Source organism: Perca flavescens, chromosome 15 (assembly GCF_004354835.1).
Source record: "Perca flavescens isolate YP-PL-M2 chromosome 15, PFLA_1.0, whole genome shotgun sequence".
NCBI classification, from domain to species: domain Eukaryota; kingdom Metazoa; phylum Chordata; class Actinopteri; order Perciformes; family Percidae; genus Perca; species Perca flavescens.
The window spans coordinates 26,198,840-26,261,543 of NC_041345.1; the positions used below are offsets into that span (position 1 = coordinate 26,198,840).

Here is a 62,704-nt window from a genome sequence, read left to right on the forward strand (position 1 = left end):
TAAACGACAGGGGAATGGTGACATCACAGCGTCTCCATTAAAGGAGCCGAGACAGTCCCAACGGGCATGTGGGACATGGTCGCCCACCCATCTGCTCACGCTGCTGTGTGACAGGGTGCTGTCTGTGTGACAGGGTGCCGTCTGTGTGACAGCGTGCCGTCTGTGTGACAGGGTGCTGTCTGTGTGACAGGGTGCTGTCTGTGTGACAGGGTGCTGTCTGTGTGACAGGGTGCTGTCTGTGCTCTAACAATCCAAACCATGTTTGTTCGGTTTACAAAAGGCCACGTCAGGGTCCGGCGCGCGTGTTGTTTGTGGAACAACAGGCTTTTCTTCGTACTGTGAAGTCATTACATGACACAAGGGTCTGGAAGAGGCCGGGACACACACACACACACACACACACACATACATACACACACACAGTGAGGAAATCACCGCGCTTTTTACAGCGTCGTCGGTCAACTTCCTCTTTGAGAGTTGGGAACATGGATGAAAAGTTCTATTTGTATAATTTATTCATATTTTCCTTTGCCAACGTTAGATATTTACACAGCTAAAAGACATATTTAGCATCGCGGAGATTGGTTTTGTTAGGGCGTTCACGGACGTTAGCTGTCGTTAGCTTCTCTGCGTTGCCAGGTCTGGCGAGAGTTTGGTCCTGAGACAGAAACCGGTCTCAAACAAAGTGCCACGTTAGTGTCAGAATGTTCTGGAGATATGTGGCTTGTGAAAAATGGCTCCAATATGTACTTGGGTGACTACGGGGCGAAAGAATCGCTCATGAGCTGTGTTCACGTTGGAATCAACCTGCCGCTAGTCTCCTAAAGAGGCGCGGCCGTGGCGGAGCCCACGTGACACGGAGACAGGAAACTACTCTGAGTAGGGGTGTCTCAGGTCTCTGATTGGCTACTCGTGAGCCTGGGGTACAGGAAGGACTACACCGACGCAGCTCGGGGGGGACACAGACGCTCCCATTTGTCTCTCCAAAAGTATGACCATGTTCCTTGATGCCGACGTGAAGCGCTGTAGAGAAATGATCTCACCATCCGTGGGTTTTAGAAATACGCATGCTTTTTTGTCCTTCCATTGGCTTCCATTCAATTTCCCAGAATATGAAAATGCATTAACAGACATTTGAAAAATCCTTAAATTGTGTAATCCATTACACAACCATGGCATCTGCACTTTTTTTTTTTTTTTTTTTTTGTCAAAGTCACACTTTTGTTATGAGGCCATGCAATGCAGACTTTTCAAAATGGCACGTAATGTTAACAATGACTATAAATAACTGCTGAATTACACAACTCAAGCAAGTTTTAAAGAGTCCACACCAAATCATTATTCATGTACAGAAACTGATGGAAACCAATGGACATCTGAAACGTGGCCATCCAGAACTTATAGAACCATAGTTACATTTTTAAAAAAGGTGCCGACGCACTTGAGAGACGGACGGCCGTCGGTTAAAGTTGGGCCAACGATGAGCGTTGAGTCGCTAGGGTCGGCGTCGTTTGGATGTGAACTATTCTGATCCCAATTCGGATTCTTGCTTTTCGATTCCGGTTCTTTTTCGATTCTCTATTTCGTTAAGGGGTGGAGTCGAAACGGGTCACATGCTTATAAGAGGAATAACAGATAAGAGGAACATTTTTAAATCAATTGTGATTTACAGTTTTTACCGCTTTTTACGACGTAAAATAAAGCCCGACTTCAGAGCGCCGCTTGCTGTGCTCCATGGCTGCAAACACAACAAGCACCTGGAAGTGCGGTGGTCGCTATGGAAACCAAAACTTAGCTGCGTTAAATGAGCGTCTGTGCCAGCCGAACACCCTCAGCTTCCCCCAGCCGTCTGCCTGGCGTGTCGGCACCTTAGCTCTCGTTGAGTCATTTGAAAAGGGACCGAGACACACGGGACGGACAGTAGTCGGGGTCATTACGGAGATCTTAAGACGACGTAACAAAAACCTCCCTTCCCCCGGTTTCTGATGGTCACCAGATAGCTCCTAGTTTTCACCTGGGTTTCCTTAGAGGCTACGTGGGAGTTAAACTCGAGCTGTTGCGGGACAGAGGCTTAAAAACGCATCCAGTGTGGACAACGGGGTAAGACAGAGGGACACCAGCGGGCACGTTCTGGCTAAAGCACGGTGTTAATTCAGTCTTTTGAAGTAATGAGCTGCCATTAGCAATTACAACACAACTGTAAAAGACACAGGTAAAAATGGAAGGTAACATATCTATGCTGATGTATTTTCGAATGCGTTTTCCCCCCCCCCCACAAAAAAAAAGACTCGGCCCTTTTTTGTTAACACTGAAAACAATAAAAAAAAAAAAAAAAAAAAAAAAAAAGTTTCTGTGAATCTGGTTTAGGGAACCAGCGGAGCCAGTTATGTGCTGGAGGCGCGTGGAGGACTTCGGCGTTCACCGTCTCGACGCATCTGGAGGAAGCTGCGCCGATGGGACGCCCGCTTCCATTTAAAAAAAATAAATAAATTGACAAATTGAACACTCGTGGGTCAATGTCGTACATACAAACAAATGTGTGTGGGAGGTTACATCAGCGGTTAGAAATGAGAGTGCGCTTGGTGTGAGCGTTACATACTGACACGTTAGACATGAGGAAGAGGAGGAGGAGTTAAAAAAGAGGACCACTGAGTTCCTCAGTGACCCACAGGCTGGCTATATCCCTTTTTGTTTGTATTTTTAAACTAAAATGCATGGAAAGGGAGAGACAGACAGAAAGCAGTAACAGGTACCTTTTAGAAAATAAAAAAATATGCCACAAAAGGAAAGACTGAGCTGCCTCACCATTTGTAGCATAATACACATAACACTACTGGGAGGAAGAAGAAAAAAAAAAAAAAAAAACTCAAGTTTTCCTTCTTCCTCATCTGTGATGAGGTGAAGAAACCGTCAGACCGGGATGTGAAAGTTCCATGGGGGAGGGGGCTTCAGTAGAAATGGGTCCATTTTCAACCAGGACCACAACGTCCAGCATTGTTTTTCCCCAAAAGTCTTTTACAAAAAAAAAAGGCTCTACTTGACCTTTGTTCCTCAAAAGAAGATTTCAAATGGAGATCCGGTTTCACTGTGTACACGCGTCACAGTTCCAACATTAAAGCCACGTAATGGTTGAACTGACGACTTCTAAAACCGTGTTTGTTTGCACACGTTACCTGAAAATTCAGCCTGGCACGCCCGATAGCCTGGGGCAGAATGTACACTCACCTAAAGGATTATTAGGAACACCATACTAATGCCGTGTTTGACCCTATCCTCTCAATACGGGCCGACATTTCTGAAGAATGCTTCCAGCACCTTGCTGAATCAATGACCCAAAGAATTAAAGGCAGTTCTGAAGGCGAAAGGGATCCCCCCCCCCACACCATTACACCACCAGCCTGCCCAGTGGTAACAAGGCCTGACCGATCCATGTTCTCATTCGGTTTACGCCAAATTCTTACTCTACCATCTGAATGTCTCAACAGAAATCGAGACTCATCTACGGCTGTCCTCGACTAAAGAAATTCTTAGTCGACTAACACTTACAGGATTTTGTCGACTAATCGATTAGTTGATTTAATTGACAGAGCTGTGCGCTTTGAGAGGTGGTTAAGACTAGAAAAGCACAATATAAATGTAGTTAATTAACCTTCTGTAAAACTGAGTTTCTCCACAACTAATCCTGCAAAAGCACCACTTTAAATCTTGTGTTTACCATAAATGTGCTCATGAGTTTCTTGGATATGAGTAATTAAGCATGAATAAGCATAAAAAAAACTAAGACCAAAACGACCGATTAGTCGACTAATCGACTAAGAGGTGGCAGCCCTAGACTCATCAGACCAGGCAACATTTTTCCAGTGTTCAACTGTCCAATTTTGGTGAGCTCGTGCAAATTGAAGCCTCATTTATCTATTTTTAGTGGAGATGAGTGGTACCCGGTGGGGCCCTCTGCTGGTGTAGCCCATCCGCCTCAAGGTTGTGCGTTTCAAGATTGTCGAGACCTGGACCACACCCCTAAATGCATTGAATGCATTGCCATGCGATTGGTTGATTAGATCATTTCATTTACGTGAAATTGAACAGGTGTTCCTAATAATCCTTACAGCATATCATGGACCCAATATACCCTTTGGTATCTAGATTATTTTATTTAGATAGGGACAAATTAATTCTGTGTCCCGAGGAGGTGGGACTACATCGAGCGTCTAACCGGCTGCTAGAGGCTTTTTTTTTCCTTTTTTTTCAGTGCGTATTTGGAACAAGGCTCATGTATAATTTCAAATGCAGATGTAGCTATCCAGACAACGCACGAAGATACAGATCATATGTTTATACCAGGTGGGAAACTAGGGGGGGGGTCATAATTTTGTTTGCTTTGTTGGCCCTGGTTGAAGATGGGTCGCAGGTCTGCTTTTTTCGAAGTTTTTCGGGGAGTCAGACATAGAAAAGACATGGTGAAATCTTAATTTGATCAAATCGTGGAAGGGGAGCGGGGAGACAGAGGCATGAGAGTTCTGGTTAGCTTCAGATCACAGAGGAGTGGGGTTCACAGTGTGCCCTGAGAAACGGCTAAATACAACGTGTCACTAGATTAACCCGGCAGTAGCTACGCTTGCAGCGCGGCGTTCCATTTTACAAGTGGTCACGTATCCAGTTAAGTGTAACAGAGGCCATCGGCAAATCAACAAAGTGTAGAATATAAGTTAAAGAAAAATGCATAGGTACATACAGTATGTTCATATATTAGAAAAAGAAACAAAATTATTAGAAAACTAGAATCAGGCGGACTTTGGAACAGGAGATATATATATATATATATATATATATATATATATATATATGTGTGTTCAAGCCAAAACACACCGCCGCTCAACGCCACACATCAAAGCAGCCGCCCCCGTTATTTTCTATGTACAACCCCCCCCTGCGTCAGAACTCGTGGGCGCCCCGCAACACTTCACACCACTGTCCTACGTCCAGCCTCGCCGCCCCGAATATAAAATTAAAACATATTTCTTGCCCACTCTCTCCCTGCTTGTACATCCTGGCTCCCGTGGAAAGCTCTTCTTCTCTGCTCCCCGCGGCAGCTGGACTTCCTCTCCTCACCTCTTGCTCCTGCCGGCAAAAAACGGACGAGGAGAGCTGGCTGTTGAGGTGGAGGCATATCCTGAGCCTCACATCCCGTCATTACGGAGACAACAGCAAAAATAAAAGACATATGTGTGGCAGGACCCAAGTTTAGGTTATGGGTTCAGGCTTTATGATTTTCAGCTTAAGGCGGAGGTGGGAGAAATGGTCAAAGTAGTAATAAAAAGTGTTGCCACGGCGGCGTGTTTTTAAAGCTTTGGTTCCGCTGCCCGCAAGAGGAAATACCCACAGTGATGTCATTACCACGCGCCAGTGGAGAGCCGATGGGAAGACAGAGACAAAACAAAAGAAGTTCGGGAGAGGAAGGCAACAGTTGCTGGGGACAGTTACTCCGTAAGACACCAGTTTAAAAACAAGCCCCTCCCCCTCTCCTTCACCAGCAACAGTGGTCAGAGCAGCATAGAAAGAAAAAAAGAAAATAATAAGGTGTGTCGATGTGAATTAGAGCAACACAGTGAGGAAATAAGGGCAATATGGGTCATTTACAGTGGTTTACAGTGGTTGGAAGGGTCAGAGGGGTGGTTGGGGCTCTTACCCAACAGGGGCTTTCATTAGTCATAGTGAACACGCTCAGTAAGGCGAGGGGGGAGATGGCGGTAGTAGTGGTGGCTTTAACACACAGTCCAAGCTCAAAAGTGAGGAGTCAGTCAAAGTCAAGGAGGGAGGCTGAATGGTTAGAGGGACTCCGCCCGCTCCACCCTTACGGGGGGAGGAGAAAAAGGGCTTTCTGCCCGCCTCGGCCCATCCCACCTCCGTCTCCCCCCGGCAGTCCTCTCACTGCAGCATCAGCTGCTTGAGGTTGTCGTGCAGGATGGTGTCCTTGACGTCGCGGAACACCAGCCGGATGTTCTCCGTGTTGATGGCCGTGGTGAAGTGGTGGTACAGCGGCTTCTGCTGCTGCTCGCGGCGCTTTTTGCGAAAGCACTCCACCAGGAAGCGCTGGACGTCGGCCAGGCTGGCGGGCTCGCCCGAAAACTCGGGGAAGTAGTCTCTGATGGACACCTGCTTCACCTTGTCCTCCAGCAGGTCCGTCTTGTTCAGGAACAGGATGATGGAGACGTTGCTGAACACGCGGTTGTTGACGATGGTCTCGAAGATGTTGAGCGACTCGCTCAGCCGGTTGGTCTGCCGGTCCTCCATCAGCACCTGGGAGGGGGGGGGGGTGGGGGGTGGGGGGGGTGGGGGGGGGGGGGGGGGGAGTTGAGAATGAGATTTGTGCGCTGAGGTTAAAGGTGACCGTGACGGTGTGTGTCTGGTTATGAGCAGCAGGTTTATTTAATGGGAACCTGGCTACTGTTTAAAGACCACTTTGGAACATTTTTGAACCAATCAGGTGATAACCTCGGTGACACTCACTGTCTGCCAGAAAAATAATGTAAGTGTGATATTTTAAAAAAGGTCCCATGTAATGAAAATTTCACTTTATGAGGTTTTTAAAAAAAATTAATATGTGTTCCTCCAGCCTGCCTATGGTCCCCCAGTGGCTAGAAATGGTGATAGGTGTAAACCGAGCCCTGGGTATCCTGCTCTGCCTTTGAGAAAATGAAAGCTCAGATGGGCCGATCCGGAATCTTCTCCTGATGAGGTCATAAGGAGCAGGGTTACCTCCCCTTTCTCTGCTTTGCCCGCCCAGAGAATTTGGCCCACCCATGAGAGAGATACATCATGGCTTTCAAACGAGCAAACTGGCAGTTGGTCAAGGACACACCCCCACCCTCCGCTCCTCAATAGCTACAGACACAGAAATGGTACATACTAAGGAAAGCTCATTGTGGGACTGGCTCTAGTGGCTGTAATTCTGCACCAAGGCTGAATTACGGGAGACTTCAGATACAGTATTAGGGGACCACTAAGGTCTATATAAAAGAGACTTCAGATACAGTATTAGGGGACCACTAAGGTCTATATAAAAGAGACTTCAGATACAGTATTAGAGGACCACTAAGGTCTATATAAAAGAGACTTCAGATACAGTATTAGGGGACCACTAAGGTCTATATAAAAGAGACTTCAGATACAGTATTAGGGGACCACTAAGGTCTATATAAAAGAGACTTCAGATACAGTATTAGAGGACCACTAAGGTCTATATAAAAGCATCCAAAGAGCACCATGTCATGGGACCTTTAACCCATAACATGGTACATAATAATGTCTAACTCGTCTGCACGGCGTCCGGCAGTCACGGAGATGCGTGGGAAGGAGAAGGAGCGAGGGCCCATCCATCGCTAGGGTTGGGTACCAAAACCTGGTTCCACTATGGAACCGGCTCCTACACAACCGGTAGGAATCGGACAGGATTAGAACGCAAATTCCGGTTCCTCCACTTAATGTGTCGACTGAAATATTTTCCCCTCCAAAAACGGACGTAGAAATATCACACTTTTTCTGTAGTCCACCGTTAGCTAGCTACCGTAAATGTAGGCCACTTTTAAAATGCCACGTTTTCCCTCTGGGCTCACCAAAACGGACGTAAAAGCATATCAACCATTCACCGCACGTGATCGCTAGTAAACATATTACTTCTCTGAGGTAATTTTTCAAGAATCGGTTTAGGAATCGGAACAGTTTTAAAAGTACCGGTTCGGCATCGGAATCGTACAAATCCAAACTATAACCAACCCTATCCATCGCAGGTATGTTGAGGAACACGGAGGTCGTTATTAGGAAAAAAACGTTCAAATTTATAGCAGATTTTCATCCACAAGAGTTATAATCATTTTAGCCTTATAATGATGTGGATCTTTTTTTGTTCTGCCCTTGAATCATCTATTTGAGTGGAATGCATGGCTACGTAAATGTAAATGGACTGTTCTTATATAGCGCTTTTCTAGTCTCAACGACTACTCAGAGCGCTTTAACATTGTACAGAAACCATTCACCATTCACCATTCACACACTGTGACCGAGGCTCGCGTACAAGGTGCCACCTGCTCATCAGATAATCATTCACACACATTTTCACCTGGGAGGAGGCCTCGGGGAAGACCCAGGACTAGGTGGAGGGATTATATCTCCACCCTGGCCTGGGAACGCCTCGGGATCCCCCAGTCGGAGGTGGTTAATGTTGCTCGGGAAAGGAAAGTTTGGGGTCCCCTGCTGGAGCTGCTCCCCCCGCGACCCGACACCGGATAAGCGGACGAAGATGGATGGATGGATGGAGACATTTTCACTCCGATGCGCAGCATCGGGGGCAACTCGGGGTTCAGTGTCTTGCCCAAGACACAGATCGAACCACCAACCTTCCGATTGGCAGGCAACCGCTCTACCACTGAGCCATAGCCGCCCCTACGTCAATTCTTTAACATTCAGGAGTTGTGCGCCCAGGGTTTGTGTGGCTACCAAGCGGACTCACCTGGTCGTATTCAGAGGACGAGACGAGAAAGAGGATGGAAGTGACCGAGTCAAAGCATTCGAACCAGCGCCGCCTTTCCGAGCGCTGGCCGCCCACGTCCACCATCTTGAAGGGCACGTTCCTGATCTCAAAGTTGTACTCGTGGATGCCCTTAGTTGGCTTTCTGGCCAGGAGGATGTCCTGTTGGCTTGGGAGGTAGTCCTGCAAGCACATTATCAGATTCAATATTAGTTTGACAGATATTGGAGGAAAACTGCAAGAAATGTTTAAATCTATCTAAAAACTTGCAAATTCAGTTAACAGTGGTTTTGTGATCTTTGTGTTCCAGATTAAAAAAAAAAAAAAAAAAAAACACACATTCTCATGCTGCTGCTTTGGGGACATCCCTATTGAACACCGCATTCCTGAAATACCAGAGCGCATAAACACATGTGGGGCTTCAACGAGAGAGTCTGTGTTTGTGCAAATATGATGTAACATTATGAAAGAAAATCACGTTGTGTGTGCGTGTGATTAGGCTCTGGATTTACATTTGAGTTTAGCATGAGGATATAGGGGGGAAAAAAACCATAGACTCATCAAAAAATGAAGCTGAAAATGGGCGGACCAAACGCAGCAGAGTTTGTTTGAACTGCACCACACAGGTTAGGTGTGATCAGGGGAACCCATGGCCACCAGACTGGAGCCGGTTGCCGCTCACACTCCTGCTGCAGGGAGATAAAACCAACACCAGGGTTGCTGCAGGTTTCACTAAGTCAAATTTAAGACTTTTTTTAAGAGCATTAGGAGTTCAATTTAAGACATTTTAAGACCTCAACTATCGCTAAACTTGCACTTCCCCATAGCTGAACAATAAAATCCGTTTCACGTCTGTGGTACAATCCGGAAGAGACTCGCGCCAAAAACACGAATGCTGATTGGCTGCAAAATAAGTAGCATGTTGGTCTCATTTGCAGTCGTAATACAGCGAAATTACATTTGGACTAGCGAAGGAAAGAACTACAGAATTTAAAAAAAATTAGATAGCGTTGCATGGACGTAGAAAAATTAAGACCTGTTAAAAATGTTTTTAAAAAAAAATGTAAGACCTAGAAGACAATTTTAGACATTTTAAGGCCCAACATTTTGAAATTTTAGCCTTATTAAGACATTTTAAGACCCCGCGGAAACCCTGCAACAAGGATACTTGTTACTTTACATTCTCTGGTGTCAGAAATGAATTAAGTTCCGATGTCACATAAAGAAATCAGCCCCACCACAATTTCAAAAGAAGGTACAATTGTTTCCTAGACATACTTATACAGTTTTCATAATTGAATATAAAGTCATTCATACACCGTATTTATGAATAATAACATCTGTATAGAGGAAGATATATTTTAGTGGTTTGTTGGTAGCATGGTCACCTGGACTCATTTTTAGTAGCTGTGAGTGATTTAATGTCCTCCCTATAATGCCAAACTAACTTTTAGTGTTTGCCAATTTTCAGGCCCAGCCTACCCAAGTCATTAAAGACTGTGCCAGAAAGCACTGAATATTCCCCAACAGATGAATAGTGTTATAGGCATTGACTTTGAGTCATTTGTAATGGGCTAAATGGATGGGTGAAACTATTAGCCGTTTGGTTATGTATCATTTCCTGTCCCTTATTCTGTTGGCTGATTTCAGCAGGCTTTTGAATTCATTGTTTTATGCATCCTGGACTGGCAAAAACCAATGCCCAAATTGTTGTTTTACTGAGAAATGTTGCCACAGTGTGTGTCTTTGGTCGCAGTACCTACAGTGGTGACCTCAGAGTGTCGGTGTGCGGTGTCAGTGAGCTGTGCTAGCAGGTGGCTACGTGGAGGAACAGCCCCGTGTGGAGACATGACCGAGGACAGGAAGACAGCGCTTTCGCTTCTCTTTACAACAAACTAGCCACCAATCTGCTGCATCAGCCGCCCTGCCTGCTGGGGATCTGTGATCAGTGGAGCCTCTGAAGAATGGGTGGGACTTACCGTCTGTCCGAGCTTCTCCAAATTGTCCAGGAAATACTTGACTGACTCACCCTGAATGGAAGAGAGAGAGAAAGACTTTTTAGTGGCTTTTTTCCTCAAGATTCTGACTTGTCATGTCCAAAATCTCATACTCTGCCCTACGTACTCAATACGTATTACTATCGTTCAACATACTTTTGTGTAAATAAACAGTAGTGTGCATCTTTTCGGACGCACTGAGCTGTAACTTTTAACGTCACTTGCTGAGAGCCTCCTTGCCGTTGAAGACGTGTAACCGTGGTAACCCCTGCCGACCTCCGCTCTAGCGGCATCGCCAGCTAACGCTTAAATTACTGAAAGAAGTGAATAACTAGACTAACAGTGGTTTAAATATGTAGATATGTAAATCAGTGCGGTATTGACGTTGCAGAGCGCCTTGGTTTCCGTCTTGTTTGACTGTTATGAACATCGTCGTTCCCACCGCGTTGCATTGTGGGATATGTATGCCGGTGTAGTGTCCAGTATTGCATACTGTAGTATTTTACCAGAAATGGTATGCAATTCACTTACTATTGGTTTCATACTAAAGGTTTTGGACACACCAGAAATCTCACATCCTGTTTTAGCTACTAAAGAGCATATTAGTATGGAATATTGGACGTACTGTAGCCCACGTCATATTTCACATAAGGTTAGGTATTGTTTGGATTTTAACGATTGCGATTCTGCTCGATTCCGTTTAGCCATTTTTAATTCAGATTCGTTGAGGGGTGAAAACAGATGACATGCTTATTTCACAGAAAACATAAAAAATAAAAACAAACTCACATGCATTCATTTTCATATTCTCTTCATACAATTTATGAAACCCATAAATTGATTTCATACAGCTGAATTTGGTTGCTGTTATTAAACAAAGATTACATTTTTTTTTCCTTCACTGTACGGTTACTGTACCCCACTGAAATGACACAGGGTCCAACATACGTCAGGCCATATCCAATCGGCCAGTTGCCCGATCGGTAGGGGTGGGCATCGTTTGGATATTTACGATTCCAATTGCGATTCCGGTTCTTATAGATTCTCGATTCTTTGAGGGGTGGAGTTGAAACTGGTCACGTGCTTATTGCAGAAACAAGAGGAAGGTTTTATTGTGATTCAATGGTGGGTTTCAACCTAAAATAAAGCCACACTAGAGTGCCGCTCACTGTGCTCCAAGGCTGCAACACAACAAGCGCCTGGCCGCTTCAGAAACCAAAAAACTTGCGCATGTTAAATTTGGAACCCATGATAAAGATTTGAAACCAAATCCTCCAAACGATTCCAATAAATAAACGATTCCACTGGAATCGTAATTTCTGAAACAATTCCAAGTAGGAAATCGGTTCGCGGTGCCCAACCCTACCGATCGGGCCAGTGCTCTTTTCTCCGAGACTTCTCTCCACTCTGCCAGTGTCTCTCAGCACGCTGCACAGAGCCTGACACAGGCAGGATGTAGAGCCATCCATCCATCCATCTTCGTCCGCTTATCCGGTGTCGGGTCGCGGGGGGAGCAGCTCCAGCAGGGGACCCCAAACTTCCCTTTCCCGAGCAACATTAACCAGCTCCGACTGGGGGATCCCGAGGCGTTCCCAGGCCAGGTTGGAGATATAATCCCTCCACCTAGTCCTGGGTCTTCCCCGAGGCCTCCTCCCAGCTGGACGTGCCTGGAACACCTCCCTAGGGAGGCGCCCAGGGGGCATCCTTACCAGATGCCCGAACCACCTCAACTGGCTCCTTTCGACGCAAAGGAGCAGCGGCTCTACTCCGAGCTCCTCACGGATGACTGAGCTTCTCACCCTATCTCTAAGGGAGACGCCAGCCACCCTCCTGAGGAAACCCATTTTGGCCGCTTGTGTAGAGCTGTAACAATTAATTGCAATTAATGAGGAAAATATCGAAATGCGATTATTTTTGACTGAAATAGCTTTATGATACACGATATTGTAGGGAATTTTTTTTTTCCATTCAAAAATATTAAAATTAAAAAAAATGTAAATGATTATAGTTTGATTTCCTCGAGGATCGGTACCAAACAAAGATGTTTTCTTTCGTCTGTAGGATAGGATCTGTAGGCCGGGACGTCTCTGCAGCGCCACAATAGTTCATTCAGAATGGTTTGACACATACTGGTTCTTTAACAAATATTGCACCCCCCTGCGATTTGGATATTGCACTAGTCCATATTGCGATTTGGATTAAATTGCGATTAATTGTGCAGCCCTAATTGTCCCTTTCAGTCAAATTTCAAAATATTTATTTATTTCTTTATAAACAAATTACATTTTTAAATGAATTCCAGGGGACCTCTTTTGCTTATATATCCCTGCCATGTGAGCCAGATAATGTATTAACACAAATACGAGCAGAACCAAAATGCATTTTGTTTGACGGATACCTGGTTCTTGGCATTTTGGATTCCGTTCTAATTTTTAACCGGATTACAGTTCCCAACCCTAATGACACATAGCGCTCTCTTCCATATTGATATTAGGCATGGGCCGGTTTCCGGTTTCAAGGTATACCACTAAATTTTTTGGTCATACCGTTCCTAAGGTAGGAGTGTTTTTCAGGGCTCGACATTAAGGCTTGTCCGTTTGTCCGGGACAAGTGGATTTTTTGTAGGGCAAGTGGAAGAGAAACGTTAGGTGCCGCTCATTACGTCTATGTCACCGATTTGAAACGATACATTTTTTTTCCCCACAATCCCGGGCAGCGGACAGCCGGTCAGCGGGCCGCTAACGTTAGACCCCGCCCGCTGTTCAGCTCGTTCTCTGTAAGCAATGCAGCATGAAAGCACGGCGAACCTGCCGGTGTTCGTTAGCTAACGTTAGCTTGCTAACTCCGCCTTAACGTTACCTCCTCGCCACATCGTTGACAGAAAACGAGAGACCCGGTGCTAATACGGCACCGGTGCCTTAACGACCGTTATCTACCGGACCGAATTGCAACGCAGATTTCGGTGCCACTGAAATGCCTGCGCTTCTCTCTGATGCTCCGAAAACGGACGAGGGAACCTAAACATCGCCGCATGTCACGCTAGTAAACACTACACTTGGCAGAAGGTAATGTCAACCTACGGTTAACTAGCAGCTAGAGTAAACACGGTTAAAATGCTGACAGCTAAACGGTGTAAAAGTGTGTCTGTCTGTATTTCACTGGAGAGGGACGTATGACGTTGTAGCTGCTGTTGTCGGAAAAACACAGATGTTGCGTTCACTTGAAATTGGCCTCGCCATACTCGTGCTGCATTCAAAGTTGTTGTAAAATACCCTTTTCCCATCCAGTGGTCGATTTTGCCGTTCTATAATGTCGTTTTTTTTGTGCTCCTTTTTGAAACAAATAAATAACATGCGGATTAAATATCAGGTTAATAATCAACTGTAAAGTAGCTACAGCTTTTAAAGGATCTCTAAATCAGCCTCTGCTGGGTAGAAATTAGTGAAATTGTATTTAAAAAAAAAAAAATAGTTAACACCAACATTTAGTGGCAAAATCCATTGTTATGTCTAAAAAATTATTTTAGATATAGTATAAGTTTAAGTCACCACTACGTCTGGTCAAAATATTGACTTAGTATCTTAGAATATAAACTAAGAATCTGAAAGTAATGAGAAAATATAAAATATGGCTTTAGAATCTCAATATATTGACTTAGTATCTCAATATATTGACTTATCCCAAAATATTGACTTAGTATCTCAATATACTGACTTAGTAACTCAGAAGATTGACTAAGAATCTCAAACCAATGAGAACATTTAAAATATTGACTTACAATCTCAATAAATTGACTCAACATCTCAAAGTATCAACTTAGTATCTCAATATATTGACTTAGTAACTTAGAATATTGACTAGGAATCTGAAAGTAATAACAAACCTTTAAAATACCTTTAAAAAGTTAATGTCAAGCCCTGGTTTTTTTTTAATGAGTCTTCAAGGACAGACAGTGCAGTTTAGAAACCCCTCTCCCTACCAGTGTGTTTAAAATAAAATACATTGTGTTCAAAGGAACACAGACATTTAAAAAAAAAAAAAATACATTTTAAAGCTGTAATTGCAAAACCGTGATATTTTTCCTGAAGGTTATCATACCGTCAGAATCTCTCACCGGCCCATGCCTAACTGATATTGATTAGTGAACAGCTCTTTTAAATATCCAGTGTAAAGAGCCAGAGGCATGAAAGGGGCGAAAAGGATAGACTTAATTAGTAGGGGTGAGAAGAAAAAAAAAAAAAAATCGATTCATGTATGTATCATTTTTTGCCTAAGAATGCACCTAAATATTTTCTGTTTCTACGGTACTGCGACTACATCATATCTGTTTCCAGCAAAACAGAGCAAAACAGAGCAAAAGCAGAAAAATCTGAAAATCCATGTTATGTTCTTCTTTACAAAGTAAATAAATGTCAGACTGACTGACATGTGATGTGCATTCTTCTTAGAAAACAGTTTTTAGAAATGTCTCATGATATATTGTCTATAGAAGTGTATTATTCAACTTTTATTTTTGTTAAGGAAGGAAAAGATGCTGCATGCTAACATTACCTGAAAGCTAAGTTAGGCTGTGTGTTTAGCTGCATGCTAACATTACCGGTAAGCTAAGTTAGGCTGTGTCTTTAGTTGCATGCTAATATTACCAGTAAGCTAAGTTATGCTGTGTTTTTAGCTGCATGCTAACATTACCGGTAAGCTAAGTTAGGCTGTGTCTTTAGCTGCATGCTAACATTACCAGTAAGCTAAGTTAAGCTGTGTCTTTAGTTGCATGCTAACATTACCAGTAAGCTAAGTTAGGCTGTGTCTTTTGCTGCATGCTAACCTTACAACATAAGCAAAGTTAGGCTGTGTCTTTAGTTGCATGCTAACATTACTAGCAGGCTAAGTTAGATTGTGTCTATAGTTGCATGCTAACATTACCAGTAAGCTAAGTTAGGCTGTGTCTTTAGTTGCATGCTAACACGACACTTTATGTCTATGATGTGTTTTGTTTTTCGGACGCGTACATTGGCAGAGGTGGACAAACTAAATCCTGCTGGCAGATGCTGACAATGTGTTTGCTTGTTGGGGAAGAAAGCATAGTGACTGTGGTGACATCAAATGCATTCCTTCTACAGACCATAACACAACTTGTTTTGAAGGATAAGTTGTTGTAGGAAACAGGAAGTTGAAGCATGTAGAGGCGTAACAGAATGATAATACGTGTACTAACAGGGTAACATTAGAAACGCCAGGGCACAGTGAGCTAACTGCTCTTTAAATCGCCGCTGCTCCAAACAGATGCTTGGCTAGCTAGACTCTCTGCAGGACAGTTAAAGATCATTATCCTGTGAGCCCACAATGTAAACTTGTGGAGAGCAGTGAGGGAGAGATGGAGGAAGGAAGGGCGTAGGGAGGCGGAGGGACAGAGAGAAGAGAGAGAAGCAACCCTTCATTAGCTTGTCTGTGTCCGTCTGTGTGCGCTCAGCAGCTGCAGGCATGCTCCATCCCGTGAGGACGAGCCTTTATTCTGTTGCTGTCAATGCTCGTCTGTACACTCAAAGTCCCCTCAAGCTACTCACAACTTGTCACAAGTAATCATGGGACACAGACATGCAAATAGAGGTAAAAGAAAGCATTATGATGTCAAATTATGCAGCACAGTTGAAGCAGGGGTTGAAGGGCAACTTTATACATGAGTCAGCAGGGTTCAATGATAAAGGTCCCTTACAGACTCATTTCCAGGTTCATACTTGTATTTTGTGCTTTTGCTAGTATATTTTTACATGCTTTAATGAAAACATAATTTTTTTTTCCCCCCCTCATACTGTCTGTCTGAATATACCTGTATTCACCTTTTGTCTGAAAATGCTCCGTTTTAGAGCCTGTCTCTTTAAGCCTCCCTCCTGAAACTGCCCAGTCTGCTCCGATTGGTCAGCGTTTCCCGGTCTTTTGCATTTGTGCTCTCGGAGTCTCTGCGCCGTTATTGCAGCCGGGAAATAACTGTAACGTCACTGTAGCGGCACTTTCTACCAAAAGATCATATAGTTGCTGTGACATTAAAACTGTACAGGAAGTCCTGACGGCTCGTTTAAAGGCACAGTTTCTGTGCATTTTTCTGTAGCTTGAGCGCTTTGATATTTTCACAGTATTTATATAGCACCTCGACCAGCTTTATTATAAAAGACATGAAAATCAAAATGTTTACAAAATTGGACCTTTATGGGAAGTTGTTTTTTTTTAACCTTAACTTTAAATTCTACTTGCCCAAAGTACATTTTTACTGGTGCCTATACAACTTTTTTCAGGATAAAAATATGAAGATATGGCTAAATCAATACACCAAAGCCAAATTCTATGTGACCCACCTCTGCCCTTAACCCTTAAGACACACGTCTAGATATATAGCATCAATGCACTGCACCAGAAATGCAATAAGGACATTCGGTTCTGGACTGATACATCAACACCTCGCAATGTTGGCGCTGGTCAACGCGCTTACTCACCAGCTGGAACTCTCTGCGGCGGTCGTAGGCGTTCTGGATGCCCTGGTCGGCCCACAGGGCCCGGATGGAGGGCAGGTAGTGCTGGAAAACTTTGTGCTCCACCATGCCGTGACCGTTGGCCATTACCGACCGGGTGTCAAACGCCATCATGGTGTCTCCGTGCCGCTGGTTGGACAGGTTGCCCCACGGGATGTGTAGCTTCTCTCGAGCATCCACCAACACTCGAATACCTGAAGCCGGAGGTAAACATGTCGGAAATGTATTGCTGTTTAGAGGTGGGGGGGGGGAAGAAATCCTGCAACGTGGTGACACAGCGTTGTGTAGTGGACACATCACGACCACCGATATCAGGCAGCAACAGGTCCCATTCCTGACAACAAAGGCATTCTTCCTCTTTGGGCACAGCATCATGCACAGCACCCACAGGATCACCAGCAAACTCCCAAGCAGCAGCTGCTTCACCCTTCTCCGCCTGTTGCCGCTCTCCATCTCTCTCTTCCCATCCCCTCTTTCTATCTGTGGTATTGATTACAGTTTGTGTTGAATTCAGCGCGGTTCACAGGAGGTGTGAAAATAAACTGTACAAAAAACACGAGAAGTGGACTACTATTTTACACAACTATGAGGAGTTTTTAAACCGGTAATGAAACGGTCTGATGCCACTATATAAAGACAGCAAGCACAGCCCCAACACGGACGGACGGACCCAGACGCGGCTCCACTGCCGCGTTCGTCCTGCGGTCGGCACTCCGACGGGAGGCCCGAGAGCGCCGCGCCCCCGACAGCCTCAACAGACAGATTGGAATTTGGATACAATCCAGAGATACATTTTGACTCTATGTCCAGAAGAATACATAAAGTTTTTTGTATTTTTTTTATTATCTTAACATTGGCAGGGCATCAGATATTTGTGATTATCTCTTATCGTTATTGTCAACTGGCACACTTTTACAAAATAACTACAAGACTACACAATTACTGATTTGACCCAATGTTGAGATACAAGCCAGAAGAGGTAATAATCCAAGCAAGCTAAATCATTACAATAATGATTAATAAAAAAAAAAAAAAAAAAAAAAAAAAGGTCAAAGAGAGACTCTACTGTGCTGTAAACAAAACTCCCCCGAGCCCTGACTGATTTAACTTTCATTCTGAAATGAAACAGACACTAACGGTTTCCTTTTCAGTTCAACCACGTCAAGAGCCAGTCACTTCCCCCTGACTGAAGCTGAGCGAGCCTTTCCCACTTCCCTGTTTGCGCTAATTCAAAAAGGGAGTTAACATTTAACTGCCCCCTAAAACCCCTGTGACATCATGGAAGCCAATCACATTTGGCTGTATTCGGAACCGCAGACTACATACAGGGCTTCCCCCAGTGTAATGCAAGCCTGGTGGCCCACCAGGCCTAAGTTGTACATGTTAAATGTTGTACATTTTAAAGTTTGACACATCAATCTGGTGCACTTGAAATGAAGGCTAGATCTATGTGGAATCTATGCTCTTGTAAACAATGTTGCGTTCTTGGAAGAGATTTAACCCTAAACACATATTTGTATAGCAGACGTTTGAGTCCTCAAAAGGACAAGCTTTGCACGCTAAATTTGGGCATTTAATTCTATAAATACTTATTACATATAGAGCATCCAATCCTTAAGCACTCATTCTTTGAAAAGTACACAACAGGTTTCAAAAGGATGAAATTCTCTTTCTAAAGGAGAGCATTTCATTCTCACGTTATTAGACCGTTCTGTGAGACAGCAAAGGCCAGATGATCTGCAGCTTAAGTCAAAAGCATCACTTAAACCTGACAAACATCCATTAGACATCATTTTTAATCACACCAGAGCACGTTTTACTCCCACCCCGGAATGCTGTGTGGACTAGCCGGACCTTCCTCCGCCGCGGTGTGGAGGGACGGTCTGGCAAAGCGAGACTATGACCTGCCTGGCTGGACACGTTCGCTCGCGAAAGAAATAGAGGAGACGCCGAACATAAACTGTGAGAATTCAGATTTTAACACGTGGCCCTAGTCCTCTTCCGTAACAAACCATGTGCTCCAAATTCAGCCTTTATTTTCATTCATTTAGCCAACTGTATTTACCTTCATTTTCAGGTCAAGTCAGACCTTTGTAACAGGCTGCCTGGAGCGCAGCTGGCTGCCTGAGGGTCTCCATCACTGGGTCATCAGAACTGTTCTTTGAGCCCAGGGACACTGACTGTCCAAATTCAGGGTGCAAAGTTTCTCAATAGGAATGTGGCGAGAGTGAGAATAGAATACATCGTTATTGTACACCAAGGTGGAAATGTGTCAAGTTACTCAATATCCTGTCCTCTACCTCCACCTTGCCTCCCCCCCCTCTCTCCTCCTCAATAGCTACAGACACAGAAATGGCACATCCTAAAGATAGCTCATTGTGGGACTGGCTCTAGTGGCTGTAATTCTGCACCAAAGCTGAATTTTGGGAAAGAGACTTCAGATACAGTATTAGGGGACCACTGAGGTCTATATAAAAGAGACTTCAGATACAGTATTAGGGGACCACTGAGGTCTATATAAAAGAGACTTCAGATACAGTATTAGGGGACCACTAAGGTCTATATAAAAGAGACTTCAGATACAGTATTAGGGGACCACTGAGGTCTATATAAAAGAGACTTCAGATACAGTATTAGGGGACCACTAAGGTCTATATAAAAGAGACTTCAGATACAGTATTAGGGGACCACTAAGGTCTATATAAAAGAGACTTCAGATACAGTATTAGGGGACCACTGAGGTCTATATAAAAGAGACTTCAGATACAGTATTAGGGGACCACTAAGGTCTATATAAAAGAGACTTCAGATACAGTATTAGGGGACCACTAAGGTCTATATAAAAGAGACTTCAGATACAGTATTAGGGGACCACTAAGGCCTATATAAAAGAGACTTCAGATACAATATTAGGGGACCACTAAGGTCTATATAAAAGAGACTTCAGATACAGTATTAGGGGACCACTAAGGCCTATATAAAAGAGACTTCAGATACAGTATTAGGGGGACCACTAAGGCCTATATAAAAGAGACTTCAGATACAGTATTAGGGGACCACTAAGGTCTATATAAAAGAGACTTCAGATACAGTATTAGGGGACCACTAAGGCCTATATAAAAGAGACTTCAGATACAGTATTAGGGGACCACTAAGGCCTATATAAAAGAGACTTCAGATACAGTATTAGGGGACCACTCAGGCCTATATAAAAGAGACTTCAGATACAGTATTACAGGGACCACTAAGGTTTATATAAAAGCATCCAAAGAGCACCATGTCATGGGACCTTTAACGTTCTCTCCATGCCCGTGCCCATAAACAGTAACGTTATTTATGCACTCAAGCCCGAATAAAACAACTCAAAAGTTGTTTGAATGACAGAAATCTGTCTAGATGAGATCTTAACGACTTCAACACGGACATGTATGGTACAAAACAGCATGTTTAAAGTTATTAGCATTCCCAAAACACGGATTAAAACAACCAAAATGAGCATGAGTTTACTTTGGATAGCCTAAAGCCCCAGAGACACGGCGCCGATTATCGGCCGTCTGGCGAGGTCAGTGACTCGAGTCTGGTCGGTGTGTCCCGTGCAGTCGTCAGTCTGGGGGGCCGTTGGAGTTCATTTTGGCCGACCTGACATGTTTAGTCGGCGGCAGGGCAGTCAGGACTCACCCGGAAATGGGGAGCGGAATGAGGTGACTACAGTCTCTCAAAATCTGACGAAAATCTTTTAAACTGACCTTTGTTGATCTTAAAATGTTCCAGAAACATGTTTCAGTGAACTATTTTAGTACAATATGAGATTGTATTCTGAACGGCCGCCATGACAGTCTGGCTTTAAATTTCCGGAGAAAACAAACCAATGTGACGCGTTTGTCCAATCAGCTGCTGGTTTTCATTTCTTGGGCAACAATACAGAGTAGCGCCGCCTGCTGCTATGGAGACGTATTACGTTTCTCAAGTCGGTGTCGCCTCAGTGTGTCCCGAGGCAGTTTTTTGGACCTCGGGGACGCGACTAATCATCTCGACTGGCTTTTTTGCCGAGGGTCGGCCGTCTGGTTGGTGTGTAACCACTTTTAGTGTAATATGATTTAACAGGAGTTAGGAGGTGCACACAGGGCTGAGATTTTATAATAACAGGTAACTTTCTGTATGGATCATAGTATGGGATTAAGGTTAAACTGTTAATACAACATTTCAACTCTGGGTTATGTTAATCAGGGTTTTTTTTTCTGCTGACCCATACATTTTATTTGACAAACCAACCAGATTTAGTTTACAAAGCACAGCTACACATCTGTACCATCTTCTAGTCTGCTCTGATTGGTTGCAGGTCTATCCAATAGAAGTGCAGAGGCATTTTCTTTCCTGGTTCGGTTGAAACATGCCCCATAATCACAGCCCAATGGAGCAGGATCAGACTCCTATTCTGACTAGAATCGGAGTATGACCACGTCAGGCTAATGTAAATAGTTAGGCCTATTTCTTTCTAAATTATCTAGTTATGTAGTCATTTCTTTTCCAATACAGAATTCGTAAACCTTTGTTTGACTAGTTTATTACGGAACCCAGCCATCAGATGCCGCTCCCTTACATCCTGCACTGCCCACCACCACAAGTAAATTCTCAACCCGCGGGAATCACTGTAATGGCAGCTTACCATTTATGCCAAGTAGCCACTGGACGCTGTGCCTAATGGGGCTTTTTCTGCTGGCCCTTTTGGCCAAGCCGAGCCAGACCATGCCGTGCTCATTTGCATTTCAATCATTACTAGTTTCAGCGCACTGAGCCCACCCGTGATGGACCTTTTCCGAGTGGGTCCAAAACTTGGCGGACCCGCCTCCAAATGGGCTGCGGTGACATCTCGTCGACCTCGGGCCAACCCTTGACGATCCTCTCTCTCTCGCTCTCTCTCTCTCTCTCTCTGACAACAGAGCCGTCTGTGAACAGTATGTCTGGGTACCGAATTCAATACTTTTTTTGTACCGAACCGAATTGCCTCCTTTGTATCGGATATCCAAAAAATGCCTCGTCATTCAATACCCAATTTCAAATACCCAAGGAGTGAATCTCATCAGCGGCAGTGAACCTGATTCTACCAAGATATAATGATGTCTGTGATTGACTGTTACACAGAGACGGCTCACGTAGCAGGAGCTGGGAAATAATTACAAAGATTTGTGACGTAATGTTCAGTAATTGTTCAGGAAGTGGTATCAAAGTCACGGTATTGGTATCGAAATGTTTTGAATGACACCCAATTCATAAAATTACCAGAGTAGTGGTGTGATTCACCAAGTAGGTTTGCTACTTGGGTTACTCTGACTCACCTTAAGGCAGCAGCATGTCAGTGTGGGATTTCCCTCCACGATGACCCTGGTTAATACCAAAAGTCAACTGAAACACAACCTGGACATTGTTGTGGCTACAAACTCAAAGCTGTGCGCAACATTATCGGCTCATTAATGAAGTCAGTTAGCAGACAACACAGCAGACTGCTAAGTATTACTGTAGACTAGAAAGTTGGAGCAAGGCTACAAGTTCAGTGAAGGGATTCTGTAACTTTTAAAAGGGCAGCTGAAACTACGGACCAACCTGTCCACCTGTACTGTAACACAACAGTCACAAAATGTCCCACTTTTCATTAACTTAGCACAAATAGGTGGATTTAAACCGTTTGGAGAAACCAGACATCATTTAAAAAAAATTATAATAATATTTAACATTGCAGCTCTGTAACGTTACAGCCAACAACCTGCAAACAGTGTCATATCTTAATGTAAGATGACTTGTAAGATGAAGCATGGCTCTTAACTGTGAATTACAAAACAGAAAAGGTCCAGTGTTTCAGCCAACAGTTCAGTTAGACAGATAGGGCTTCCCATGGTCTTAAATGATAGGCACGTTTACAGTAAACAGGGACATTTTTCCAAATGATTCCAGTGTCATGTTCTCTCCATACACCACAGCGATATGTCTCGGTGATAACAGCAGCCATTTGGGGGCAAACACTTGGATGTCAAACCATTGTGTACGTTGCGTGTGACTGAACATTACAAAAAATATATATCTGGGAAGCTCTGAATAAACACAAACAGTGACCCCCCCACTGCACGCGCCACCGTCCCCTTCAGTCCCACCATGTAGACCAACACAAATAACATGGGCGTTTCTTGGTCGCTAACCAGCTAACCACACTAGCTTTGTCGAACACAGAAAAAGTGCCTCACCGATCGGTTCAGCTGCAGCTAGCATGGCCACCAACTTCCCACTCTTTACTCCCTACACCCAAAAGTAAACGGCCAATACGGAGGTCAAAACCAGCCCGTTTCAACATATTAAACACAACGGGTGCTCAGTGTAGCCTTACCTTTTATAACATTACTAAAAATCGTGGCTCTGAATTCTTCTTTGGCCTTCTGATCGAAGTCCTGCCCATGGATAATGCGCATCTGCTTGAGGAAAGTGGACTTGCCGCTCTCGCCTGCCCCAAGCAATAGGATCTTAACTAACCTTTTGACATACGTCTTATCTCGATTAATACACTTATCTATCTCTTTAGATTTCCGCAACTGTTCTACCTCGCCGCTAGTGAGGAGACAGTTAGGGAAACATACAGATAAAACGGAGCGGGACGGCAGGAAATCCGCCATCTTTGAAACAACTTCATCGATACAGACAGCAGCGAGGAGGGCTGAGCTCACCCCAGTCCGCTGCCGCGTTCACGTGTCGTAGGAATCCACTTTAATATAACTTTCACCATTGTGGTTTAACCATCGAAATCAAAAGTGTAAATACTGAACTGAAGCTAATCTAAATGTAATTGTAAAATAATAATAACAATGTTAATCTCACGGAAAATGTTGCGTGAGAACAGGGCAATGTTTTTAAACAAACTAGGCCTACTTTGATTTCTCCAAAAAATTTAATTCTGGTTGCACTCATACACAAATAACGTGTAAAATAGCAATGTGTCTTAAAGCCACATATAACCAAAAGGAATTAACAAAAATACAGATTTACCCCTTCTTGAAATTTTTATATGTGGTTTATGCATAAAACGTGTGTTTTGCATATCAAGTTTAAAAAGAAAAAAAAAGTTTAGTCGAACGAGGTTCAAATTAGCCTATTTTTATCTGTCACATGCATAGACTGTATGCAAGTCTATGGTCACATGCGTGGTTACAAGGCGTTGCTAATGTGCGTCAAAATATTTTTTTTTTCAAATATACATGAACGCAGCAAAAAAGTACAGTGGTGGGCGAGACACGCTCACGATAAAGTACGTGAGCGCGCCCATGCTTCAATGTTTGGGCGGGTCGCACAGATTGCTGTAGCAACATCTTGTTCTTAGCATTTTTTTCTGACTCAGTTCAACAGATATTTCAAAACACCTTTCTGCACTCGACTTTACTGTGTGGAGGCAAATAAATACATGTATGACAATGTATGAAACATTTTTATTTTATAATTCTAATTTATGACTTTCATGACATAAGCTGCTATCTGGCCCCAGGTTTACTTGGTGGTTTTGGTATTGGCAGAGATGGACACAAATACATAAAAAGGTAGCATGTTACACAAATACTGGTATGAGAAAATGTATTTATTAAAAATACAAATCAATCAATTTTTCATTCAATATTTTTTTTTTTGTACCAGGTATAATTCCAGGGAAATATAATCCCATCAACTCCTTCAATTTGTGCTTGATTCGTCATAAAGCAGAATGTGGCCATCAGATTGGCACACAGAGAAAGAGTCACCCGGTTGAATGGCACCGGAACTCTTTCCGTTAAATTTTCGGACTTTTCTGTTAATCGGAAAATTCTGTAGATTTACAGTACAGGTATATCCTCTTTACCTTTAACGGACATTTCTGTTATTCCAAAAAATCAAACGACAGAAAAACAATTCCTTCATATTATCACAGTATATTAGCCCATATTTCTGCAGACTTTTCTAACAGTGTACAGCCAGTGTAGATGCTACAGCCATCCAGCCTGTGCAGCCATCATCACTTGGACTTCAACAGCAGTCAGCAGACATTACTGCAGACAGTGTTTATGTTTTATGATGCTAAAGGTGCAGTAGGTAAGACTTACTACTAACTTTCTGTCATATCTGCTGAAACTGAACCTATGTTCCAGTAGAACTACATAAAGCAGGTCATTAAAAAGAAAATCCAGCTCCTCTGGCACCACCTACAGCCTGAAGTGCGATTTGCAAAAATCCACAGCTCCCTGTTCAGATGCACCAATCAGGGCCATGAGGGGTGTCTAACTGCGTGTCAATCACTGCTCATGCACACGCATTCATTCTCCCTTGTGGGGGGAGGGACTTAGGAGATGGTTTTGGGCTTTAGCAGAAAGGGGGGAGGGACTGAGAAGTTGTCGATGTTCAAATTTTTTGGCTAAGACCTTGATCTTCGCAATCCTACCTACAGCATCTTTAATTTCACACCAATTTGGGATCACATTCCTGTTGGAACACGTCGGGTTGAGTAGTTTTTGGTTTAGAAGCCTTTATTGGTGATTTTTCACGGTAGAAAGTGCCGCTTTACTCCGTTACAGTCAGGGGCATCGCACCCGTGGGGGATGTGGGTGTTTTAACACCCACACTTTTCCCGGTGAGAGGGTTCAACACCCACACTTTTTCTGCAGTTTTTCCGCATGTTTGCACAAACGCCTCGCGTCGAACTGCCGCCGTAGCTACGTCGTAGGCTGTGTGTAGCGATAGCAACGCTCTGTTTTTCATGGCAACGGTGTGTACTTCGCAGCGGTCTTAATCATCCCGCTGCTCCGCGATCGCTGTCTGCACCCTGTCATCTCATATACTCAATGCATATACCGTTGGAAAGCTCTCTCCTCTACAATGCTGTCGGATCCAAATATGGCAATTTCCTTTTCATCAGCAACCAATCGTGAAAGCAAAATGGGGATTTGATTCGAAAAGCGCAATCTCATTGGCTGATGCCAATTTCTGACAACGTGATTCGCTTAGAATGGTCACATGCTCTGACATTTCTGCGGTAGTTTCAGAATGTCAAAAGAAGTGCGTCGAAAATGGTCGAAAATCACCTCAAAGAAGACGAAAACAGTTGTTATTAGTAAGAAGAGCCAGGGGATTACACACTGAGACAGAGTTTTCAGACAGCGGAAGTAATCAGACTCTCTCTCTCTCTCTTTCTTTTTCTCTCTCTCTCTCTCTTTCAGCAGTTTACAGAAATCCATAGCCTACAATACATGTCATATATTAAATATGTAGGTGTCACATATATACTATTCTAATATAATTACTATACAATACTAAACAAATCTGTAATTTTGGGATCCTAAGTGGTTGTGAGTCCCCCAGGCTGTGGCAGGCAGATCCATGTTTAGCTGTCAGTAGAGCTGCTGTCCCCTCTCCTAGGAGAACTACCAGCTTCTCTTCTGTTGTTAACTTTGGGAAGTTTTATTTTTTGGGCTATTTTTCCAAGGTGTAAATCTCTTACAGAAGATAGTTTTTCCCAGTGGAGGAGGAAGTGCATCTCTGTCTGACCCAGTTGGTGGTCACTGAGCCTGTATTTAGTATGGATGGTACTGCACCTTTTTAACTTCACTAGCAACGTTAAATGAAAGTTAATATGTACGAGTAGTTTCCCATGTAAGAAGTATAACGTTCTGTAACATTAGCTACATTATAGCATTCATAATAAACGGATCATAATATATATAATTACGTATGTGGTCATTTGCATAAATAGCACAACAGATCTAAACATTGGGTATAGCCAGGTGAAAATGTCTTGTTGACATATAACAGTAAAAGACTTAATGTAAAGGACTGAATGGAACCCATTTAGGCTACCCATGAGCATTAATACATAGAGGCAGGAAGAAGTGCTTTAAACCAGTATTGATTATTGAGTGTATTAAACAAGTATTATTATTGCAGAGATGGGGATTGGGGCCGAGTCAGTGGGACTGTTTCTGGGGGATGAGTCTGAGGGAAGAACAAGGGTAAGGAGAATGCAGAAGACAAAAGGTAGGTAAAATAAAAAAGTGAACCCCCAGAAACAGTCCCACGGACCCAGCCCCAAACCCCATCTCTGCAATAATAGGCTAATTAATAAATGCTGGTTTAAAGCACTTCTTCCTGCCTCTATGTATTAATGCCCATGGGTAGCCTATGGGTTCCATTCAGACCTTTACATTAAAGGTACAATATGTAACATTTCTGCTTTAAAATGTCTAAAAATGACCATACCTATGAGTTGTGTTCTTACACTATCCCAAATGTTTCCACCAAATGTCAAACCCAGAGAAATTGGTTATTTTATTTTCAGACACGGCACGTTTCCTTTAGTCGCCCGTCAGTGGCGTCATATAACCTTTCACCCTCCAGTTACTCTAACTTCCGTCAGAACACTGGCACCAAGATGATACGTTCAGGAGTAATTGTAAATCATACAATGTCGCAGAAAAAAATGCTTGTAACCGTAATACTGCTTTTTTTGCCATTCAGGATCATTTTGTGATTAATTACATCCCACTTTTTATCACAGTAATACAACAGAGATCTTATCTATTTTGAAAGTTCAATATCGATACTAGCTTGACGTTACTACAATGTGCTAATGTTGATGCTAAAGCTTTGTGGGTAACATTATGAGGTTACAACATCGTTCAACACACATACATATACAGTTATTTTTAGTATGACTGTTTCGACCACAGCTAACAGGACTAAGTTAACCCACGAATAACTTCACTAGTAATGTTAACGTTAGCTGTAAATAGACGATTAATCTAATGCTAATTTAGCCAAAGTAGCACACCCCGGTCTGTCTGCCTCACTCCCCCGGCGCAGAGAGACTCAGTCGGGATGACAGCTGACAACAGCCCCGGGACATATAGCTAGCTAGTTACGGTTAGCCACCAGTCAGCTATCAGCCAACTACTTTCATTACAGCAACCCCGGCCAGAACTTATCTCCAGTGCATGGTGCTTACGACGCTAACGCCAATTTAATTAAACGTCGGGAAACAGACCATATCAGACCCAGCACCGAGTCACAACAGTGGCCATCCATAGCGGTAGCTACATCTCTGTAGCGCTACCGGTGTATGTGCCGAAAATCTCCTCCCTGACGAATTTCGCCCCCCTTCGCGTTTAGCTGTCTTTACGGTTAGCTAAATTAACCCGACAAAAGGTGGGTTAAGCACCAAAACGAAAAGTTAAGATTACTGAAAAGTGAAGAGGAGATAATTCCGGGCAGCTGGGAGATGTTCTGCTGCTGCACAACAGGCATCGAACGTCCTGGCTCGCTGTCGCAGAGATTCCCCCGAAAATCCCCACCCACACCCGTCTCTCAGCCTCGTTTAGTAGCTAGCTTGCTAGCGTTACAACAAATCCCGTCCGCCCCAGTGTTGAAACCATCCAAAAGGTGGCATTGATATGTGAAATATTTTGTGTTTTAGCTGCTGGCTACTGTTAGCTTGCTGGCTCACTAGCTAACTGGTCAGCTACAAATAAAAATCTAATCAAGAAAAACGTAATTATGTTGGGGAAACTGCAACTATTTTATTACAATAACATGAATAAACGTTACTAAACGTAACGTGAATAAACTTGAACGGGTAAACTCATCCGTGAACTGAAGCATTCTAACCATTGACATATATAAAAGATTCTAACCGGCAGCGAAGGTGTTTAACACTAAAAACTCCCATAATGGATACCGTTGTAGCAGGGTTCAAATAACCATCAGCTGACTTGTGTTGAAGCCCTAGTGTTAAATCCTGTGCAGTATGCGTGTGTTGATGTCGAAACATGTATCAGGTGCAATCTAGCATCTGCCTTGGCCCGCCTTCCTGAAAAGCCCAGTCTGCTCTGATCGGTCAGCTGGCCCACTCTGTTGTGATTGGTCAACCAAATTAAAACAAGCCACTGGGCGGGCTGCGCTTGCTCAAGCAGTACCAATGGGCAGCGCATATGAAAAACTGGGCTGGCTTTCTCACTCAGTGACTGATCACTAATTTCAAACAGGAATGTGGGCGAACCGTTTTAACGCAGTTGAGAAAAAGTGCTGTCTGTGAATGAGAAATCTCCATTGTATGTTTTTTAGTGTTTTTTTTGTACTTTATACATCTGTTACATACACCAAAAACTATATAACTCACTAAAAGACGAGAAAAATCCCAAAAAGCATAATAGGGGCACTTTAAAGATCCAAACCACCCGAGCAACAGAGGTCACAAAGAAGGTACCGGATACATCAGGCCGGAGTTCCCTCGTCCGCCAAGTCTGAAAGAAACCAGGGGACCCCCGCCGGACTTGGTGGACGAGCTCTCATCTTAACTAGAAAGTCATATTGATTTTTACTTAAATGATAACGTTAACATAATCAAATTACTTGAGGAAGCGTTTGAGCCCTACCTTTTACCCAATTCTGTTTTTTACAATACATTGCATACTTAAAATGCAAAAAATAAATAATTGATTCCTTGTATTTTAATATCTTCAATAATTAAACAACCAATATAGTGTTTGGTAATTGTAACTAGGGCTGGCCAACATATCGATGATATATCCACATCGATATATGAGGCTAGATATCGTCTTAAATGTTGGCTATCGTGATATGTCACAAGTGTTGTCTTTTCCTGGTTTTAAAGGCTGCATTACAGTAAATTGATGTCATTTTCTGATCTTACCAGACTTACAAGCTGTTACCCACTTAGTCATTAGGCAAGGCAAGACAGCTTTATTTTTATAGCACATTTCAGCAACAGGGCAATTCAAAGTGCTTTACATAAAAACGATAAAAAAATTAAAAACAGATAAAATACGAGAATAAAAGAAATTAAACATTAAAGTGCAGTTAAAAATATAAAAGCAGATAAAATACGAGATTTTAGGCTGCTAGTATGGGATAATGAATGAATAAGCCATTGCTCTATACACGTAATCCACCCGCAATCCTTGCCATTCCCAGAACAGGCCGGTCCCACCACTCTTACTTTTTAATTCTCTTTATATGCTTATATAGATTGTCATACAGTTTCAACAATGCAACTTCAGTATAAGAAATTAACAATTATTTAAAGAAAAGCAACATCAAAAAGAAAGGTCTGTGTTAGCTGTGTTTGAAACTGTTCTCTATCACGGAAATAGTGCACTGTTTAGTGTTCCAATTCTCTGCGGTTAATTTCATTCACTATATAATCCACTATTAAATACCCACAATGCACAGCTAATTTGAGTGTATAGACGATATACCCTACATTTTACTCCCGCATAACACAATGTAACGTGGCCGCGTTTTCCCGGCAGAGAAGAAGAAGCAGAATGGAAAAGGAACTGAAAAGGAACTGAAAAGGAAAAATGGAGCGGGCTTTAGTTTCTAAACAATGGAAATGTAACACGCAACATACTAAAATACACAACCTTCTACTTTCCTCCTGGGTGATCGTTTTGTTTCAGGGAAGTATTAGAAGTATTTTTGTATCGGTGTGTTTACATGATGCTGGGCCTCCATCACAGAAATAACCGGCGCATCTACTGACGCTACGATGTTTTCAGTGATAGTGTCTGAAATTTGGTTCGGTTGTTCCCTGTATAGTTCACTATTTAATAAACACTATATATAGGGAATAGTGAGGGAGGGAATGAGGGAACGGTTTCCAACACAGCTATTGCATCCACATCATTGGTGATTATTTATCAAAACTCTCATTGTGTTAATATTTTGTGAAAGCACCAACCTACAATATACAATACAATATCGACAGTGATGTATTTGGTCAAAAATATTGTGATATTTGATTTTCTCCGTATCGGCCAGCTCTGATTGTGACACACTTTAGCTTCCATACACAGGCAGCTACACCAAAGGATCCAGCTCTGACACGGGGTCTATAATGCCTCTCTTTTGACAGTAGTTAATTTAAGATCCAGCCAGACAGGCTTTTCTCTGTGACTGCTGGTGGCAGAGGCTCCCTACAGCTGATTGGTGGCTAAATCTTGACTTCCCATCCTGTCTTACAATCCCCACACAGGGGGGAGTGTGTTCAAGTCCACTACATGCACACACTTCTCTGTCAGGAACTATAGATATTATAACACATTTCACACCAGGATTTTAACTTTCACATTTGATTTGGCCTTCATCCGTCTGCAGATATGACAATTAGAACAGCCCGTCCCGACCGGGGACAACATTTCCAGCCACGCATACACTGCTTGAAAAAGGTGGGTGGATATTATCATCATCATTATTGGTTTTTATTTAGTGCTTGGTGTTTCTTTTTTATCCATAATAGTTTATCCTGAATTTAATCAGAAATGTGGACATGTTTAAAAGATTACAGATATTTGAATTGGTAAAGTTATTCTGAAGTTAAGTTAGACTTCCCATTTCTAGATTACACTGACATTTGCTTCTATTGCATTCAAAACATATAAAGCACATACTCTGTGAAAACAGCAACAAGAAAAACAAAAATGTATTTCTCACAGTAACTTTTCCCTGACTCAATATGTCAGAAATAAAAAATTGTTTTCCCTTTTCCAGTTACATGAGAGATCTCATTAGGTAAATTCTTATTTCAGCGAGATGTAGACATGATTTGTTTGCCACCAGAAGAGCAGGAGCTTGTTAAAGATCATCTCTAATTCTACTTGAAAGCCAATTAGCTTTGCTGCTTTGCTGCCAGCTGTCACTGTAATGGAAATATAGCGCACGGTTTAGCAGTATAACATGACCTCACCTGATAGGCTCCTCAATATCACTAACTAACACGTCGAGTCAAAGAACAGGACAAAAGGACCGGACCAACACTTTAACAGAAAAAACGCTGTGTTTGTCTTTGGGAAAGGGGGAAGACTATGGCGTCAGGTTAATGTAAAAAACATGCTCACGAGCAAATTATATAATTTCACACGCGCAGGTATTACATGTCCTTTTTTCTTTGTTAAATCTGCCCATGTTGTTTCGTGGGATCCCAACCAATGTTGATTATGCAAGTGAAAAATGATACCCTGTTCTTCCTTGGCCAATGCTAGGCCTTTCCCTCCCAAGTTAAAACATTGGGCCAGTAGTTTTAGTTGTAGATATTAATCTTCGAGCACCAATTCAACAATGGAGAGTTGTACAGGCAACTGCGAGCGTGAAACAAAACATAGGGAGAGGCAAAGAATGGCACCTGCGCTATAAAACTAATGGTACGTGTCCATATACGCGTTGTTTTGGCGGATGGGATCGCTCCGCTTCCACAGCACTGCACACCATAGTGGGCTCGCCACCATGTTTCTCTGCACTGACCAATGACAAGCAAAGAAAACATTCTCCACCCTTTTACAACCACGATGGCTGCAGCCGATTGGACGAACGCGTCACGTGGGGTCTGGCTGCTCCCGGATTTCAAAACAGACCAACATGGCGGCTCGTTCGGAATACGATTTACTTTACGAAAATAGTTCACGAAACGTGTTTCTGAAAACATTTAAACAGTTTAAAAGATTTTCGTCCGTTTTTGAGAGGCGACTCGACGCCCGGTTTCTCCAAAGTCTCCGCAACGCTACCTGAATGCATTGCACGGCTGATTCCATAGAAATGAATTGGAAGTGTTCTAATCAAGTGTACGACCAATGTTAATTATGCAAGTGAAAAATAATTTCCACACTTAACTTCCGTGGCCAATGCTAGACCTTTCCACCAAGTTTATTGAAAATCAGGCCAGTAGTTTTTCCGTAATCCCACTGACAGAAAACCATCAAACAAACAAACAAAAACATACCCTCCTTGGTGGAGGTAAAGATATATTTCAAACCCAAACCCCAACCCTCGTGGCGTCCATTCCGGACCCCACGTTTTATCCCAAACCTAACCCAAGATAACAGAACACCGGCTGTTCCATCTGATTGGCTACAGATAAATGACCTATATATATATTTATATATAAGTATATATACTATTGATGTACGATATGAGGACAATATGCACTATGCGGTAATGTTATGGAATATCATGATAACAATATTGCTTGCGATAAACAGATATTAAAGTGTTCTCAGTTCTGCTGCTTTCAGTATTCTGTTAAAATACAACAAAATTCTTGTAGAATTTAAAACAAATGAAAGGAAATCATTTCCATCATTCTTTTATTGAACATTAAATTGAATATAAAAGGCAGCACTAAAAAAAGAATGACAGTTACATTTAAAAGTGCAGTTTTCTGCTGATATTTTCTTTCAACTAACACAAAGTGTCTTTACAATGTGTTTATGGTGCCAGTTAATATCATGATGACGATCGAAAAAAATAAATAAATAAATAAATAAATAAATATATATATATATATATATATATATATATATATATATATATATATATATATATATATATATACAGTACAGGCCAAAAGTTTGGACACACCTTCTCATTCAATGTGTTTCTTTATTTTCATGACTATTTACATTGTAGATTCTCACTGAAGGCATCAAAACTATGAATGAACACATATGGAATTATGTACTTAACAAAAAAGTGTGAAATAACTGAAAACAGTTCTTATATTTTAGATTCCTCAAAGTAGCCACCCTTTGCTTTTTTTGATAACTCTGCAAACCCTTGGTGTTCTCTCAATGAGCTTCATGAGGTAGTCACCTGAAATGGTTTTCACTTCACAGGTGTGCTTTGTCAGGGTTAATTAGTGGAATTGTTTTCCTTATTAATAAAAAAGCAAAGGGAGGCTACTTTAAAGAATCAAAAATATAAGACATGTTTTCAGTTATTTCACACTTTTTTGTTAAGTACATAATTCCATATGTGTTCATTCATAGTTTTGATGCCTTCAGTGAGAATCTACAAAGTAAATAGTCATGAAAATAAAAGGAAATGCATTTGAATGAGAAGGTGTGTCCAAACTTTTGGCCTGTACTGTATATAGTACAACTATGTAAAATATACATATTAATGGATTTCTATTACATAGCATATGTAAAAAAATGTGTGTTCATCAGAAACAGATTTTTTTACGTGGATATCTTTACATTCATGTATCAACAATACTTGTTTCTTCGTGCATTTTACCAGTGTTTACCTACGTAGTGGCTGATGCCTCTCTTTTCCTGAATGCTACATGGACATTTGCTGTCCTGTTTTCAGCTGGAAGCCATAGTGGTGGAGATGCAGGACCAAAAAAGTGGCGTCAAGGGCTCAGACCAGAAACTCAACGTCACTACCATCCCACATGTCATCACTGGTGAGACTGAGACACACAAACACACACATTCACAAAGCCTGAGAAAGTTCCTGGACTCTAAAAGTATTCAGTTGTTTGAAGTTAATCTAGTACATATTTGTCCCAAGGAATGACAGAATATTATAGTTTTTTTTACGATATGCGTGCTATCAGCTTAGGGTGCTATAGCAAAATCAGGGTGTCATTCCATAATTTCAAGCACAGACTGCGTGAAGACACTAACAGTTTGCCCTGCTGTCTAAGCTGTCAACACGGGCTAAATAAGGCAGCCCACAATTGGATGAGATGTGGACAGTGATTCAGGAGCCAAAGTGGCTTTTTAATCCAATCCAAGAGCAGTGAGGGAAAGGTCAGCATGAATATATTGGCTCCTGTTCTATGTTAAAGCGCGTTGAGTAGTTGTTAGTAGACTAAAATTGAACTGGGAATGTCATGATGGTCACTTTGCTTGTAAATGGAAGTTGGTAGAACTACCACCACCACAACTCTTGCAAAAAATATATATATTCAAACTTGATATTTTTCAAGATTGCCAAACACAGTTATTCAGCACATTAATCACCAATGGCTATCACCATCTTGTAGTTAATGTGACATAGCTGTGTGCAACCATCTGCTCTTTTGACCTCGAGCTTGTGTCTTCTGAATTAGCTTTGTCATTCTCATGCTCAAATTATGCTTCTGCATTATTTAAAGGTGCTAATACATGCTGCTTTTTGGATGCTTGTATAGAGACCTTATTGGTCCCCTAATACTGCATCTGAAGTCTCTTTTATATAGGCCTTAGTGGTCCCCTAATACTGTATCTGAAGTCTCTTTTATATAGACCTTAGTGGTCCCCTAATAATGTATCTGAAGTCTCTTTTATATAGACCTTAGTGGTCCCCTAATAATGTATCTGAAGTCTCTTTTATATAGGCCTTAGTGGTCCCCTAATACTGTATCTGAAGTCTCTTTTATATAGACCTTAGTGGTCCCCTAATACTGTATCTGAAGTCTCTTTTATATAGACCTTAGTGGTCCCCTAATAATGTATCTGAAGTCTCTTTTATATAGACCTTAGTGGTCCCCTAATACTGTATCTGAAGTCTCTTTTATATAGACCTTAGTGGTCCCCTAATACTGTATCTGAAGTCTCTTTTATATAGGCCTTAGTGGTCCCCTAATACTGTATCTTAAGTCTCTTTCCCGAAATTCCACCTTGGTGCAGAATTACAGCCACTAGAGCCAGTCCCACAATGAGCTTTCCTTAGGACGGGCCATTTATGTGTCTGTAGCTTTAAATGCTATTGAGGAGGAGGAGGGGGGGGGGGGGGGGGGGGGGGGCAAGGGGGGGGGGGGGGGGTGTGGCCTTGACCAACTGCCACTTCACTCCATTGCAAGCCATGATGTCTCTCTCTTTCTCATGGGCGGGCAAAGCAAAGAAAGGGGAGGTAACCTTTCCCCTTATGACCTCATAAGGAGAAGATTCCAGATCGGCCCATCTGAGCTTTCATTTTCTCAAAGGCAGAGCAGGATACCCAGGGCTCGGTTTACACCTATCACCATTTCTAGCCACTGGGGGACCAAAGGCAGGCTGGGGGAACGTATATTAATGTTAAAAAACCTCATAAAATGACATTTTCATGCCATGGGACCTTTTAAGAATTACATTGCTCAAAGTTATAATTATTCATTTTAAGTTAATTCAAGCACATCTTAAGTTTTAGAGAGTTTCATAGTGTTTTGGCATGGCTGGCCGAGTAGAACTATATCAATCAAAAGGGGATTTAATGCTTGCATGGTTTGTTTTTTTGTGCATGAGCAAAAAACATCCCCCTCTGCTTTTTTCAAAAATCGCACCCTGCTTTTAACAATGCACCTGCAGGTTAGAGGGAATATGTACAATTGTAGAATCTCTTTCATATCCAAGCTAAATAGGTTTTGCAACTGAAATATCCCCATCAATGTTGAATCGGACATAGAATTGGGACCTTGTGAATGAGAACCAAATCGAATTGGGAAATCTGTGGCGATACCCAGCCCTAGTGCATGTGGGTGGGCCGATTTAGCATTTCATGCCTTATTACTGTATGCATTTTTTCAAGTTGCTGTGGGCTGGAACAAGCAATAGACATCATAATTGTCACCATAACTGATCATAATTCTGTACTTTTACTTCAGTAACACTTTGAATGCAGGACTTTTAAAATGAAGTATTTCTACAGCGATGTATGCCACACTTGTGTGTGTGTGTGTGTGTGTGTATATACCTGTTTTACTATATTTGTGGGGTCCAAAAACCGGGGACTACAGTATCCTTGTGGGGTCTGCACAGCCTCGTGGGGGCCGTGTGTGTGTGTGTGTGTGTGTGTGTGTGTGTTGTTTGTAGGTGTGTGTGTGTGTGTGTGTGTGTGTGTGTGTTTGTAGGTGTGTGTGTGTGTGTGTGTGTGCGTTTCTCTGTGTTTCTGTGCAGTGTTTCAGCTTGTATCTGTTTCCACGCAGGCAAGGACATCATTACATGGATTACCAACAAGATGAAGACCACTACAGAAGGTACATCACTATAAAACAGGGTTACTACTTGACATTACTCCGCACATTTCCATCATTTTAAAAAGAAAACACATCCACGCGTTATTTACGGCCTCATCCATTCATTTCCTCACCCGGTGTGTTCCAGAGGCTGAGGTCTTTGGCACCATGTTAGTGGCCTACGGCTACATCTACCCCCTGCAGAATCACAAGAAGCTGGTGATGTGCAACGACACCAGCCTCTACCGCTTCCAGGTAAAGCTAAATCTTCAACACATCCTCACTGCCAGCGCCTCAAAAAGCGACGCTTGGTCAGGTGCCTTTGGCGCTTGTCATCGACGAAGAAAGTCTCCTTTAGCGTCATATTTAGACGCACTGTGGGTCAGGACTCTTGGGGTCACTTTTTGACGCTCTCGGGCAGGGCCTGAAATTAAAACCCAACCACCAGCCAAATGCGGGTGAATTTTGCAATTGGCGGGTAACACTGTCAATCTACACATATTGGCAGGTAGCCAATCAGGGGTCCGCATCACTGGAAGACATTGATTGACACCCGGGGCCCCCTATTGCATTTTCATTACTCGCGACAATCCCAGCAGTCCCACATGCAACTTTCACTGTCTATGTGTATTCCCTATGCAGGATTATCAGTAGTAGGCTACCATGAGTAGGACAGGATAGGATCATAGAGACACAGCAAGTCCTGTTTTTCACCTTTATGAGGCGAAACAAAACTGGCTGGTAAAAATTCACTGTGACAGGTGGATTTAAAAACCCACCTGCCACAGTGGCTGGAGTCAAAAAAGTTAACTTCAGGCCCTGCTCTCGGGACTCGCGTCTAGCCCTTTGGAGTCATTTGGGGTGTTTTATTTTTTTTTTTCTGGGAACTGCAGAATTTCAAATATGAATACAACTGCTCAAATATCAAGATTAGCGGATGATTCTATATTGTTTTTGTTAAATTCTCATTTTTATTTTTTAAAATAACGGTGTTTATCAAACAATGAACAATCATCATGTTGCTCACCACAGCCACACGTATTGTTTTAAGAATATTAATGACGTCTATACTAAGATCTCTGTTGCCAGTTGTAATCTCCTGTATTCGCCTATTAGATCTAATTGCTATTGCTACTGGGTTCAATAGCTAGTGTGAACTGAAGTGGTGGTAGAGGTGACCATTGGGGGCAACCTCTTGCAATATTGAAGGGCTCAGACACCACTTCATTTGTCAGAACCACAGCTGTAGGGTTGAGATGTAATACTTTGATCCAGTTAAGGAAAGTATTTCCAAAACCAAATTAAGCTATCACTCCAAAGATGTGGAGTTCTGTTAGGGTGGGTTTTGGGGGCAGCCAATAATCTGTGTGTATATGAACATTGTATTCAGGTGTTACTGTGATACTGCCACTGTCATAGATCTGTGAGAACTAATACACTAACACTGTCTGTCCAATGTAAACCTTTTCCAGACCCCATACTTCTGGCCTACACAGAAATGGGTTGCGGAGGACTCTGATTATGGTGGGTACAGCATGTGTCACATGGGGTGGGGGTAGGGCTGAATTTCAAATCGAAATCCCAATTTGAAAGAATGCGATTAGCCAATCACGAAGACGGCGATTTATCAGATGTGAACATTTTGTTATGTTTGGTGTAACATTTGGTGTAACATTTCTACTCCTCTTTTTATTATTATATTTACAGAAATGTCCTATTTTCAATTGCTTTTACATTTATTTTGTATCACTTTATTTAACATGATGGTAGAAGGTGTAATATGTAGATGCTGCTGTTGAACTGAGGCAGATCAGACATTTCAGTTTACAGGAAAGTACTGATGTTCTTTTTTTATTGGAATGGTTTTTTTATGATTTAAACTTGCTAGCTAATGTGATACATGTTCTGTGTTTGAATGTTTAATGTTCGACGCGGGGGTGGGGGGTTGATTAGAACAGGAAAATCAGTTCAGCTTCAGCAATTTAAATAAAGATAAAAATCTGATGACTGTTGAGTCACCAGGCCCACGGGGAAGAACTACTTGCATTGTTTTAGAAGAAGGGACGAGTTGGGGAGCATGACAAAGATGAGATAAAGCTAAACTAAAATATACTAACTAACTAAAATGTAAATCAGACAGCTGTGGAGTCGTAAGAAAGATATATTCTTTTTCAATTTTAAATGATCCTACATCTCCATAGCGTTTACTCTATGGAACTGTTTAATTTTAATGAATTCATTTTAATGAATACATTTATGTGTGATGGCTCATGAGTTCTGATTTAGTTTCCTTCTGACTTTAGCCATTTACCTGGCAAAGAGGAACATACGCAAGAAAGGCATGCTGGAACCCTACGAACAGGTCTGTGCACACGTATAAAAATCTGTGTGTGTGTGTGTGTGTGTGTGTGTGTGTGTGTAGGTGTATTGCTGGGTATCCAATGAAAGTGGTGTCTCAAACATTTTCAGGACTTTAAGTAAAAAAAATCTGTTCCAAAGTATCACAGGCTTTAATCCAGGGGTGTCAAATTCATTTTAGGTCATGGGCCACATCCCCCCTAATTTGATTACAAGTGGGCCAGTCCGGTAAACCAATCCAGAAAGATCAGAAACTTTATCTGCCATAGAGTTTCTTGTCAGCTTGATGTTGGCAAACGCAAGTTGCTTCTGCTCCGACAGCGCTCTAAGGCCCAATGTAGGAAAAATAATAACGGTACCGACACGGGAGAGAGAGGGGTAATATTCAGAGAAAAAGACTGAAGTATGAAAGAACTTGGGTATTCTCTGAGATTAAAGTGGTAAATTTGGAATTGTACTATTACTGCCCTGCTATTTTAACACTTTGGAAAGTCATCCAGTGGGCCTGATTGGACCCCTTTGGCGATCTTAGAAAAGAATGAAGCTATCCTGTAGCGTCAGAGACTTATAGTCAAGTATATCTCAGACTAAGCGAGTATGATTATGAATATGTCTCCCAGATTCATCTATTATCTTTCCCAGTCCTTCCTTCAGTCTATTTGCATAAACTTGAGCTAGAAGCTTGTAGTCTCCACAAAGACTACTAGGCCTCCACCTGTCTAACAGTAGTCTGTCTTTGTTTGGTTTGTACCTTGTTCCACAATATTTCATGTCGACTTTGAACCGAGGTTCATTGTTTCTACTGGAATCTAGTCTCTAGCTATGTTTCCATCGACTGGTCAATTTAATTATTTGAAGTTCTCTAAAAACATTCATGGGAATAAAGCCAGTGAAAGTGTGTTTCCATCCAACGGCTTTAAAGCGAACCTGTGCGTAATGACGTCACCTGCTGGTATATCGAATAGATACATACCAGTACAAGCCAAAAGTTTGGACACACCTTCTCATTCAATGTGTTTCGATTTTATTTTCATGACTATTTACATTGTAGATTCTCACTGAAGGCATCAAAACTATGAATGAACACATATGGAATTATGTACTTAACAAAAAAGTGTGAAATAACTGAAAACATGTCTTATATTTTAGATTCTTCAAAGTAGCCACCCTTTGCTTTTTTATTAATAAGGGAACAAATTCCACTAATTAACCCTGACAAATCACACCTGTGAAGTGAAAACCATTTCAGGTGACTACCTCATGAAGCTCATTGAGAGAACACCAAGGGTTTGCAGAGTTATCAAAAAAACAAAGGGTGGCTACTTTGAGGGATCTAAAATATAAGACATGTTTTCAGTTATTTCACACATTTTTGTTAAGTACATAATTCCATGTGTTCATTCATAGTTTTGATGCCTTCAGTGAGAATCTACAATGTAAATAGTCATGAAAATAAAGAAAACTCATTGAATGAGAAGTTGTGTCCAAACTTTTGGCCTGTACTGTATAGACACAGATACATTTTATGAGGTTTCCATTTATTTTCCCACTGAATCGCACAACATTCAAGCAAACATTTGGGAACAAAGTTTGCTAGCCAAAATGGATCGTGCTGTCTACCTACAAATGAGTAATGTTGCACAAGTTGTAATAGTGCTTATGTGCCAGCTGATAGAGATATATCAAGCTATAATATGACAACGACGCTATCAAAACATCGCTATGATGATGCAGCTGCACGGTGCTATCAAAACTAGCCGTCTTATTTCTCTGGTAAATGAAATTGAATTGGTTGGTCCACTTCTATCTGTCTTTGTTGAAACCGTCTGCAAAGAAAGAGGAAATTAGTTCATGAAATTCAATTAAATTTGACTGTTTCCATAAGGCATTTTTAATTTGATTTTACTTAATTTGCATAAAAACATGTGGCTGGAAACATGGTTTCTCCCGTCTCTTTTTAATTATCTTGAGTCTTTCTTCTTACTGTAGCATCGCTTTGGTTCTCCATAAAGAGATGAGGAGTGAGTTTACATCTTGTTGCTCCGTGTCGTCTCTGTTTCTGTGTTTTAAAGGCACATTACAACCACCTCCATGAATGGCTCAACCACAAGTGGGACTTCATCGTGATGCAGTCCACTGAGCAGTACAAGTAGGTGAAACCATTACACTCAGTACCTCAGAAGGAAGAGATTTTATTTCAAGGATGCATGTGTTACAAGGTAACTTTTTTGTCTTAAAACATGTCTGGAGGGAATCTTTAAGTTGACATTTTTTACCAAATAATGGAATCCACCAATAGATATCTACAGGTTTTGAGTTATTGTTCAAACTCGGGACTTGATCCGTTACAAACAGCACCACAACACCAGACAGATATATCATAAAATACGTGATCAAGCCGTAACGTGGGTTCGTCCAATCAGCTGCCGGTTTTCATTTTTTCGGCAACAATACAGATTAGCGCCGCCTGCTGTTATGGAGACGTATTACGTGTCGTCTCTTCGGTGTGTAACCGGCTTTACATGTGTGTTACTGGGGCTTTCTTCAGCTTGTGTTGTGATGTCTTGACTCCCAACATCCCCACCAGCATCCATGCTGACCAGTCACAGTTCTTGTGCTCTCCACATTCGGGTCCATGTGATATCATATGAAAATGTATGCACACCAAAACGTGTGATATCCGACAAAATTAGGAGACCGCTGGCTGGTCACATGACACCAGCTGGCTATGAGCTCCATGATGCCGAGCAGTAGCTGCTAGTTGTTTAAGCCGCTACAGAGCTTCGTGACGCCAGCTACAGACCACCGTTGTATCAGCTGTAGTTGGTGGTTCAGTTACCCGAAAATAGGTGACTTTGAGCCGGGTACACAGCACCACAAGCTACCGGTCATTTTTGGCGGAGATTACAGTTAAATTTAGTCCACAAAATATGAACGTTTTGCCGCGACGAAAGTTAAGATTAGGCACCAAAACGACTAGCTAGTTAAGTTTAGGAAAAAGATTGTGGTTTGAAAGAGGAACACGCATTTGCTGGGTGAAAGACTTCAGTTTTCCCCAGGAAGCGAACTCTGCTCTCTGGCTTGAAAGTCCTGTATGTTACAGTAACGCCCACCTATCCACCTCCCTCCGCGGCCTGCCGCATTATTATACAGCAGCCGTCAATGTAGTGAATACAGCCATCGGAGCCGTAGGGTAGTTTAATTTTTTTTGTACCTATAGTGTAGCCACCGTGTGTAGTTCATTAATATTTTCCAAGCACATAACTTTAGACCTAGTAACATCAGTGTAGGGCTAGATCTTTACAATTTTCAATACAAGTGCCAATGCGATCGGTACCAATACCAAAAGTTGAGATTTTCTATACTCTGTGCTGTGGACACATTTTGGTTAGTTCCAAAAAAGAGTCTTGTGTATATATTTTCCTACATACATATGTGACAATATACGTATATGTATCTATTAATGTATAATATATTAGAGAGGTTAACCCACCCCTGCTTGCAGACCAGTATAACCAGTTCAATCAAGTAATCTGTGAACCCAATGAGCACTTTCATAAGTTAGGTTTTAGATCTCAGATATCAGTTCCTCTTGATACGCTTTACATTCTTTGTGTGTGTGTGTGTGTGTGTGTGTGTGTGTGTGTGTGTGTGTGTGTGTGTGTGTGTGTGTGTCAGGGCTGGTAAGGAGAGGAAGAAGCCGGATCGTGTGGTGTTTGACTGCCAGGAGAGGGCTTACTGGATTGTGAACAGACCACCGGTCAGTATGTGTGACTCTGTGTGTGTGTGATATATACAGTATATATGTGTGTGTGTGTGTGTGTGTGTGTGTGTGTGTGTGTGTGTGTGTGTGTGTGTGTGTGAAGTTTGAATATATGGAATGAAAGTCTGAGTATATTGAATTAAACTTAAATATATACTGTAGAATGAAACTTGAATTTGAATGAAAGTCGGAATATATTGAATCCATATCTGTATATATTGAATTTGCTTTTGAATATAATGAAACTATATATATTAAATATATATATATATATATTTATATATCCAGTTTTTTGTATTAAATGAAATCTGACATTATATATATATATATATATATATATATATATATATATACATATACAGTACAGGCCAAAAGTTTGGACACATCTTCTCATTCAATGCGTTTCCTTTTTATTTTCATGACTATTTACATTGTAGATTCTCACTGAAGGCATCAAAACTATGAATGAACACATATGGAATTATGTACTTAACAAAAAAGTGTGAAATAACTGAAAACATGTCTTATATTTTAGATTCTTCAAAGTAGCCACCCTTTGCTTGTGAAAACCATTTCAGGTGACTACCTCATGAAGCTCATATATTTATATATATATATATATATATATATATATATATATATATATATATATATATAGATAATGTCAGATTTAATTTAATAAGTTTCATTCCATATGTTCAAACTCGTATTCCATATATCCTAACTTTCATTCCATATAGTCAAGTTTCATTCCATATATTCAGAACTGTATGCATGTACATATAAACTTAATGCATATTAACTATATGTAAAGTAGCAGCAGAAAGATGTAATTATTATACTTGTACTGCTTTACATTTATTATATTTATTATATATTAATCTGTCCTGTGCATGTCCAGCGTCGTACTCACAGTGCTATGGACTTCGGTCCAGAGCGTCTTATTGATCCCAACGCAGATGAGGTAACAGGTCAGTACACACACACACACACACACACACACACACACACACACACACACACACACACACACACACACACACACACACACACACACACACACACACACACACACACACACACACACACACACACACACACACACACACAGGAGAGATTGAGGTCAGATGGTCTTACAGAAGCTTAACATGGAGAGTAATACTGCTGATATCCACTTAGAGAGAGAAACCTCCCTGACCCTCTCTGATGCTATGACTCCTCTTCAGTGCTCTTTCCTTTTCTTTCCTTTCCTTTCCTTTTACTTTTTACCACATCCAAAACAAGTAACAATTAGCGTCAGTGCTGTGCAATTAACTGAAAAACATTTTTAAAAAATTGAATTTGATCACAAAAAAAATTATTCGAAAAACAATTATTTTGCACATTACATTTTGTAAAGTGAACTCTTATTTTGTCTTGTGCTCTGAATTCAAAAAAGTTCAACAGGAAAAGTATTAAGTAAAGGGACATTTCACAGTTCAAGGTGTTTTCACTGTTGATTTTTTTAATTGTTACATTGTTTTTTAACTTCAATAAATGCAACATCTTTCCAAACGTCAATGAGTAATTGACCAAAATCAGTCTGATTACGATTTTATTTCCATAATACAGCAGCCCCAGTTAGAGGCTGAGCTTTGTACACATTCCCATTTACAGTTTTGTTTTATTGCTAAACGACAGTGGGCACAACTGGAGACACAAGTGCAAAACTCCAACTACAGTCTGCACAGCAGCAGTTAATGTGAACCAAACTCTAGTTCCTTTTTCATTGCTTGAAAACAGTTTCAAAACTCTACACACTTATCCCATGGCTTTAACCACAACCTGCACAATAGTTTGGATTCACAGCACTTTGTTCAAATGCTAACACACCGCTGTCAAAACTGTTAACCACACATTCAGAACAGAATGGATTTCAGCCTGGTGCATTTTAAACACTGCTGATTGCAATTTCAACTGAAAGACTTGTTAGTGAACACATACACAAGGTATATATATATATATATATATATATATATATATATATATATATATATAGATGCGCCTGGTGGAAATTGCCGGTTAGTCTATATCCACTGACGTTCCACTTCCGGGATTGCCCCGTTGTCGCCGGAAATTCCGCCGGATGTCCCTATTTTCAGCCGGATGTCCGTCCCCTTCCTCTTCCTTTGTGTTGGCGTTCTAAACTCCGGTGTATTTCTGAGGACATGAGGTAAATCCAGACAGCTAGCTAGACTATCTGTCCAATCGGAGTTTTCTGTTGCACGACTAAAACTACTTTTGAACGTACACATGTTCCACCAAAACAAGTTCCTTCCTGAGGCTATTTTGCAGCGGCACCGCAGTTCCACCCGGCGCTTAGCACCGCCGATTGTGATTGGTTTTAAAGAAATGCCAATAAACCAGAGCAAGTTTTTTTTCCCATCCCAGAATGCTGTGTGGACTAGCCAGACCTTCCACGCAGCGCTGTGGAGGAAGGTCTGGCAAAGCGAGACTAAGGATTGCTGGAATTAATTGCTTAATTATTTGCTAATTAGTGACAGGGTTTACCCCAGAAAAGCCCGGTGGCGAGTATCTTTTTTTCGAGGAGGGTCACAGACTCGCCCCATTACCAACATTAAGTCATTGCTAAAAGCTAACTGGAGATTTGAAAATATGATTACGTCTAAGTTTCCAACCAAGCCGCCCCACTGTAGGCTAACTGTAGTTTAAAAAACATCTTAAAAATAGATTTAAAAACTAATTCCCAGTGGCTTAGACCTGGTGGGGGGCAATGTAGGGCCACCAGCTTGCAATACACTGGGGGAAGCCTCAAGAACCGGGAGTTCTCAAACTTTGAAAATGCTGTGATTACACTGCTCTCGTTAACATCTGCTCCAGAACAAAAGCTCATTGGTCATGCTGTATTTGTGCAAAACTGATGGAAAAATGTAAATCAAAGCCAAAACATTTTTCTGCAATAGCCAAAACTCTGTAATATTGTAAAATTGTTGAGGACTGTGCTGCTGTTTCAGGGAACACTGATGTTATTTTTCATAGTAAAATAAAAATAAGAAATACTCTATTCCAAGTTTGGGCAGATTTTGCTGTGACAACTTTCCTTGGATTAGGTTTGGCAAACTGCTCTGCTGCCTGCTCCTTCCAAGTAGCACTTAAAGTTGGAGTCAGCGATTCGGGAGGAAGATTGTTGACATTTGAACTCAACACTCAAACAGGCATACGTCAGTGCTCCTGTTTTTACTGTCCCTCATTCCCACTTCATTTCTGTTTACTGTATACATCCATGGCCTTTCCCCTGTCCTGTGCACGAGCACAGGGCATCGTGTTAGGTGGCTCGGACTGAGCCACTTGGTTTATTTCCCATTTAGATTTACAGAGCCAGGGCCAGATTTCCTAGATTTTCTTTCAGCGCACAGACAGTGAGGCTACATTTACATTGCTATGTTTTGGTTTAAAAACTCATATCTTCTGCTATGTTTCCCCCTCTCATTTGCCCTGATCTGGCGTTTCCCCCTCTCATTCCCCCTGCTCTGGTGTTTCCCCCTCTCATTCCCCCTGCTCTGGCGTTTCCCCCTCTCATTCCCCCTGCTCTGGTGTTTCCGAGAATTAGGCTAAAACTGTACTTTGAGAGCACTGGTGGGGATCTGACACAATCATTGTGTCTTGAATTGTATAAGAAATGGCTTATCCAACCCTTCTATATGTACTTCTTCTGTAAAGAGAGCCTATTTCATTCATTGCATTTTTCCTTGTCCTGTCTTTTTCTTTTTCACAGACATCCTTACAATGATGAAAATAAGACAGTAAAGTGTAAAAACAGTAGTACACAGTGTTTTACCCAGATTTTCAGTCTTGTGTACACTCCCAAACTTTCCATGTATTCTTTATTCAGTCTCTTCAGGAAATAGTGATGTTGCGATTGTAATAATTATTGTAAAATCAACCAGACACTGCATTTCTTTTAACGGCTTGTCATTATAAATTGGTCATATGCTTAACATGCATGCACTTTTTTTTTCAGCATAAAATAGGCCTATACGAAGCCAGGTCAATTCAAATGACCCCTGAATTTCATCAAGTCAAGTTTAGACAATTTTTACTCTTATTTGATTTTTTTTTTATTACACAGGACCATAGATGGTTCCTACAAATACTGAGTTAATGTGTCTTAAAAACTGCTGCAAATGTTTTGACAAAAAAACAACTCTGCAAGCTATAGTATTTGTTTTTAATCTTGTTTTACTCTGTAGCACTTTGGGATGGCTTTTAAACAATGAAAAATGATCCACAAAAATAAAAGTATTATTATTTATTTTTACAATAAAATGTATTATTACTATTATTATAAGTAGTATCCTTTAGCCTGGAGGGACTGTTTTTTGTTATTTTCCACCTATGTGTTTGTGCTTCAACAGTAGTAGCTTTCTTTAGGTGTAACACCATGGTTAGCATCAAATGTTCCTCTGTGATCCATCCTCTATTATATCTACCTATACACTTTGTGCTTTTCACAACAATATGAGCCTAACAAACTGTACCCATGAAAACATTTTTTGTTTCTTGTCTCTCAGAAAATCACCATTGACATGTACAGACGCATGGTAAGTTACAGTATTTAATAAATAATGATAAAAAATACACATGCTGGTATTCAGTCCGATTTTATTATAGCACCCCGGAGGGCTGAACTGGGGTAAAAAAAATCAGCCCTGGACTTTTGAGAACTAGACCAGCCCACCACAATCGGCCGGACACCACCCGTCCTTGCACTTCCCTTCAACACATGTACATACCAGCAGGGTTCAAAATTTGAAGCATCTACCAGCCAAATGCTGATAAAATATGTAAGTGGCTGGTAGATTTGCTTGACTTACCAGCCAAAAATAGTAAAATTTTAACAGTCACTAGCCATTTGGCTGGTGGACAAAACATTAAGTTTGAACCCTGCATTTCCAGCCCCTAATACTCTCTTTTAGCTGAGTGGCGAGTAAGAGAGTATGATAATGTACTCACTGAGTCAAACAGGCTGCCTGGCTCCTGATGGCAAGGTTGAGGGTAGAGCATGGTTGTCATCAAGATGTCTTGTATAGTTAACAAGTGCTAAGTCTGTAAGTTGAGCTAAAGCTGCATTTTGTACACAGTATGCAACTTGTGTTATTGTGGAATGGGGATAAATCAGAAAGCTATAGTATTATGTTTGCAAGTGTATGAGCTTGCTAATACACAACTAACATTAGCTTACTAACAGCTAACAAATCCTCTCTGGTAGACAAGGGTGCTAAATTCATCGTCTGACATGCTTAAATCTCGTGTTCTTAGCTAGCTACCGGCACCTTGTGGAGTTTGCCGCCTTATGCGCTCTCTCTCTCTACGATAGGATGGAAGTGGGCCATAGAAGAATGGGATTGGCCAGTGTTCAGATGAGCGACAAACCAGTGGGCCAATCATGTGATCTCTCTTCTCTCTATGATCCGATAAAACAATAAAAATAAAGTTTTTCGACCGGAGTGCAGCCAATTCAGCCCAAACAAATGATGGCCAATCCATGCCTGGCCCCCTGTATCTAATGGTTGCTAATGGTTGATGGTTTGAAGCTGTAAAGTGAGTTGAGATTTAAAACAGTGAGCAGGACATTTTCTCAGCTGGGTGTCTGTCTACAGATTTCAAAGTACACAGATGATATCCTTTGGTTTATAAAACTTTCACAAAATTACAATTTAAATGAAATAAAACAATTTTGTCTGTTCCTCTTTCATTCTAGAACGTGTTCTATCAACAAGCTATCATGAGGTCAAAGGTCAAATCTAGCGTGTCCCTTGGAGCGTAAGTTCCTCTGGTTTCTTATCTATGTGGGAACCTTTCTATGGGTTACAATTCATTTAAAGGTGTTCTTGAATTAAGATTTCTCTTGTAATTACATGCAAACTTTCTTAACTAACATAACTATGCTATCTGTATCTCCTCATTATATGATAATAATATATAATAAAATATCTTTAGATTATCAGTATTTAGTGATCTGTTAAAGAGCCCCTCATTCACTCACTCACTATTCCCTATATAGTGTTTATTAAATAATAAACTATATAGGGAATGACCGAACCAGATTTCGGACACTGACTGAAAACATCGTCGCGTCAATAGATGCACCGGTTATTTGTGTGACGGAGGCCTCATGTAAAAAAACTGACCATCGTATGTACACTCAATTCGAACACCACTACAAAATGATGAACACACTATAAAGTGCACTATTTTCGTGATAGGGAACGGTTTCCAACTATCTGCCCTCCTGAAAAGCCCAGTCTGATTTGATTGGTCAGCTGGCCCACTCTGCTGTGATTGGTCAACCAAAGTCAAACAAGCCACTGGGCGTGCTTGCTCAGGCAGCATCTATGGGTAGCACAGATGAAAAACTGGGCTGGCTTTCTCATACAGTGACATCACTAATGGATGAATTTAAAACAGGAATGTGGGCAAGGCGTTTTCAGACAGTTGAGAAAAAGTGCGTCTGTGGGAGAGAAAGCTCCATTTGGAGTGAAATGTGTTTTTTGTACGTTATACATCATTACATACATAAATAAACTATATAACACACTAAAGGACAGAAAAAAATCATAATAGGGGCTCTTTAAAACATTGCTGGAGGCTCTGTGCATCTGATTGGTCTCATGATAGTTCTGTTTCTGCAGACTGGCCAAGTATGTCACGACCTACAAGAACCATGACCCGTTCCTGGCTCCCTGTCTACCCAGCAACCCCTGGCAAACAGACAATGACACATACTGGACTCTCAACATGAGACTGTGAGAGCTGCTTCCTTTTCTGTCTTGCTTCTTTAGATAATAAGCTTTGTAGGTGTTTGGGGCCAAGTAGAATAACTTCTTTTGTCTGAGTTTAACAACAGGAAATTGAAAGTCCTCCAGGTTCTTGTGTCCTTAATGCATGCTTGAAGTTTAACTTATTGACTGGTTTCATCTGGCTTGATCAATAGATATAATTGGGTATCATCTGCATAACTAGTAACATAACATAGTTTGTGGAGTGTTTCGTAATAATACTGCCTGGACTAGAATACCTTCTCAATGGTCTAACTGGCAATTTCCACCGGTTGCGGAAGGGCTCTGGAACAGCAGCGGAGTCAATTGGTTTCCATTAAAGTCAATGTGTGTATTTCCACTGATTGCGGAAGGGCTGCGTTCCGACTGCGTCCCAGCCCCGGCGGCCCGCAGCCCTCCTTAGCAGATACGCAGAGTTTTTATTTTTGCTAGATTTTCCGCAGCAATTCAGTACAATTCAGATTGTGCGGGACAGGAAGTCAAGCACAGAAGCCAAATAAAACATCCGGTTAATTAAAAAGAAAAAAAAAAATACCCCGTACTCACGGCAGATCATATTTCCCTTGAAAACGCAGCACAGAGCTGTTTCCCCTCTACTCCTCTGGATGGGAAAAAAAACTGTTGTTAGTTTTGTGGTTCTATTCTACCTGAATTCGCGAGATCTCGTGGGTCCTTGTGACTTCAGCTGTCAGTCATGGCCACAGCCGTTCCGCAACAAATCCGGACCCGGTGGTTTTTTGACGGACGGCGGAGCACGGAGACATTCCACAGCGGAGCCGTTCCGCAGCTGTTCCACAACTAGTGGAAATGAGCAGTAAGAGAGAAAGGGCAGATTAGATATAGTTCTATAGTCAGCCAAGAGAGCCGGTTTCTTAGGTTGCTTTTTTACCCCATTATGTCCGTTTAAAAACTAACCCTGGTCGTATAGTCCGGTTCGTTCGGGCGGGTGTGAAAGCACATACGAACTCTGTTGCGGTTAAAACAAACAATCTCTGGTCCGCTTGGATACAGGTTTCTTGGTTCGCTGCCAAGTGAACTAGAGTTCTGTTCAGTTCAGGTGAGAACGCGATTCGACCCAGAATACAGGAAGTGAACCAAAAAGAGTGCATTTACTAGCCTGCAATTTCAACATTGCACACAAGTTATGGACTTTTATATAATTTAATGGATGATGACTTTCAGATCCATAAGCTGCTCTGAACACACATTGCTGGTGGTCTGGGTGACGTGAGAACACATCATCTCGCTCTCTGTCAGATGCTTATTGTTCGCCTTCTTCTAAAATATTAGAAACACTAAAGCAGAACAAGAAAACCCAAGACGTAATAAATTTGAGCCCAAAATAATAATAATAAAATAAACACGTGAGGTGTTTACAGTGTTTGACAAAGTGCAGGTTGAAAGCTAACCGAAACAAATGAAAAATGCAACAAAGGCACCTAAATCATGGTTGCAGCTGCCACCGTGGTCCTGCTAGGCGCCCTGCTGTGCTGCGCCCTACTACGCCCTGCATCGCCCCTCTACGCCCTGAACTGCTACAACTTTTATTTTGTAGTCATAGTTCCACTATTTTTATTGCTACAACATTCCAACTGCTATAATTATGAATCATTTTCCAATATCTCAGAATATCTATATCAGAGTCTGTGTCCTGAAGAAGGGGTTTTATCACAGCTACTTTAAATGACTGTGGTACATAACCTGTTAATAAAGACATATTGATCATATCTAGTAAAGAAGTGTTCAACCAAGAGTAAAGCTTCTTTAAGTAGCCTAGTTGGTATGGGGTCTAAGAGACAGGTAGATGGCTTGGATTACAGTAAGAAAACATTACCGTTAATTGGTTAAGGTTGAGAAGTCTGTTTCTAGGGTTCCTGCGTTTGGAGATAGATAGGTACAGATTGAGGGCGGGAGGTGGTGAATTTGATCTCTAATAGTTATAATTGTATGATTAAAAAAGCTCTTTAAGTCGTCACTACTCAGAGCTATAATATACGGCTCAGTAGAGCTGTGAGTCTCTGTCAGCCTGGCTAAAGTGCTGAAAGAAACCTGGGGTTGTTCTTATTTTCTTCTATTAGTGATGAGTAATAGGCTGCTCTGGTATTTCTGAGGGCATTCCTATATGTCTTCAGACTGTCTTGCCGGTCTCATGGTCTCTTGCGGAGATTCATCCAGATTGGTGTAACGCCATTTACTTTCAAGTTTCCACGAGGTTAGTTTGAACCCTCTAAGGTCAATGGGCATTTTTACATATGGTCTTGAATTCTCCTTTTAAGGGTATTTGTGTATAACCTGATCCCCATGTGTTTCATATCAAAATGTTCAGAACAAACTCAGCTTTCTGGATAGTGACGCCTAAAATTGTTCCAGAGCAATGCGTAAAGAGATTAATTGGTCCTAAAGCGGAAATATTTCTCAAATCTCTTTCTAAAAAAAACAAAACATACCTACACTCAATTGTTTTGTTTCTTGAAATGAGTTCACAAACGTCTTGGGTTCACAAAAGTAGCGTAATATTCATATGAATAAAAAAAAAAATTGAATATCGCTTTTTGAGTAGGACTGTTGTCAAACATCGCTTGGACTCGCCGGTGTGTCTTTTGTCCTCAGAGGATTAATTTGCAGGTTTAGGAGTTAAACCATGGAGCTAACTTCCTTTGTTTCATCATCTTCTTTATTAGGGCAGCAACAGAGTTGAGTGTTGTTCTCAGTGAGTCTGCAGCACTGTTTACCAGAGATCAGTTTGATCATTTAACAAAAGACTCCTCCGTTATATTGAGGCATGGCATTGAATTATATGCCGCTGGAATCACTTCCTTTAATTTCGCTACAGTACTATCAGATAGAAATAGTGTAGAACTTTCACCAAGTGGCATATCATATGATGATAAAGCGGAGATTTTCAACAGGGGGCCCTCAGAGTCACTGCAGGGGGGGCTTCAAATTATTTATTTTTTTCAAAAATGTAAATGTCTTAACATGAATCCAACATATTATTAGCAAATATAAATCCCCACTGATGATAGGCTGACTGGCCTATAGGTAAGGTAGTCACTAATGTAGCCATCAACAGATACAGTTCATCCTGAGGATTCACTGGATGCCACAAGCATGTTTAACAATAAAAGATGATTTATAAAATCATGCCAACAATTATTATTTTAATAGCTTAGTATTCTATGCAAAAAAGGTAATTTATAAAGGCTTTAGGCCGTCCTACATGTAATTGTAGGCCCAGATTAATATGCTACTTCATTTTCTAGAATATATAGTGGGGGGGCTGCTGTGTCTCTCTTTCAGTTAAGGGGTCCTGGGTTAAAAAAAGCCTTGAAGACCCCTGTGATAAAGGATTCTGTGGAAATACTATGCAGTCTTTAATTTCGATGCTATATGCCAGAACAGGGTCGAGGGTGTGGTTAAAACTGAAACCAATTAAATCAATTAGTTAGATACAGTAAACACCAGAAAATTGCACCCTGGTAATGTGGATACTTTCCCCAGTCATGTTTGAGCACTGAGTGACTGAGCCTGTGTTTGTGTCCAGGGTTGAAGTTCCCACTAAGATGCGAGTAGAGCGCTGGTCCTTCAGCTTGTTCGAGCTGCTGAGCGACCTGCGAGGCCGAGACGACTTCAAGGTCTTCCTCAAGAAGGAGTTCAGCGGTATGTCGCCACATGTCATTAAACACCTTTCAGTTCGGACTGGGAAGATCTTGTGCTGAACCCGACTGAGCATTCCTGACGTGGTTGAGGGATGGCTCGTGTTTACAGCTCTCAACACAAGCATTCCCATCCCTGTCTCAGGAACCTTCCCGCCTGTTAATGGAACTTGGGTATTTGTACAAGTCTTCATTTTATTTATCCTTCCTCGCAGTAGGCCTGAGGCAATGCAGAGTCTAAATTGTGATATTTCTGTTCTTCCCATGTCAGAAAGGTGATATTTAGTTCCTATATGCAGAATACATGAATATGAGGTACAAAAAGAAGTTCTCCAGACATGCAGCCAGTGGTGGAATGCTAAGTACATTTACTCAAGTACTGTGTGTGTGTGTGTGTGTGTGTGTCCCAGGGGAGAACTTGGCTTTTTGGGAGGCAGCTGAAGAACTGAAGTGGGGCACTGCATCGTCCATGACATCAAAAGCTGAGACAATTTTCAAGTAAGTCAATGCCTATGTGTGTGCGTGCGTACAACAATTACAAGAAGCAATTGAAATCTTGGATCTTCGGCTTAAATATGCATGAAAAATGAAAATCACACAAGTAAAAGGGAAAAATCTAAGACATAATAGTACAGTTAAATTATAGGGCTAACCTATAAGCACTCTTGAAGTATTATTTATTAAAGTGCTCATATTATGCTTATTTTCAGGTTCATAATTGTATATAGAGGTTGTACCAGAATAGGTTTGCATGGTTTCATTTTCCAAAAACACCATATTTTTGTTGTACTGCACATTGCTGCAGCTCCTCTTTTCACCCTGTGTGTTGAGCTCTCTGTTTTAGCTACAGAGTGAGACATCTCACTTCTGTTCCATCTTTGTTGGGAGTCAGACATGCACAGTAGCTAGGTAAGGAGTATGAGGGCGTGCCACGCTAGCAGCTAGGCGAGCATTATAACGTGTGTTACAAAGCAATGCACGTTAGTCTCTGAAGTAAAGGCTGGACTACAATAGAGCTGTTTGGAGCAGTTTGTGAACAGTGTTTTCTGTTGGAGATGGTAAGTCCCTCTGGGGTGGACTTGGGCTTTTTCACTTTGTAATTCAATTCAATTCAATTCAATTTTATTTATAGTATCAAATCATAACAGAGTTATCTCAAGACACTTTACAGATAGAGTGGGTCTAGACCACACTATAATTTACTAAGCCCCAACAATTACAGTAATTCCCTCAAGAGCAAGCATTATCAGTAGCTATTGCGACAGTGGCGATGAAAAACTCCCTTTAGGAAGAAACCTCGGCAGACCCAGACTCTTGTTAGGTGGTGTCTGACGGGGCCGGTTGGGGGTGTGATGAACAGTGGCGATAATAATCACATTAAAGATAATGGAACAGTGACTTTGAAGGTAGTCGTTGTAGTTCATGATCTGCAGGGCACATCGTTTCATACTGAGTAGTGCAGTCTCCAATACCGGATCCTGACTACTCTGTGCGTATGAACATCACAGTTCTAAGTTATAAGCCTATAACATGCACACTAAAAGATATATAACAATGGGGAAAAGCCCAAAAGCATAATATGAGCACTTTAAGACTTTCCCACTGCTTCACCAGGACTGTGTCGGTGTGGTTTGATCAAATTTGGTTCGCAGTCCTGCCAACACCAGAATCAGACTCAGCCAAGTCAGTGTGAACACATAACAGGGAATTTGACTCCGGCCTTTTGTTGCTCTCAAAGTTCATACACAGAAATAGAAATACGGCTCAAAACAAGGACAAGAACGCCGCACAAGGTAAACATCAACATTTCACTACTATGTACGGATGATCGTAGTGACGGCCTGAGGGAACAAACTGGTCCCGTGTCTGCTTGTTTTCATCAGAGAACAAACCCACCAACTGTCATCGCCTTTTTACAATAGAGCCACACCCAAATGAATCCAGTGAGGAGAACAGAGACAAAACACAAATACAGGACTCTGTCATGTGAAATAAATTAACTTGAGCAGTAAATAGTGTGATCAAATGGGACCATAGCCCCCATAGTGAGAAGTTAATTGAGAAAACAGGGTTTAAGGGCCTTGTCACTACCCGATGTGAGTCGAGTGCAGTTGTGAGTCGCGCATGCTCAGATTTACGGCATAACGTGTCATACTGAAATTTGTGAAATCCATAAAATAATAAACTTTTCTCATTACAAATAATAACAGAAGATGGAAATTATTTCAAAAAAGTTTTAGCTATGCTTGTTTGATTGCTAACATTAGCCCAAAACGCCATTCAAGTGACAGCCTGAACCTGATTGTTAACTTGTAGCCAGCAGTCATTTCAAAAACTTTTTAGCTATCTATGATTGTTTGATTGCTAACGTTAGCTCAAAATGCCGTTAGCATCTAGTAGGCTACTTGATTGCTAACGTTAGCTCAAAACGGCGTTAGCATCTTAGCTAGCAGTCATTTCAAAAGAGTTTTAGCTATCTATGATTGTTTGATTGCTAACGTTAGCTCAAAACCATAGACAGTCTATTGTAGGCTACTTGTCGCAAAGTGACGCATGCGCAACTCACATCTGCACTCGACTCACATTGGGTAGTGACAGCCTTTCATACGCAAACTAGTCAAGTCAACTTCATTGTCAATTCTGCAATATGTGCCAGACATACAGAGCAATTTAAAATGTGTTTCTCTCCGACCCATGGTGCAAAGGACACACACAAGTATAATATAAAAGATATGTAAGGGCTGGGTGTTGAGCTTCCTGACAGTCTGGTGGAACAGGCCTGGAGGCTCCGGTTCCTTCTCCCAGACGGCTGTGTAAGGGGTGGCTGGCGTCACCCACAATGCTGGTTGCTTTGTGTTAGAAGTATTATATTTCCAAACCGGGACTACACCCAAACCCCAATGTCAGCCAAGATATTGATTTGGAGTGTGTGTGTTTTCAGGACCTTCCTGGCCCCCGGTGCCCCCCGCTGGATCAACATTGATGGCAGGACAATGGGTCTGACAGTGAAAGGCCTGGACCATCCTCACCGCTATGTGCTGGAAGCAGCTCAGACACACGTTTTCCTACTCATGAAAAAGGTGCGTCTGTGTACCGATGAGGAGGCCAAAAAAGGCCCTTTTTTCTTACTCTGTAGCTAATAATTCAGTTTTTGCCAAATTGCTCACACACTTGTTGTTGGAATGTGGCTCAATGTGTCAAAACTCTTCACACAATCTAAATAAGACAACACTTAAAGATAAATATCTCACGTCAATGTCAAGATGAAACTCTGCAACCAAAACGTAAGGCTTCTGTGAAAAATTGTTCCAGTACAGAACATCTTACATTTCAATAAACGCAAAAAGAAGAGGCATGCGGCCATGTGGTTGGCGGTCATACACTTTCCAATGCCAAGTCGAAAATAATTCCTCAATCAGATTGAGGAATGGGGAGTTAAGGGGGTCAAGTAGGGACCTAGAGTGGCATGGTGATGTCCTACAGACTAATGGCAGCACACAGTGATATTTCCCCAATTTCAGATAGTTTTGCATTTTGAAGAAAAGTGTTTGTACTTTTGGTGCCTTTGTTTAAGGCTTGGTTACAAAAGTTAAGGTGTTAATGCTTTTGTCTAAGCATTCACTTTCAGTGTGTAAGCAATCGGCAAAAACTTTAATAATAATAATAATGCCTTTACTTAATCTTTAACAATAAGTGTTTCGTGATTAATGTGAGGATCAACTGAGATCACTGGAACTGTTTAGATTGTAATTAAGTCACTGCCAAAGTTTATGTACCCTTCCAGAACAGAGTAGTTGACTTAGACAAAAGCATTAAAACCTTTTGTAACAGACTACAGAGGTTACCAGATCAGATAAGTCAAGGCTATGATCGATCATAGCCTTGATCGATCGATCGACCAACCAAATCGACCTTTTTATAAAAAAAAGACTTTCGATCTATCTATCTATCTATCTATCTATAATATCCATATATAATATATTATAATTGGTCATATGCATTTTCAGATTCAAGATGTGTTTGTGTATTGAAGCTGAGGTCACGTGCAGTCTTGTGTGCTTTCATTGGTATAGGATACTTTCTTCCGTTACCTCAAGTCTCCAGTGTACAAAGACATGCAGAAGAAGGCCCTGAACCCTGAGCCTCATAACTTCAGGTTGGTGGTGGATCCCTGCCGTACCTTTCTGACATCACTGCACAACACATTCTCACTCCCGGCGCGTCAAAAAGCTACGTTTGGTCAGGTGCCTTTGGCGGTTGTTATTAATGCAAAACCTCTCCTTAGGCTATGTTCACATTTGGCGTCTTTTTTGACAAGAAACAGTTGACTAGGGTGATTTTGTAGTGTAAAAAATTAAGCTGGCAGCATTTTTATTCCAAAAAGCAGCCGAGAACATCTTTTACTGCCATAACAACAGCTACTGCTACAGTATCCTAGCTAGAGCACTATGTGGAGCGGTGCTAACGTCGGATAAAACTAAGCAATGGAGCGAGCTAAAGAAAGAACAGAGAGAGAGAGAGAGAGAGAGAGAGAGAGAGAGAGAGCGGTGCTAACGTTAGATAAAACAAAGTGGTGGAGCGAGCTATAGAAAGAACAGAGAGACTGGTGCTAACATTAGCTAAAACAAAGTGGTGGAGCGAGCTAGAGAAAGAACAGAGAGAGAGAGCGGTGCCTAACGTTAGATAAACAAAGTGGTGGAGCAAGCTAGAGAAAGAACAGAGAGAGAGAGAGCGGTGCCTAACGTTAGATAAACAAAGTGGTGGAGCGAGCTAGAGAAAGAACCGAGAGAGAGAGATAGCGGTGCTAACAAAGCGGGCTCCCTGTACAGGGAACACCCGGTCATATTGTATAACTCGCTGTGCTCCGACTCCATTTTTTCGTGTTGTTATGGAAACAGGTCTTGCTACTCCGCTTGTCATTGGTCAGCTGTCAAAAAAGCAGTTGATGTAGGGCGTTTTTTTTCCCAGGAAAGTTGAACTTTTTTCAAGCTCTGAGTCGGGACATTCGTTTAACTGGCATGCAGCACAAGAATGGGACGGTTAGGTTTAGGAAAAGATGGTGGGTGGGGTTATAAAATGTACGTTTCAGCGACACAAGAACGGGACACGAACCAGGGTCTCTCGGGTGAAAGTCCTGTGTTGTTTGACCCATCCACCACCCCAACCAACCTCCCTACGCAGATTTTAGGTCTTTCATACTACTAGCTACCGTTGTCTTTCTTAATACTACGTCATCTTAGAGCGCCGTGGTCTAGCTGCTGCTCTGCCCGGTGCGTTCCATACTGACGCTGAAGGGGGATTTTTTGCATCGGTATCTGACGCTGAGAGACACTGACCAAGCGTCAGTGTTTTACGAGTTGGGAGTGAGAACACATTGTACTGCACATGAATATATGTTGAACACACATGTTCAATTTGTTGCTTTTTGCATCCAAATATATGCACAAAAAGGCTTCCAAATATTTGTATGATTGTGCTTGTTGTTTCTCCCCATGACATTGCATGACATTTCTACCCCACAGCTGGATACTCTCCTATGAAAAAAACACTGTATACTTTGCAGTTAGTAGTTAGTAGCTGAATCTAGACCTGGAGAGCTAAAGAAAAATGCTTCCAAATAAAATACCATAACATACATGTCCGTGGAATTTGCAGCACAGAAAGAGACTGAATGGGTCTCCAAACATTTGAGCTGTGTGAATTATCCAGAGTAATGTGCACAGAGCTTGATGAAAGCAATGTTGCTATTGAACTTGTAGTCTTTTTCGAAGCTGTTGGCACCACAAGTGGAATTCCATTCACCATTGTAGAGGCAAAAAAAATCTCAAAACCTGGACAGATTAATAAAAACCAGAAAATCTGAATATATGTTATATAGTTTGGAGGAACTGACTCTTTAACCCTTTATTGCTGCACACTGAACATGATATTGCACCATGCAATTTGTTGTCCTCCCAGGTAAAAATTGAAAATGAAATCCTTCTTTAGACCCTTTTTCGAGGTTTTGACTGTTTTTTTTTTTGGGGAGTTTTGTATTTTGTTTCTGCACTTTTTTTTCACTACCACTGGATTCACCACTAACATCAATTTATAACCACTAGTTTAAACATTCTTTTTAAATCATGATTAGTAAACCTCATTTATATGATATACTCAATTTTTTGAGTTAAGAAAAGATGAAATTAGGCATTTTTTTCAACAAATAGTTATGATTGAGTTGATAATCTCAGACTGTCAAAGTTTAGTCAGGATATTGCTTAGAAACCATTTCCTAGTTTTTTCAAATGCTATAAAATGCAATTAAACAGACAAAATTCAATGAAAGTAGTGATCTGATCCTTCATTTCATTTGCGAAGAGCGTTGTATGGAACCATCCCTGTTATTTTTGGGCAATTTTCTTAAAAGAAACCCAAATTTCTGATGTAGAAACTTTGAAGACGGGTCAAATTTGACCTGAAGGCAACAGGGATCAGGCTGGTTACAGGTTTAAACAGGTCGGTGTGTGAACCCGTGTCTGTAAACCAAAAAAAAAAAACTCCCTCCCGCCAGAATGAAGCTTTCCAATCATCTGGAGTTCACCATGTTTCTGTTTCCACCCTAGTCCAGCCCAGCTGGAGAACAACGCCAACAACCGGAGCCTGGGCATCCATCCCATCATCCTGTGGCAGCAGGAGGAGGAGCAAAAGGCCAAGGCCACCGCTGCCGCCGCTCCGGTTGATGTCAAGGCCATGATGAGCAAAATAGACCGGAAAAAGTAAAGATATATAATGTGTGTGTGTGTGTGTGTGTGTACAGAGTTGTACATGTCATGTCACACACAAACAAGTACCAACACAGGAACCAGCCCTCTGTTAGGGAGTATACACAGTGTAGAAGAATGCTTTCCTCAGTGTCCTGCAATTGAATGTTGTTCCGTTTTAGCAAATTATCGAAGGTGAAAAATCCAGTTTTTATTATGAAGGATTACTTTACAGGCCTACTAGGCCCCCGATCCCCTGAACCTGTGTTTTCTAGAAAAGTCAAACGACTACTGTACAAAACCACCACAAACAGGCGCAGAACTACCACAAAAAGTACTACAAGAAGACTCCAAATGACCCAAAAACACACAAAATGACTACAAAGAGACTCCAAATGACCACAAGGGATGCACAATGACTGTCTTGCTCTTGCTATGGAGGAGGGTGGGTGGGTGGGTGGGTGGGGGGCTTTATATGTCTGTGCCCAGGGTTCCGTCACATTTTAGAATGAAAGGCACCTCCAGAAATCAGTTTTTTTAGGAAGTAAAAACAGTAGTTCCAGAGACTTGCCATATGTATGTTGTGTTTCTATACAAGTCATGTTAATGTCAAAGGTTGTATCAACAAATCAAATGTATCTCATGTTAAATACGTGAAATTATTATTATTTGCAAGTTGTTTTGTCCAAAGCTAAGCCTATTGTTTGTCTGATATTCACTAAATGCTTCAATGTTTCTGTCTAAAAGAGATGTAATGTAATCAAACTTTAGCATCATTTCATTACCGGTCATAGTCAAAATGCACCACAGTAGGTCAGTGCATTGCAGTTAAAGAGAGCTCATTTCTCCATGGAAGATTTGCACAGTATGTAAATTTGGCCACATTTAATAAAAGAGGTCAAGATAAAGCAGACTTTCATTGTGTTTGTGTGTGTTAATAGTTAAGGTGGAATTTCTGTATACAGGTAATACTAGTCCCGTGTGAATATAGCTTAAGTGACTAATGTCAACAAAAATCGTTGAAATTGGTCCAGTATTGACAGAGAACGCTGCAATTTAACCCTTTAGAGCAGAGATCTTCAACTAAATGTCTTAACATGAATCCAACATATTATTCACAAATATAAATCAGCCTATTTGTGGAAGAAAAACACATCAATGACTGAGGCTGACTGGCCTATAGGTAAGGTAGTCCACTAAGGTAGCTATCCACAGATAAAGTTAATATATAGGTTCACTGTGCCATGTATGTTTAACATTAAAATGTGATTTATAAAATTATTCCAACAATTATAATTTGAATAGCTTAGTATTTTATGCACTAAAAAGGTATGTATAAAGGCTTAGCAGTTGGCTTTTCTGCTCGCTGCCATCTAGCCAGTCAAAAAGAGTCGATCTCCGAATGCAACGTAACAGGGAGGAGAGTAAAGATGGAAAGCTCCTAAAGCTTAGTTCCATATAAATGCACGGATAATTCGTTGTTTTTATCGTTAGTGAAAAACAATATTGACCTTGTAGTTGAAAAAGGAGCCTCAGATAAGAATGACATTTCCTCCTATGGAGCCCGTTCATTCGCATTCGGAGATCGACTCTTTTTGACTGGCAAGATGGCGGCGAGTGGAAAAACCAACTGCTGAAGTGAGTCGTTCAAAACCTTTTTTAGTAAACTCTGTGTACACAAACAATGTTCTCAATGCTGGAGTTCATGTGTAGGGCCCCTCGTGATACATGGAGCAAAGTTTCATGTTGCGTCGAGCCTTCTTAGTGTTTTAAAAATAGCAATTTTGTTGCAATCATAGTAGTGCTCCCATTCAAAAGGCCATTTGTCCAAAAATAAAAATACGGTAAATCTTAAAAGAGGCGCTTCCGTCCTAATTATGCTTGCTTAATTATGACTCGGGTACATTCACAAAAAGACCCTAGGTTGCATTTTGGCGAGAGTTACGCTTTAAAAGGCCAGGCTGATGTTGGAAGTCCCTCTAGTGGACAGAACGTGTAACAACAACCACATGCTTATAGTAGCATTGACCATGCGTAAGCCTGAGTAGTGTAGTACATATTAATAACAGGCTGCATTTGAGCATTGAATATTTAAAAAAAAAAAACGACAAATGAAATTCAAATGGTATTAAAGAGGAAGACTGACAGCTCTAATGAATTTACACATGTTCCACTAAAACAATTTCCTTCCTGAGGCTATTCTGCAGCGGCACCGTGGCTTTTCCCAGCCCTTAGCACCGCCCAAGAAGATTGTGATTGGTTTAAAGAAATGCCAATAAACCAGAGCACGTTTTTCTCCCATCCCACAATGATGTGTGGACTAGCCAGACCCTCCTCCGCTGCGCTGTAGAGGAAGCTCTGGCAAAGTGAGACTAGACCAGGGTTATCTGACCCATGTTCAAACATTCTTATGTGAATTCAAACCAAGCCAGTCAACACGGGTTGATCCCTGGTCATGACAATTCAGACACGACCTGGGTCCCAACCAGGACGTGATGCATACTGATTACCTCAAGTGCTGGAAACACGTCATAT

The 62,704-nt window shown here is 41.5% G+C and overlaps 2 protein-coding genes across 2 annotated transcripts; one reads left to right on the forward strand and one right to left on the reverse strand.

Annotated features, from left to right (window-relative positions):
* Positions 1-5,749: 5,749 nt before the first annotated feature.
* gna13b (guanine nucleotide binding protein (G protein), alpha 13b) lies at positions 5,750-23,738 on the reverse strand. The gene is made up of 5 exons (XM_028599467.1): positions 23,419-23,738; positions 17,007-17,236; positions 10,504-10,554; positions 8,507-8,707; positions 5,750-6,297 (listed from the first exon to the last, which is right to left on the reverse strand). The coding sequence occupies exons 1-5, from the start codon at positions 23,699-23,701 to the stop codon at positions 5,926-5,928; spliced, it is 1,137 nt and encodes a 378-aa protein (XP_028455268.1). The 5' UTR covers positions 23,702-23,738; the 3' UTR covers positions 5,750-5,925.
* A 7,478-nt stretch (positions 23,739-31,216) lies between these two features.
* On the forward strand, positions 31,217-60,264 carry rgs9a (regulator of G protein signaling 9a). Its single transcript, XM_028600371.1, has 17 exons — positions 31,217-31,285; positions 34,203-34,299; positions 36,784-36,834; positions 36,962-37,068; positions 38,286-38,337; positions 39,117-39,175; positions 41,244-41,320; positions 42,850-42,931; positions 43,836-43,898; positions 47,506-47,535; positions 48,696-48,757; positions 49,627-49,740; positions 53,318-53,433; positions 53,840-53,927; positions 56,371-56,509; positions 57,503-57,585; positions 60,032-60,264. Exons 1-17 carry the CDS (start codon positions 31,217-31,219, stop codon positions 60,186-60,188), a joined length of 1,446 nt encoding a protein of 481 aa, XP_028456172.1. The 3' UTR covers positions 60,189-60,264.
* Positions 60,265-62,704: the final 2,440 nt, after the last annotated feature.

Bases quoted from the DNA above. Each gene is read 5' to 3' on its own strand.
- gna13b (XM_028599467.1), bottom strand. From the start codon at position 23,701: ATGGCGGATTTCCTGCCGTCCCGCTCCGTTTTATCTGTATGTTTCCCT. The intron at 17,237-23,418 runs GTAAGGCTACAC...CTCCGGCTTCAG, and splicing joins TTTTAGTAATGTTATAAAAG to GTATTCGAGTGTTGGTGGAT. The intron at 10,555-17,006 runs GTGAGTAAGCGC...TCTTCCATTCAG, and splicing joins GCCGCAGAGAGTTCCAGCTG to GGTGAGTCAGTCAAGTATTT.
- rgs9a (XM_028600371.1), top strand. From the start codon at position 31,217: ATGACAATTAGAACAGCCCGTCCCGACCGGGGACAACATTTCCAGCCA. The intron at 38,338-39,116 runs GTGGGTACAGCA...TTCTGACTTTAG, and splicing joins TGCGGAGGACTCTGATTATG to CCATTTACCTGGCAAAGAGG. The intron at 53,928-56,370 runs GTAAGTCAATGC...GTGTGTTTTCAG, and splicing joins AAAGCTGAGACAATTTTCAA to GACCTTCCTGGCCCCCGGTG.